The 60,948-nt window shown below is 38.2% G+C and overlaps 3 protein-coding genes and 1 long non-coding RNA gene across 12 annotated transcripts in view; 2 read left to right on the top strand and 2 right to left on the bottom strand.

The window, feature by feature from the left end:
* Nucleotides 1-9,243, bottom strand: part of klc3 (kinesin light chain 3) — a gene marked incomplete at its 5' end in the record, with an annotated part of 10,285 nt that extends 1,042 nt beyond the window's left edge. The window contains 11 exons of one of the 3 annotated variants that reach the window (XM_083549278.1): nt 1,385-1,506; nt 1,579-1,628; nt 1,927-2,026; nt 2,129-2,302; nt 3,380-3,481; nt 3,588-3,675; nt 3,779-4,004; nt 4,793-4,868; nt 5,068-5,446; nt 5,666-6,170; nt 9,060-9,243. In XM_083549278.1, the coding sequence (XP_083405404.1) occupies nt 1,385-1,506; nt 1,579-1,628; nt 1,927-2,026; nt 2,129-2,302; nt 3,380-3,481; nt 3,588-3,675; nt 3,779-4,004; nt 4,793-4,868; nt 5,068-5,298 (1,169 nt within the window). Of the gene's footprint in view, nt 1-1,384; nt 1,507-1,578; nt 1,629-1,926; nt 2,027-2,128; nt 2,303-3,379; nt 3,482-3,587; nt 3,676-3,778; nt 4,005-4,792; nt 4,869-5,067; nt 5,447-5,665; nt 6,171-9,059 lie in introns of those variants that run through there. The other 2 variants (XR_014534825.1, XM_083549277.1) reach the window with 2 other exon arrangements.
* On the top strand, nt 5,176-9,362 carry LOC310730370. The gene is made up of 3 exons (XR_014534827.1): nt 5,176-5,303; nt 6,058-6,178; nt 9,228-9,362. It is a non-coding gene; the product is annotated as an uncharacterized lncRNA (long non-coding RNA).
* Nucleotides 9,363-14,733: 5,371 nt separating this feature from the next.
* ckmb (creatine kinase, muscle b) lies at nt 14,734-17,983 on the top strand. Its single transcript, XM_083549313.1, has 7 exons — nt 14,734-14,894; nt 15,912-16,123; nt 16,343-16,497; nt 16,592-16,724; nt 16,817-17,112; nt 17,202-17,391; nt 17,476-17,983. Exons 2-7 carry the CDS (start codon nt 15,934-15,936, stop codon nt 17,652-17,654), a joined length of 1,143 nt encoding a protein of 380 aa, XP_083405439.1. The 5' UTR covers nt 14,734-14,894; nt 15,912-15,933; the 3' UTR covers nt 17,655-17,983.
* Nucleotides 17,984-18,899: 916 nt separating this feature from the next.
* On the bottom strand, nt 18,900-58,219 carry mark4b (MAP/microtubule affinity-regulating kinase 4b). Of its 7 annotated transcripts, XM_083549298.1 has the most exons (19): nt 57,214-58,166; nt 46,470-46,667; nt 45,431-45,484; nt 34,427-34,475; nt 33,494-33,559; nt 32,173-32,243; nt 31,852-31,908; nt 31,442-31,678; nt 31,141-31,260; nt 30,019-30,118; nt 29,342-29,451; nt 28,974-29,154; nt 28,593-28,804; nt 28,088-28,191; nt 26,961-27,236; nt 26,020-26,102; nt 24,894-24,938; nt 24,526-24,553; nt 18,900-22,192 (listed from the first exon to the last, which is right to left on the bottom strand). In XM_083549298.1, the coding sequence occupies exons 1-19, from the start codon at nt 57,256-57,258 to the stop codon at nt 21,868-21,870; spliced, it is 2,361 nt and encodes a 786-aa protein (XP_083405424.1). In that variant the 5' UTR covers nt 57,259-58,166; the 3' UTR covers nt 18,900-21,867. The 7 variants fall into 7 exon arrangements, with proteins under 7 accessions (XP_083405424.1, XP_083405426.1, XP_083405427.1 ...); XM_083549300.1 differs by lacking the exon at nt 24,526-24,553 and having other exon boundaries at nt 57,214-58,219; XM_083549301.1 differs by lacking the exon at nt 26,020-26,102.
* Nucleotides 58,220-60,948: the final 2,729 nt, after the last annotated feature.

Below are 60,948 nucleotides of genomic sequence, written 5' to 3' on the forward strand. Positions count from 1 at the left end.
GTGGTGCACTTTATGCTGAATTGAGTTCACACCAGGCAAGTTTTTCCACTCGTCTGGTTGTGTGGAAAATGTCTGGTTTGGTGAGCCTGTGTCCACTGCTACTTCAGATTTCTGTTATTGGCTAAAACAGGACATAGTCTTCTATTGCTTCTATTGCTTCTATTTGTTCTACATTCTGAACTGCATTTCTGCTCCCCACACTTATAAAGAGTGGTTATCTGAGTAACTGTAGCCTTTCTGTCAGCTCAAATCAGTCTGATCATTCTCTGTTGACCTCTCTCACCAACAAGATGTTACAATCTGCCACTTCCTGGATGTTTTTTGTGTATTTTACCATTTTGAGTAAACTCAAAAGACTCTTGTGCATTCAAATCCTAGGAGATCAGCAATTTTTTAAACAATTTAAGACAGCCTATCCAGTGGTGGACGAAGTCCACCAACCATGTACTTGAGTTAAAGTAGAAAAGTATTTTACTTGGTAAAATATTACTCCAGTAAAAGTAAAAGTGCTCCCTTTAAACATTCACTTGAGTAAAAGTACAAACGTATTTGCCTTCAATTGTACGTAAGTATCCAAAGTACTATGATTTATTATGGCTATAATGTTATTAATCAACTTGGTTTATGTGGAAAGACTCTAATGTTACTCTCAGCACACTGATCTATTAATAGAATGATATTAATGAGTTGATCACTAATTGATATCTATTAAAATGATCATGAGCCCAAAACCTTCTTTTGAACTACTTGAAAATATTTTTGTAAATAAGGCCACAGGTGTTGTGGCAAGTTAGAGTCAAGAGTTTCTTCCACTGTTTATTATTCTCAAAACTTTCTGCTTGCTGTTGAACTGACGTTGAACTGTATGTTGGTGCCACCACCAGGAGGCAATAAAAACAAGTTCAAAACAGAGCACGAGCTTGACCCTGATTGGTGGCTTGCTGTGCGTTTGACCAGTTACGCTTTAATCCACTGATAAATAAAAAGGAACGACTAATTTTACGAAATGTAGTTGATGTAAAAAAAAATGTTAAAGTAAAAGCCTCCCCAAATGGAAATACTTCAGTAAAGTACAGATACGTGAAAAAGCTACTTAAGTACAGTAATGGATTACATTTACTTCGTTACTGTCCACCACTGAGCCTATTTGGCACTAGCAATCATGGTCAAAATAACTAAGTTCACAGGTTTCTCCAGGTTTCTTCTTGGCCATATCTGCATAATTTTACACAAAGCACTGATGCCACATGATTGGGAGATGAGATAACTGCATTGATGAGAATGTGTCGAGGTGCTTCTAATAAAGTGCACAATAAGTGTATTTAATATACAACATGCGCCAATACCAATAATCTGTAGGCTAAATAATAGAACACACAAGTACCCAGGATTGCGAGGCACCGTTTCTTGTGTTCCAGCCCCTTTCAACTTCTGAACCAGCTTTTCACTGCTCCTCCTCAAAGATTCCCGAAGCTTTGTGAAAGAACCACTGCGCTTCAAACCTTCCTACAGCCAAAATAAAATTATATTAGAATTTTGGTATGGAGAGGGCAAAGAGAGTACAAATTCTGAGTGTACCTGTCTAGGGCTTCCCTCTGGGGTCTGTCCCCAAGATGGTCTTCCATCTCCTGCATGTATGAGAATAAATACTTAAGAATTTTAACATAAACATAAAACACTGAGGCCATAGTGCAACTACATAACTACATGTTTGACAACAGAGGGAAACAGTAGATTTTGAACTATTCCACTCAGTGATTTAGCTTAGTTTCCATTTACACCCCCCCCCCCTGTTAAATGTGTGAATGTTAACCTGATAGTCATTATTGCATTAATACACAGTACAGTCTCAAACCCATCACTGACCTGTTACCTGTGCATAACATTAATTTAAAACCATATTTGACAGTACTTGATGAAATTTACCCTCCACTGATCCGAACTCCTTCTCATGAGCACGTGTCAGGATCTCTTTATACAGAGCTTCAGCTTGTCTGTACTTTCCTTGCTTGAGGTAGCATGAGGCCTGTTAATTAAATACACACATTCTCTATATAACATACACATTTCTCCTCTCGAGCACCTCTTATTACAAGACTCTTTACCCAAAACTATCACTAGTCCTTACCAGGTTATTTTTGGTTTTGGCCACATTAGCATCATCTGGGCCCAACCGATTCTGGTAAATTTGCAAGGCCCTTTTATAGTAATCCTCCACCTCCTGGTACTTTCCCTGGTTCTGGCACAGCAGAGCCAGATTATTGAGCTGCTTTGCTACATCAGGGTGGTCTTTCCCGAGGACCTACAGAAACAGCAATATTATCCTCTGATAGGAAGAAAGTTACGACAAACTTCTGAGATGTCTGTTGGAAGAAATGGCCTCATTTGGCTTATTTCATAAACGAAGGTCAGAGAGAAAGAAGACTACTAATTAATGGTTAAAAATGAAGTGTAATCAAGACAAGAGCAGACTTTGTTAATGGCAGATACACAGAGATGTAGATGTAGATGTAGATGAATGGTGTGTAAGAAGGAAAGCTAATGTACCAAACGGGAGCAATGCTGCTTTTTAATTGCAAGTAGCTACTGGGCAGTTAACATTTTAACAATTGAGTTGTGTATTTTACTTTTATTGACATACAATTTACACCCTATATTTGTAATCTTATGTTATTTATGTATCCTGTCATTTGATTTTAAACTCAGCTGATCTAAATATACTGATTTCAAATAATGAGCCAACTCTTAACTAGTAAATATTTATTTGGATATTACGGCATGTTTGAAAATGACACCTTATGCTGTTATTTTTAAAGCAGCTTTAAGCTAGGTAAAAGAAAGGAACGTTCTATATTTTTGCTAATATAATTCTGCATATTAGAAAGTCTCCATATTAGAGGAAATGAAAAAAAATTCTTAATAAATCGGGTGTTATGCAGTGTAATTGCATTTAGAATGCATTCCTTTAAATTATCCATGTGCTGTACACATAAACTTTTCTGTCAAAGGCTAAAAGCATATCGGAACTAAGTCTGAAAAAGTGTTTCCTCTATGCATAGAGACTTTCAAGACACGACGTACCGTTTACATGACTTCAAATTATTAACTTTCAAAATCAGACAGTACTCTAGTTATTAGTGTGCATCTCAGTTTTAGCAATTAAGTGTTAAAGGTCATCCGCAAAGACCCATTTGCAGATATCTTGCCATCATGAGCTTTGCCCCTGTCCTGTATATAAATACTGAGCTATCTATGTCCTACAAAATAAAGAACAGGACAGAACAAAAAAAAAAAAACATTTTAAAGTGCAAAATCAAGTTAATGTAGTGTTAACGGCAAAAAAAAAATATATATATATTTTTTGCCTTCAATGTATTACCTTTTCCCTTATCTCCAGTGCTCTCTTGCACAGAGGCTCTGCTTCTTTATACTTCCCTCTTTTACCATAGAGTACAGCCAGATTATTCAGAGTAGCTGCAACCTGTACACATTTGCACAAGCACACTTAGACAAATGATTTTCTAATTGTATGATATAATATCACTCAATAACAATGTAATAACAGGGGAAAATATAGAGGAACATACTGCTGGGTGGTCCATGCCAAGTGTCTCTTCACGTATTGTCAATGCATCATTCAGCAGAGTAGCAGCCTCTTTATATTTGTTCTGGTCCCTGTACATAGTGTAAAGAAGCCGCAAACCCATTGCTAAACACGCTGACAAGATGGAATAAGAATGAACAATAGAGACTATTGACATTTTAGCCTGTCGATCACCTGTACACGAGAGCTAAGATGTTTAGCATAGTGGCCACATCTGGATGACTGTGTCCAGAGGTTTTTTCAAGGTCCTCCAAAGCCTGTTTGCAAAGAGGCACGGCTACCTCATAGCGGCCCTGAGAGGCGTACTGAATCACCAGGTTGTGTAGGGTTCTAAGTCTAGCAGGGATCTCGAAGCCTGCCTGGTTGGCTGCAGTTATGCCACTGCGGTGCGGCTGAGAGACTGAAAACACAAAAGGATGAAAGTAATAGTAACTAAAACGGATAATGACCTGTGGTACAAGAGGTCTCTACTGCCACACTACATGTACTACATACTGCAACCTGTATAGCATTCAAGGAAATAAAAGAGGACACATTATGCTGTGAGAATTTCACTACTATGGTTTTCATCTATTTGTCTCCTTAAAGATAAGGATCACTGTAATCAGTACAAAGTTCTTTGTTACAAAGATTGTTGCCAATGAAACCTCTCTATCCGGATGAAACGTGGTCTCTTCCACAAGGGTTTGCTGAATGGTTTGATGAGCATATATAAAAGACCTGCTATGGCCTTTAAGTAACTAGATCTCAACCTGAATGTCTATGGGATGTTTTGGATTGATATAACTCTTTAATACCATTGTTACAAACACATGAGTATATTTTTAGAACTATATTAATCCATGCCAAGACTCACTGAAGCGGTTTTAGTAACTCATTGTGGCCTTTAATTAGTCACATATCTATACATGCTGTATATTACATTCTATTACATCATGTTATGTTAATGTAATTAATTTTCATACTTCCGCCTCATTATTTTGAGATACACTGTTATGTATTGACCTTCAGTATAATATTCACCCTAGTTATTTATACCTTGTTAGTTATTGTATTGTAAACCATTTGAAATGTGCTCTCTTCCTTGTCTATTTTATATGAGTGGTTTTTATGGTGCATATACGATATCACATTTCATGCTTTTTTGAAGACGTGTGCTGCTGTGTGAAGAATTTGAGAAACACTTACTGTGTGTTTGCTCTTCTTCATCAGTGGGAAAGAGATCGTCAAGGGACTCCTTAACTGAGGAACTGTCTTTATCTTCCTTTTAGACAAAAGCAATCACATGTTCTTATACAAATCTACAGCCCAAGAAAGCATACTAGATACATACATCATTTATCAGCCACCAAAACTAATATTTAAATTCATTAGTATGTGTTAGCTGGTAATGTTCAGTAAAAATATGCACATTATTGTAGTGCTCCAATATACTTTCGTTTTCTTTGGGGTTCGATTCTCACCAGTAATAATTCGTCCTCGTCGTACTTGCGGATACTGCTCATGAACTGCAGGTGTTTGTTTTGCTCCTCGAGTGTCACCACTTCCTGTTCGCACTGTTGCAGCTTCAGCTGAGCTCCAGCCAGCTCGTCTCGCAGCCACTGGTTTTCCTGGCATAACCGCCTCACCTGAGCACGCAGCTTCTGCTTCTCTGCCTCTAGAGAACCCAGGTGTGCTGACAGAGCCATCATCATCTGAGGTAAGGAGTTAAGGGAAAAACATCAAATTGCTCTTTGACTGTGAGTATATTAAGTATTATATTACTATACTTTAGCAGTACAGTAAACAACAACTATTACAGCTTATCCTACACTCAAGATTTTAATGGTAAATATGTGCAGTCTGATCCACACACATACTTTGGTAATGCGTGACCTTTCTTGAGCCTTAGATCTGAAAGGATGAACTGTATAAACTGTAAAAATAAAAAGCTGGTTTGAAAAACATCTTATCATATTTAATAATTAATTAACTCAATAATTTACCTTTTGAATTAATGATTGTGTTATACAATACATTTTTATTGGTTTGCCTATTAATGGACATTTTAATGTGAGTTACAAATAAGCAGGGGTTTTTTTTATTCATTTCTCAACACAGGTAAATATTTACATTGCTATCCGGGGTAACTGATTAGCTTGAAAAGTACTACAGTAAGACTTGAACATGACATAAACACATATAAATAGATGCATAAACATATCTAAAAATCTAAAAAGTAATGGTAATGTATTTAAACAACAAATATAGACATGATATGTTTGGCATATGAATTAAGAGAAGTATAGACTGCATGTCAGAACTCAGTGACTGTTCCTAAAGCCCACCTGTGCCTCCCCTAATCCCAGATCTATTTTGTCCAGGGACTGTAAAATGATGCCACTCTTTTCCTCCTCTAGGCTGTTGCTGTCACTGCTGTCACTAGATGTCTGACTCAGTAGTGTCCCCTGCAGGTTGTCCAGCAGAGTGCGATTCTCTCCACGCAGAGCCTCCAGTCCTGCAATCACCTGCTTTGTGCTGCTTAAGATCTCCTCGGCAGACAGCATGGCTCTGGGTTTACTCAGCCCTACAGATGTAAAGCAATGTATGACACTCTACTTCACTTTATGCATTAAAATGCCTCTAGCACTTTGACACTATGGACATAAACTGTATATTTTTTCTGCAGAAACAGTAGGGTGACCATCAAAGTCTTATAGTCTTTAGTTTATTGCTGTTTAGTAGCAACTTTGCTGTGCCTTTTGCACAGTGTAGTTGTAGTTTACAAACATACAATTAAAAAAATACAGGATAGCCTTAAAATCTACACTAGTTAAACAATGAGAACAGAGCAGGATTTATTTATTTTAAAACTATTGTCAGTTTTAGTTCTTTGTTCAAGGTAATACAATACAATACACAATTATTGGGACATCTACATTTTTGGAAGAGCATGTGGTTCTTCCAAAAACTGTAACCACAAAGTTAAAAGTACACAATTGTACAGGATGTCTTTGCATGCAGTGGCATTACATTTCTCAAACCTGTCCCAGCATGGCAATCCCCCTGTGCACAAAATGAGCATCATGAACATATGGTTTATTTAATTTTGAATAGATCTTCAGTAGCCGGCTACAGAGCGCTAAACTCAACCCTATTAAACAACTCTAAAATAAATTGTACACTCCAGAATCTAGTGGAATATCTTCCCAGAAGAGTTGATTTAATTATAACAGCAAATGGGGACTAAAACCGAACATTTGAATCTTATAGCCAGTGCAACCAAGACCAGTCAAGTAGCAACTGATTAGTTACTATGAGCACATCCATTTATAGGAAGTGCTTCGGGGGATGAGAAGGTTGAGTGAATCGGAATACACGTTATGAAATTTCCGTTTAGTGATCACTGGGCATTTAGTTGAACAAAGTGAATTACTCATTCCTATTCCTCATAACTGCTAAAAATAAAAATGATCTTAACAATGATTTCAGTTAACAACACCTTATATCAACAGTCATATTCAGATTATATCAGCAATCATCCCGGTCAAATATAACTTTCCAGTTACAAAGTAAACACCAAAGTACAGTGATATTAAATCGGAGAACTGTATCATTGTGTCCTTTTAAACAGAAAGTAAAAATGTACCATCAATAATGATGCTTTTTATTCCAGAACTCACAAAATACTTTGTATATTATTACATTGCTTATTATGTCTATTATATTTCTAAAGGAATGTGATAAATACCAACACCTAACCCACACAAGAGTTTTTTCTTACAAAACATTTCACTAAGGCCTCAACTACAGCTGGCTAACATGAACCCACTTTCTTTCTTTTCATTCCACCCACAAAGACATTGAACTATGCGAGTTAGGTTTAGTTTGTTCAACTACGTTGTGCTGTTTACTGTATGTCCTGTTACCCACTGAGTCAGATATCAGAAATAGCAAACATGTTTAATGAACTACAGCCAGCAGAATAATGTAACTCCTAAAAGTCTTTAATAGATTGTGAACAATTCTGGATCAGGATTGAATCAGGAATTTTAAATTTTTTTCTCATCAGGAATGTATCATAATACATCTAAAATCGCTCCTAGGTGTAGGAATGTGTGTGCTCTGAAATGGAATAAGGTTCTATTCAGGGTGTACCTCATGCCCTGTATTCAAAGAATAGGCTCCAGATACACCAAAAGCGATTAGTAAAGATAACAAAGATGAAGGTTATGATATATAAGACAACCTAAGATGACTTTTGACGAGGCCAGAAGCATGTTATTCAGTTTCAAAAAGTCTTTCTTTTCTACACATTGCTGAGATGTTGGTGGTGAAGTTTTTCAGCCCTTAACAATAATATGAACACTGACTGTTCACCATTTTATTAAATTATATTACAATTATACCAGTTATGTCCAAAAGTCCTGTCCTTAGAGACTGTTTTTAACCATTTAGTATTTTTTTCAACCCTTCAACCAATATTCTGAGCATGGACTTTAGAACATGTAGGCACTTTATTACATTATCATAACATATTTTCACACGTTTGCTGGTGAAGGAGACTTGAACAAACCCTATTTTAGGACATTGTGTTAATTTTTATTGTAATTAAATTATTTACATCAAAATACTCCTTAAAAATGAAAATAAGGCATATCGTAATTATTATTACCCTACTTGTAAGTGTCCAATGGTTAAAAGTCAATTTTGCTACAGAAGACCATATATATATATATATATATATATATATATATATATATATATATATATATATATATATATATATATATATATATATATATCCATGCTCTATATATATATATATATATATATATATATATATATATATATATATATATATATATATATATATATATATATATATATCCATGCTCTATAGATATATATATCCATGCTATATATATATATATCCATGCTATATATATATATATCCATGCTATATATATATATATATATATATATATATATATATATATATATATATATATATATATATATACAGTATATAAATTGTGCGCCATCTACAGGCATGAAATAGCATCTGCACCCATTTAAGGTGGAACAGAGGGATTCTATGAATTGATGATTAAAAAAAAACTTTTGCTTTCTTTATTGCAAATAAGCATTAATGTTTAAAGTAATTACAGTGTTATAATTAGTGAACATTTATTAAACATGTCTTTATCTACAGCTTTAGCTAGTAAAGATATGTCTCTGTAATCGTCTGTAATAACAGCAAATTACATAAACGTTATCACTTATTAGGATGCAAAGCTCCTGTATATATACTTAGATGAGCATTGTATAGAATAAATAAACACAAAATCATTATTATTACTAAAATCTGAATTATGGCAGCATTCAGCATATTTTTCAAATGTTTTTATTTTGGTACAGTACACAAACATGCTCAGCATTGGTGTATTGTGTAAAATGAGATGACTCTACTTACCTGACACAAACACGGAGGTGGAAAAACCTGAAGATTTAAAGGTTAAATAGTTCGTCAACAGCCCAAAATCTCCATTGAATGCAGTTGATTAAACACCAGGCATTCAGTGAGAGGGTTTGGTAATTATTCACCGGTGACCGAAGCTTTACCTGGTCTGCTTCTTCCCAGCATGCACAGCGGCAGTGATGCACACCATCCCTTCACACAGAGACAGAAACAAGCCGCTGACGCCGCCCATTACACACCTGCAGCTTTTCCAGGCAGGACCTGCACAGTGCTGCTACTGCTGCTGCTGCTGATGATTCACTACTGCACTACTCAACATTTATTTGACCTTTAATCCTAAAACAAATACAACTGTTCGTGTAATTGTGTCTAAAATTATTTTAGCTATGTACTAAAAGACATAGTGCCACAAAAATGTATTTTATATTAATAAATTATTCACTGTGATGTATTGAGTTTGTAACAAGACTGACTTTTAAATATACACTGATCAGTCATAAGATTATGACATTTTAACATTATGACTGGTGAGTGAATTACACTTATCTCTTCATTGTGGCACCTGTTTGTGTGTGGGATATATTAGGCAGCAAGTGAACATTTTGTACTCAACGTTTATGTGTTAGAAGCGGGGAAAATGGGCAAGCGTAAGGATTTGAGTGAGTTTAAAAAGGACCAAAGCTAGACGACTGGGACAGAAGGCTGGCTCGTGTGATCCGATCCAACAGACGAGCTGCTGTAGCTCATATTGCTACATAAAACACAAAACTACACAAAACTAACTAGGACACTATATAAAGTGCATGTGTGCAACAGTTAATGAAAGACAGAAGACACAGTAGCTAATACAGAATGAGTGAGTGCGAAATAATTGTCCATATGATAATCAACAATGTACATGTAAACCCTGAATTAATTTAGCAGCAAAGCTGCCTTTTTGTGCCAACTGTTTTCTGTTTGTGTTTGTCAGTCCAGTGCCTTTGTATTGAGTAGATTTATTGCTTTTGTTGTTGGTCTATCAGAATATCCTTTAAATAATACCCAGGTAACTTTTCTATTATATAATGTAGACCAGTAAGACTAGTTTCCTGGGTTGCAGTCAAAATGGTAGGAGGTGTTTTTTTGATAATGTTAGGCGTGGAGTGCCTCAGTGACGTCTCACTAGCAACACTCACCAAAGCAGCTTAAGGAGGGCCAGACGAGTGAATTAATCGGCATTAGCTTGTCCCTGTCAGATTTGCTTATCATGACAAGCTTTAGTGCTACGAGTCAAGACACACCACTGGTATCAACACTACCAGTGAGATGCTTGCTCTCAGGGGTAAGAGAACAGATAAGTCTAACTCATAATGGACATTTTTCTTAAAAACTTCATGACAACAAGCAACAGGACATAAGCAAACATACGTGGTTTTGGGAACTAGAAACAGTATGGGTTTATGTATTTGGCTGTGTCGACTCTGCTGAAAGAAAGAAGACAGAGCATTGACATGGCATATGTGCCGAACACTGTGGAAGACTATGATGGTAGAGGAGCAGGTGTGGCTAGGCAGATATATGAGGCAGGGCTGATTGATGGTTCAGCTGCTTGGCACAGGGATTGTGAGAGATCATGCCATACAAGGACAGTCTGACAGTGGGAGGGAGTGATACAGCTCCAAAGGGCAGCCTGGGTCAAAAAAGCCACCCGTAACTCTCACTTATTCACCTATCTGAGCTAAAGTGTTGAGTACAGAGAACAAAATCAATGATCAAATGTCAAATTTCAGTAGAATGGCAATAAAAAAACTGTATGGTCAAAAATGCAAATTCAAAACATATTTGTTATGTACCAATTTTTGTTCAGTGAATATCATTTAAACTGTATAGATGGTAATGAATGAATCTGTCCAAGTTTAACGTTTATTTTTTAATTTTGTTTATATTTTGCATGTATTTTAGTTTTTTGTTGCATGCTTTTATTCGCACTGTGACTTTTCTAGTTCTGAGGGACTTTATTTACCTCTAAACACCCTTCAGTGTTTTATTTTATTTAGGTGATGAGAGAGAGAGGTGGAGGAAGAGCCATTATTTTCCATAGCACATGTGTTAGATGATGTAAGAGAGGTGCTAAGCATGGGGAATGTTATTAATGCATATGTGTCAAGCCTTACTGTGAACCAAGTATTTCTCAGTGCACAGCTGATAGTGTGCATACTGGCCAGCTCTGCTAAGCTCAATCTTTGAAAAGAGTGTATGAACAAAAAAAACCATGCAATTCTTGTACTATGTTCTGTACAGCATATGTGTAAGGATGTTACACTGCTATACAGTGTCTGGCAGCTTAGCACTTACACATGACTTTTAAATAGCCCAGGGTACTACTGATTCAAACACACAAAACTGTGAGCAGGCAGCTCAATTATAAAGGGAATTTCATTGCACTGTGAACATGATTAGCTGGTTACTCTGATCTGCAAGACCTGGGGTTACTGGAAGGTCCAATGAATAGGTGCATGGTCTGTACCAGAGCTGAGTCAAAGCAATTCAATCAGGGGGGACTGTCACGGGGAAATGGACGACTTTGCGACCCAGCACTAAACATAGCGCTGGTAACACGACAACGCATTGGGTAGACTCAAATTTCAATGGAAGATGCTTCCATGCCAAATGAAATGGTGTGTGCAGATACATGTTTGGACTATTTAGATACAATAACATGTAATAGACATGTAATAGTTCTTGTATCAATATATATTATTCAAGAAACAACCAGTATTGTATTTAATTGTAAAGCAAACTTGCTAATAATATTACATAATGTGCTCAAGCATACTTACGCAATACAGAGTTAAATAAAGAAGCAGCAGACTAAAAGCTATGTCTCTGGTTACTAAAAGTGTGTGTGTGAGACACGTTTATCAGTGGGTGCTAAATTGGATGTTGTTTTGGCAAACGTAGTTTCCAATGTTCTGAGTGCAGCACAGGCTTGAGACAACCTACATGTATATAAGTCACATACTGTATGTATTTGCCTCACACAGAATGACCTGCAAATGCAAGAGGACAGTACCAAACATAATAGGCTAAATATATCTCACGTTATGCAATCATCTGAATTTTAAATGTTGTAAGAATCTAGGGCAAGGACAGAAGAAAAAAAAAACTAATGTCAGAAGATAAGAATTTTGTCATCACAATCAAATGAGTTTTAAACTGATTTTACAGTTTCATTACCATTCGCAAATGTGTAGACAGATTTTTAGATTTTCATGTTTTTTTTTTTGTTTTTGTTTTTGTTTTACAGGTTTTCCTTTAATGTAAATGTGTGTAGTTTAAGGAGAAATCCAGATTTGAGTGCTTTGGAGCTCATGAAATGCTTTAAAATAATCCTTTGGGTTGCATTTTTCATTGTAGAATGAATGCACAGTTCAGGTTTGTGAAAGCAAAAAAGTGATTCTTCAGACCAGCACAAGTCTGAAGCACATGCACAGTATGCACTGAGAAATCTTCTGGCCCGGAAAAGATCTCACAAATTCTCTATCAAGAGCTTTGTTGTATGAAAAAGGACAGGGGAATTCCTGCAGAGATGGGGACCCCCACAAATTCAGTTATCCCCTACAACTTATATCAGTATGCATCAATTCATCCTTAATGCCAGACAGATTTTAGATGCAAGCATTGGCACATAAGCATGTTTCAGCTTCATTACATCTCCTTCGTTTGCATAGAACTGTGGCCTCGAAGATCAAAAGTGCAAGTCAAGAATCAATAAAAGAATGTATGTTGTTAGAAGCGATTGTTTCCTCTAATAATTGCATGCGTATGTTCACTACTGTGCTGTGAACCATGCTATAAATTCGACAAATCACAGTTAATACAATACATAGCATAATGCAAACAGGTATTGAATTATTCCTCACAGTGGACCAAGTTACATGTTTTCCCTTTTGGCTCACTTGCAGGGTTTTTCCGCAATTGTAAATGCATGTAAATTGTTTGAAAAAAGGCCAATATTATGTACCTTAAAATGTGCACTATGCACACAGGTGTCCATGCATCATAGTATTTAAAAGTTGTAATTATAAATGTAGACATAAATGTTCCATTCCAAGTTTTATGGTAGCGACAGATTCTCATGAACTATATTAATTTAAGAACAACTGTGACATAGTAAAAGTGTCACATATTTAAACTACTGATAGGGAAATATGCTCTGTTTTGCAAGCACATATAACAGCTGATGTTATAATACTTAATGGTATATAAATTATTTTGGCAAAATTCCAACTTTCTCCTCACTACTACCATTGATAAAATGTATAGGTAATAAAAAACAACAATAAACAAACAAAAAATGAAAAAAAAATTTACATTTATGTAGCACTAGTCTTGAAATTAATAAAAAATATTTATAAGAAAATATTACAGAATAAAACAAAGTATTTATAATGAAGCACACTAATATACAATGATTACTAAGTAGGTCAAACATCTATGATAATGACTACAAGCTATGAATTTCTTCATTTGATTTTAGTATTTGCTTTGTCCTAGACCATGACCCTGGTGATCCCTGAAGCCCTCAGCATAAGAGAGAAAATATGTTATGAGATGAGATTCCTGTCCAATTGTGGTCATCACACAGACGTTTGCCAATGCATTTACAATACAAATCATGACAAATATTTCATTTTAGATATCAACACCTACTATGTAGTGTTTGTATTATTACTGTTCTCTTTAACAGTTTGTCAAAGTCTGGAAGAATATAAGAAAATAATTTGTCATTCTGCCTGAAATTAGCAAAAGTACTTTGGATAGCTTCTGCTGCTTCAGGAGATCAGCAAGATGTAGGGATTTAACATCACTTCTAAATTGTATAGGGAAAGGAAGTTCACATTCAGTCAAGCTTTTATGTTTAGAAAAGCATTCTGGCTGCTGCAAACTCTGTACAAACTGACCAACAGTGCATAATCAACAGTACAGATTATACTGTGTTTTCAGAATTTCCCCAAAATAATTTTACTGCACATTTTTTTTTAGATCTGAAAATTCCTAACTAACAAATCAAATGCATACATGAGAAGATTCAAGTAAAGAACAAATCAGGCAGCAAGTAATATTCTGGTTTCAGAAGACCAAATTCCATGGACACCTGCACTCCAACAGTTGACTATAGCTATGAAAACTATGTGATAGCTCATGCAAGGATGAGCTAAGGTTGATCTAAGTTTTAGCTAACCCAATGTCAGGCCCTTATCCCTGAACTGATCAGCTACATGCTTGAAGTGTACTCTGCTTCAGTTCCAGGTCACTTAGAAGCATGTGTCAAATGAGAAAATGCTATAAATAAATGAGCCCTAGTGAGCCTCTACTGAGTATAAAAAAAAAACAAAAAAACCCCCGCAGAGTTACACTTTTAAGGTCATGCTGAACCTAGTAAGATAATCGAGATAATCAAGTGTTGATTTAAAAAAATAAATCAACACATGCCTTAACAGTTATAAAATCTTAAAGACAGGAAATGTTGGTTTTGTATTTCTCTGGGAATTTCTCCCACCAAGTTCGTTAGCCAAAGGGAAAGGCAAAGAGAACATGGGTGGGAACAGCTGTCACCCTGTCTCTGGTGTTGTGATGTAGGTTCTTTCCTTTTAGAATCCATGCCTCCTAACTGAGTGTGCAAATCTCCAATAGAATAAGAGCATGCATGGCCTGTGCAGCCAATGGGCATTAAGCATTGGAGTATATAAACCAAGGTCTGACATTTTGAAGAGCTGGGCAACCCCTACATTGGCTTTGGTGAACAGGATCTGATCCCAAGGACTGTTACCTTGTTCTCTCCTGCAGGTAAAACAATGGTGACTCTACAGATTGAAGCATGTGGGAATTGGGGAATGTTTGTGCTCAAAGCACAGTTTATAGTGAGTTTTTCAGCTTTCAACATTAACTGCTAAAAAGAAATATATAAATGATTTCCTGATGGAAAAACATTTTTTGGTTATGTATTGAAACCAGTATTAGACCATTATTGCTCACAATATGAAATAGTCCAAGCATTTAACCCTTTAAACTCCCAAAGACAAACGTCTCACTCTTGTAACTAACACATTTCCCATTAATTTATCTAGATTAATTACTTGAATGATGTATAGATGTTAATAAATGACATGTTTTAAGATAAATAACTGTATAATACACTGAATTTAAGGGGTTAAAGTGTGCCACAGATAGTCCAATTCTTCTATATAAATATCTGAGAACAGCTGGAGTGGTCTTACCATCTACAGCTAGAATTAGGTGTGTGTGAGGGTGACTGTGAGTGTGAGTGTGAGTGTGTGTGTGTGTGACACCTGTTATGCAAGGCTGGCTGTTATGGAGGAAGGGCAAAATCACTTAGGGCAATAATGAATTAATGTGTATTTACTTTTACTTAAAAATAATTGTGGTCTTGGGATATGATAATCTCTTCAACTATCAACAGTAGTTGGAATGTTGTTTTTTAATGGTGAAATATCTTGTTTTCTAATTTGGATAGAGTTCTAACCTTGGGCCATATATTTATACGTACTATCCAGCACAGAAATAAGAGAAGTGTATGTGCTAGCTGGAGTTTGCACACATGCTAAAAATATCATCTGTGGTCCGATACATATAAGCATGTGGACCATGCCCCAACCACTTTTATGCAGTAATATGAAACGTTGGTTTCAGTTAACCAGAAATGTAGTTGCTGGAGCACACAGGTTAACACAAGGCCCAAATATGTCACCACTGTCCATTAAGTATAATTGTAGGTCTATGTTGGCAAAAACAAACAAACAAAAAGTTGTTGTACATCAACTCTTATTCATGTGTTTTTTCCAGCTTATCTAAAAAAAGTGCAATCATGACTAAGAACTGCCACAATGACTACAAGATGAAGTTTCCTATGTTGGAGGAGTACCCTGACCTCACCCAGCACAACAACCATATGGCCAAGGTACTGAACAAGGAGATTTATGACAAGCTGAGAGGAAAGTCTACCCCAAGTGGCTTCACCCTTGATGACTGCATCCAGACTGGTGTGGACAACCCTGGTAAGAAGGCCTGTACAAATACAGTTGCTCTAAACAATGCACCATTCCATCTCTTTTTACACTACCAGCATAATTTGGGTTACTACAATACGGCTTATAAAGATATTATATCCAATTAAATTAAATCAACATCAGATTATAGATCGATTGCATTGTCAGAGGAATCTAAATTCTGATAGTGTTTCATGAGTCATGCTGTATTTTTTATTCTGTATTCAGGTCATCCTTTTATTATGACCGTCGGTTGTGTTGCTGGTGATGAGGAGTCCTACGAGGTCTTCAAGGATCTGTTTGACCCTATCATTTCTGACCGTCATGGTGGCTACAAGCCCACTGACAAGCACCACACTGATCTGAACTGGGAGAACCTGAAGGTGTGGAAAAATACACACAATTGTTTATTTAAAATAAATGTCATTGTATTTTTTTTTTTTTTACAAGATATTCTCTGCTCTATTTTTAATGTAGGGTGGTGATGATCTTGACCCCAACTACGTGCTGAGCAGCCGTGTACGTACTGGCCGCAGCATCAAGGGTTACACCCTGCCCCCCCACAACAGCCGTGGTGAGCGTAGAGCTGTGGAGAAGCTGTCCATTGAGGGTGAGTCTCAGCCAAGTCGACCACCAGCTATTTACAGGTCTGTGTGACTGGTAAAAAAAAACAACAACATTTGTTCCTCTTTCCTTTAACAGCTTTGACCAGCCTGGATGGTGAGTTTAAGGGCAAATACTACCCCCTGAAGGACATGACTGATCATGAGCAGGAACAGCTGATTGCTGACCACTTCCTGTTTGACAAGCCCGTATCTCCACTGCTGCTGGCTGCCGGTATGGCTCGTGACTGGCCTGATGCAAGAGGCATCTGGCACAATGACAACAAAACCTTCCTGGTCTGGGTAAATGAAGAGGACCATCTGCGTGTCATTTCCATGCAGAAGGGAGGCAACATGAAGGAGGTCTTCAAAAGGTTCTGCGTTGGTCTGCAGAGAGTAAGGCAACCAGAAATGTAAAAATATTAGCTTTATTCCCTTTGAATAGAACTCATTAATTCAAGATCTTTTGTTCTGCACTTACACAGATTGAAGAGATCTTCAAGAAGCACAACCATGGATTCATGTGGAACGAACATCTTGGTTTCATCCTGACCTGCCCCTCTAACCTGGGTACTGGTCTGCGTGGTGGTGTGCACGTCAAGCTGCCCAAGCTCAGCACACATGCCAAATTTGAGGAGATTCTGACCAGACTCCGTCTGCAGAAACGTGGCACAGGTATACACTGTTATTATTGCCAACAGCCAAAACATCATGACTGAATACTTCAAACAGATTGACCATTTTTTTTTCCTTGTCCAGGTGGTGTGGACACCGCTTCCGTCGGTGGAGTGTTTGACATCTCCAATGCTGACCGTTTGGGTTCATCTGAAGTGCAGCAGGTACAGCTGGTGGTTGATGGTGTGAAGCTCATGGTTGAGATGGAGAAGAAGCTGGAGAAGGGCGAGTCCATCGATGACATGATCCCTGCCCAGAAGTAAACTGGAAGTAGTGTTCCTTTTTGTATATGTTCTTATGAGTAACCTTACCATCCAAGGAGCAAACAAGCAGGAGAAGTGCTGCTGATTGACATTTCTAAGAGACACTCCATCCTGCTCCCTCTCTTTCTTACTTTACATCCCTCATCTTTTCCCCATTAACTTTTCCCCATTAACATTTACTTTTCTCTGCTATTTACCCTGCCATCTTTTTCATTCTTCCTGTAACATCTTGGGATCAACTTGCCGCATAGATCAGGAAACTCTGACTGTGCTGTATTCACCTTTGTTTTGGTTGTACAAAGTAATTAAAAGCCCCATGATACAATCAATTCTTTGTGTTGTGCCTCATAATTTTAGCTCATGTGTAGCTACAAACCTGGTATTAATAAAAATGGGAATTATTAACAGGATTTGTTCTAGATCTGAGCATATCTCAAACTGATCTCCTATTGCAGATTAAACACAAACCTCTTTTGAGTGACATTTCTCATAAGAATTATAATATTTATATATTTTTGGTATTACGAATAAAATAGAATAAAAAAAAAGTATTTATTAAAAAGTTTAATATTTCAAAGAAAATATAATTAAGATTTTATTCAACTTTAATTTCTATATTTAATATGACCTACCTTTTTAGTTAACAAAATAGCTTTTTTCTTTCATTGTATTATTTAGCAAAATTTGTTGGATTTTTACAACAAAACACGGACAAAGAGTTTTGAACTTTAATTACATTTGCACGCGTTTAGAGCAAAGAATAATTTCGAAGTGATCACCATCCTCTAATGAAACATTTCTATTGATGTGCGTGGCATCCTGGATGACCCCATCCCCCCACCTATAGGGCACAAGGCCTCACTCTTATAACAATAAAAAAAATAAATAAATAATAAATAAAAATGTAAAATATGCTATAACCTTCACAGTCACTATATCTAAATAGAAATTAACCACACATGGAAGAGCTCAGATGGTATATTTTCCAACGCCATCACCATAATATTAATAATTATTGTGTTTGGAAATGTTTACATTTATATTAAAACTTATCATTGTACTTTCAGACCAGCTTGTTTGGAGCTACGACTTCCTGAGCCTAGGTTTTTTTCCCTTGTCATGCTACCACCCTTTTCTGGAGTTACTTACTTCAAAATATTATTAGCCTTATTTATTTTAAACATTTTTATACTGGCATTGATTTTGTTTAAGTGTTAGTTGTGAACACATAAAACTCAGACAGGCTTTAAAGTCAACGAGTTTATTCCTCAGTCACATCAACTGTTCCCCTTTCTGTACATGTACAGGCAAGAAAAATAATCTAAAACTTTTAAAAAGAACAAAATGAAATCATAATTTACCTACACAATTGTACACATTTATACAGTCAGTTAGCCTTGCAGGAGGAGAAAGGACAGAAGGCGATGATGGACCTCAGGAGAGTACTTATTTTTTAACCAGTAAGATATTTTGTTGAACACAACCTGATTAAAATTAAATAAAACAAAAAACATGTCCTTGATACTGTGTGAAATTTAAAAGGGTAATGCACACAAACAAAAAAAAAAAAAAAAAAAAGGGGGGGGGGGGTGCTCAGGGTAAGTAAGGCTACTTCAGATTTTAATTTCATGACAAGCCATGTGACCAGCAGAGGCTATTATTTTGTATTGGTCTACTGACATATATAGTAAAAATAGCACGTACTGTAGTGTTTACCAAACCAGTCCTCAGTTCACAGGTATTCAAGGTTCTCCAGGTGTACTGGGAGTTATGATGGAGCAAAATGTGGGGCATTAGGGATCCCCAAAAACTGGTTTGTGAAACAGTAAATTAATGTAACAGTGTTGTGAGTACTTAACCCCTTAATCACATTTCTATATTGTAACTATTATGAATTATTTTGTGATTACTGTAAAAATAGAGGGAATGTAGGAACATACAGGAGTAAAGAATTTCTAGCTGGACCTGTTCACATATCCTGCTAGTTTAAGGGGTTAAGACTATTTGTGTAATTTAACTACAGACCAAAAGCCACACAGTGTTTTATATTTCCATTCAAAATTTCAATTCTCCCGTCACACAATCACATACATGTATACACACACACCCACACACAGTCTGATAGAACAGAGATTATTCATATGCTTTCATGGACATGAGGGTTTTCACTATTGACTTCCATCATCACTTCTTAAGACAGTTCAAACTTTGAACGATTTACAATCTTCGTTATGGATCCTTTATGAAGCAAATGCAGTCAAGGGCAAAGTTTTAATCAATTAGTTTTATGTAATCCAAAAATTTTGGTGTTCACTAATTGAATCAGCAAGAAAACAAATCATTAAAGAGGTGGACTGAGCTGTGAAATGTAAATGCACCTTGATTGTAAACATGAACTGGCACATTCTGCCATCCACGATTGCCCACTGGTTATGTCATATAACCCATGGATCAACACCACCAGTACAGGGAACCAATAAAGAGCAAGCCTATGAAACCCGAGCCATTTTACACTAAAGCCTGTATCAAAGAAATGGGTTTTACATAGATTTTTTATTTTTTTTTTTATTATTATAAGCAAATGTATAAAATATTTTTTACTATGGGAACAATAATTATAATTTATAGATATTTACTGACGGATTATCATAAGTTTAAAATGGTAGTATTCTATTAGAAGATCAATTTAAGCATTTTATTACCGAAGCTAAATGATTTTTCCAACAGAATAAAACTATTTGCTAAAATAACCTTGAAAGAAATATTTTATTAATTTGAGTATATTTAATATGCATTCTCTCGCTAAAATGATACAGTTTTGATAGATTAACAAGTAAGAAGTTTGTTAAACTGTGATGATTCTTTTACAGGTTGCAGGAGGTCTGAAGAAATAATTATCTTGGTAGTCGATTGTGGTTCACAATATAATAGCTTTTTTTTTTTTAAATGCAAATTGTTAAATTAAATTTGAATGGTACTCTCTTTAGATAGCCCTTGTGCCTTAGCGAAACATTTCAGAACAGTGCTCATAGAAATTGTACAGCTAGAATCCCATGAAGAATAGCTGGTACTGGACGGTACATCTTTTCACACCCTAACTTCACTACATCAGCCCAACTACAGCACACGGTTATAATGACACTGACTCGAAGAATCCTTTTTTGAGCTACGAATACAAAGTAATTTACGTCAAACAGTACTGAAATTATAATCACAGGATAATTTGGCAGATGTTTTAGCACCCCAACACTTGTCACATTATCAAAAAATATAGTACATCCACAAAGGTTAGATGACTCCAAGGCTACAACTTGCACACTCCAGGGTTTCAAACAAATGCTGAACAATCAATCAATTTTGCACAGTGCATGTACTCGTTTCCTTGTTTACGGTTCTACCAAATCGACAGAAAGCTGCCGTCTCATGTCCATTTAGCATTGACCCCTTTTGGCTGTGTAACAGAGGATTCCTGACAGCATAATACTTACGGAACAACAGAAGAAGTGTTGCGTCTTGACTTGGCTTGAAGGGTGCAGTGTACCATTTATGGGGAAAAACAGTTTAATAATAATAATAAAAAAACAAAAACAAACACGTGATGCTCACTCAACCCTAAAGTGCTACTGAACAACAAGAACAACAACAACAGAAGTTGCATTACTGAGAACAACTGCTGAAACGCAGAAAAAAAGCCATAAAGGCTACAATGTTAGTGGCTCAGAAGAGCAGCCATCACCTATACCCAAATCACACAGGCTTATAAAGCTTTTCATTCCTATTAGGCAGCTCTTTAAACCCGTGTTTAGGCTGTTTTTGATCCACAGAAAATGTTCATATAAAATGCGCATAAAAGAACTGGTCTTCAGGACGTGTGTTATAATCAAAGTGTTCAGGATGGTGCACGGTTTAAAGGAATAAAAAGAACGTCCAACATGTATGAAATAGCAGCTGTTAAAAGGAAATGACATGAAGAGCCGAGGCGCCGTGGTGACGATAAATGTCTGTCAAAACTGGAATTGCAAATAGCTTGGCTAAGACACAGATTAGGAATCAGTGGGGAGGGTATTTCTTTCAGCAGGGGCTGGATGTGGCAGCCATAAAGTTCTCCATGTTTGTTTTAGAGTCTGTACGAGCCCACAGAAAGTGCAGGTGGCGTAGGGAGATTCCTAGTATTTTACCCCCCTGCTTTGCTCTCATACCCTCAAACCCCTACTTAGAGTTCTAGCTCTTTGGACACTTTGGTTGCAATGTCCCGGAAAGCAAGTGGCGCCCCCCATAGGCGCTTGAAGCGGACCCCGTTGACCTCTGTAGGGAGATGGCCTACTTCAGCCTCGAAGGCCACTCGGGAGCCGGCAGCACCGTGTGTACAGGAGAGGAGGAACGGACCCGCTTGGTGCACCTGGCAACCGCAGCCCTGCGCCGCCTCACGAACTGCCAACACCACCTCGGCTGGGTCCCGCGCGCTCTGCACCTTCACATCCCAGCCGCATCGGGGGGGCCGGGGCTCTGGCGCTTTTTGATACCCAGATAGATGGCGACTGTTAGAGAGAAAAAGAGGAAGGGGATGTTTGGGAAGATGAGAGGATGAAGGGCGAACGGGGGGAGGGGTGGTTGGGGGAGGTGGGAGATATATGTTAGAAACCATGCAAGAGAATAAAGTAACATGTTCTGAAGTAGACAATTTCACAAACTCACTGTTTTACCTGGTAGTTTTTTGGAGCAAGTTGATATCTAAAACATTTTATGATATTTCATGGTACAAATAAAATATTGAATCAACTACGACTATCAATCAATCTCACACACACACACACACACACACACACACACACACACACACACACACACACACACACACACACACACACACACACACACACACACACACACACACACACACACACACACACACACAATTCCAAGAAAACTTAAAAAATCCGCACGCGCTATTCAGATTTAACAAGGCCGCAGACAGAGGGAGATGAAGAAGAACGCCTGGCAGGCATGCATTGAGGGACCACGAGAAATACCTCTTTCTTCTGCGCAAAGTCCTCGTTGTGAGAAGACGTGTTCCGTACAGTATTTGTACGGTGTGTTGTGATTTTTTGCGTTGTGACTTTAGTGTTTGCTAATTTCTTCCCACGGCAGAAAAATGCAAAAGTAGTGCTCCAGCTGGTGGACATTATGGTAAGTAAAATAATGATATACATCTTTGTAATATAGATTTAACATTGACTGCATTTATCTTAAAAAATGTGTAATTAAATCACTTGGTATAGCTATCTCCAGGTTCCTCGGAACGCATCATAGAGTCTCACTCTTATCGGCTTACGAATAATCGACTTACAAACACTTTTCCGGTCCCTAACTATTTCGTAAGTCGGGGGCTACCTGTACTTCTTATTTATATTCTAAGTATATATGTATTTTACTTTGAAAGTTAAACACACAAAAATCACGTATCAAAATACACAATAAAGATCCCTAATTTTATGGGGTTTTACTGAAATTAATATTTTAGGGATTTGGCATACAGTGCCTGTCAAAAGTTGCGAAACACCAGTCTTTTTTAGGTTTTGAGACACATTCTTTTGGGTAAAAGATACAAGAAGTAAAACACACAAGAATTGGACAGTCAATGAGTGGAAGAAAGATCTGTGAACAGAACTATGATATTTTTAGCTCTAAGAGAAGAATTATGCAAGATGGACAACAGGAGAAAAGATTTAACAGACTGCCTCATATCCACAGTCAAACATGTAGATGAAAGCGTAATAGTTTAGGGCTGATTTGGAGCAGGAAAAGTCGAAGACTTACTCTGGGTGAAAGGGATTCTAAACCAACATGGCTACCATTTCATACTTTAACACTATCCAATTAGCATTATGCTCTCTAAGCATTATTTAGAGAGCAAACAGTCAGCTAGAGTGTTACATATAACCCAATGGCCTGCCCAATCACCGGACCCAAATCCTATTGAACTGCTCTGGGATGAAATGGCTTGCCGAGTCAGAACGTAATATTTACCCAAACACCACCACCTTTGGTGAGTTTTACCTAAGGCATGGTAAAGCATTTCATTTGAAATATTTAACAGTCTGGATTTCTCCAATGGCATCTTCATACTGTTAAATGAGCTAGTTTGTTGCATATAAACATGCATGTGTCTCTCAAAAACAATAAAAGACTAAGTGTTACCAAACTTCCAAACAGGTACTATATATATATATATATATATATATATATATATATATATATATATATATATATATATATATATATATATATATATATCTTTATATACTCACTTCTTTGCACTCACTGAAAACTGGGATACTTACAGTTAGTCCCTTAATGCAATACAGGTTGAACATGTAATATAAACATATTATACAAAAGTTGATACGTTAGGTCTCTGAACTTGCATTTTAAACATGCTCAATATCAAGCACTGATACAGAACTGCGTTCACCCACAGCCATGGACTCTGTTGATGAACGTAGTTGGGATTGTTCTTGGTTACCCATGGCAACAACAACAAAAAAAATAAAACAGCAGGCATGTAGCAAAGTTCTACAAATGAACACCATAAATTCAAGCACACAGCATGACCTTCAAACCACACCAAGTTAATAGTAATGATTTCTTGAATGGCCTTTCAGTTAATGTCCAATTTATGGGTTCTCATTTCAAGCAATTGAAAATTTTCTGTTAGCATGTGTGTATGGGTCAAAGGGGATGGGGCAGATGGGAAAAAAGGGAGTTTGGTCTAAAAGGCTAGGTAAATGTAACAGTTGGTGCACATCACACAAAGTGCACAGAATAGATGCTCGAAGTATATGCAAAGGTCACATATTTAAAAAAAAATTACCTGGTGTTCTTAACCTGACAGTTTGCTTCTGGGGCGTTTGAGGGGGAGGAGAGAGAATCAGTTTTAATGGTTAGAGTCGGTTTTGTGAACACAGATATGATCTAAGATAGCTGGAAACACATGACACACACAAATGACCCTTTCAACATTTAATCTGTGTTCAGAAAAACGTCTCCCAAGTTCATTTTCAGCTACTTCGAAATCTTTACTTTGAGTAAAAGTGCACAAAAGGACTACAGGAAATAGTCTTGACCTGTTTAAAACTCAACGGATCATGTCCTATTTTTCTATCCTGAGCTAAGACAACGTGATTACTGTTTTGGCCTGGAATGATGTAAAACATTCAAACGAATTCTATGCACTCTTACCTTGTGACCGGAGATCTGCAGACTCTCTCAGGTTCGTCTGTGACCCTCAAGAACAACACAAAGTTTCAAGTTAGGATTCAGCTGATAGAGAGCATCACTCTACCCACCCTCTCCATTAACCCCATTTATCACTGCTAATAGGAAGTCAAGGTGGAGAAACCAACAAGAAACCACAATGATAACTAAAATAAAAGACTGCATATTATACTAAAAATATGTATGTTTACTAAAATAATATACTGCAATATACTAAAGTGTTACTACTGTATTGTACACTAAACTGTATACATTTTTCTTCGCTGCTGTAACATCTTATCTTAGTTTAGTTTAATGAGCATTTCTACCGGGATATAACAATTGAAATTATTTATATTAACTACATATTAGAATGAGCAATACATTATCATTATTAACATTAAATGTGGATTTCTACATGGGCCAATTTGCTTTGGTTTGACTTAAATGTTTGCATCCCCACACATCTGGTGCTCAAAGCAGCCATTAGTAAACAATGCAGTAGAAACCTTTTAGAATTTATTGCCTGCAGACATTTGCAGCTTCCAGACACTGTTGTATGCAGTTCTTCCTGTCTGTTGCTATTAGCCATTAAAATCCCCATTAATCTGGTTACACAGCGAAAAGAGTGAGGAGGAAATGCTCTTACTACAAGATACCGCAAATTCATTTTGTTGAGATGAATCAAATGAGCTCAAAAAAGCACCTGACTTTCATGGTTTCATGGGTCAAGAGAGCTTTTTTTTTTTTAATAAATGAGTCACATGGTGAATCATGATATGAACTGAACTAAGCATGCCACTGCACCGGTGGATGACTGGTGAGGAAGGGGGGGGGGGGGGGGGGGAACACACACACAGCAAAGAGTCTATGTTTCAGTGCCCCTAGCAACCAAGCACATCCCTTCTGCTTCACCTGGAACGTATTGTACTATAAATGCAGCCAAGTGTCATGTACAGTACTTTCAATGTTTGATGTATTCTGAAATGCTAGTGTCAGCGGCCTCAAGGGGGTGCTCTACTCCTTAGTTCCGAAAAAAGAGGCACTGAACATGGGTGTGGTGTGCAAGAAGAGGGAAAAGATGGCAAGGTGGAAAGATGGGAAAACTTACTAACTGTTTTCGATCCATGTGGCAGAGGGCAGCCCGAGACGGACTTGTTTGAGCTCTGACGCTTAGAGGGGTCAAGATTGACCCTAGGAGATGGAAAGGGAAAGGAAGGAAAGAGGACAGTATGGCAGAAAGAATTAGAAGAAATACAGAGAGAAAGAGAGAGAGAGAGAGAGCAGAAAAAGTTGACAGAGAAATAAGACCGCAGCTAACTGCTAAGGAAGAAAAGCAAAAAAGACAAACACCCGAATTCAGCCAAGACTAAGAAAGAGACAATAATGTGCACTGGGAGAGTTAGAAGCACTTGGTTAATAAAAGAGGGATAACTGAGGGAGCGTTAATGCAGTGTATGCAGTATTATTATTGCTGTATTGTGAGATTATCGTTAGCTGATTTCACACTACACCAAAACAAACAAAAAAAGGGGATATTGGACTCAAATTCAGTTTTTAGGTGGTAATGGAGGTAGGAATTATGCATTTTTTTCGAGAATATCTTTGATAGAAGAATCTACGTTTCCTGTAAGAGCATCTGGATTAAACATAATAACGGCATAATTCTTCTAGTTGAACGCATTTAACTTTTCAAACGCATACACATATTAGCAAAACGCATTTTCTTCATTCGTGCCCAGAAAATAACATTCAAGGAACAAACAGTTCACCCAGTAAGGAGCTACTCATAAGTGCCGTTTGTGGACACTGGGGAACTCATCTACTGGTCTGTTTATTCAAATAGAATTTTCCAACATGATTAATTTGAACGTTCATTAGGTATATACACAAAAAGCTTGACTTATGAGGAAAAGCTGTTTGACAATTTTCTTAAAAATAACTACTGAAATGTAACCAGATGATGAGTTCGCCAGAGGCCACTTTGAAAACAACTTTTTTTTTCAGTTCCACAGGTTCATGCTTGTCCTGCAGTTTCTTGTCTCGCCTTACCTTCGTGTAAGCTTGGACGTGAGTTTGCTAAAGAGGTTCGAGGTGGCGCGGGTGCGGGCATGAGGCAGCGGGCTGGCATCACGGGACAAGGTGGGGGAGGCTGGTGGAGCATGTACAGGCACCCTGCGCTCCCGGAGCTGGCCACCATGGAAAGTGCTGCGAACAGTTGAGCCTCGACTCAAGCGGGAACGTTCGGCTGAGGAGGATGTAGCCACCCCCGCCCCAGATATACTGTGTGTGGAGGGAGAGGCTGGAGGTAAACGGTGAGAATGTGAGCTGGGGAGAGAAAAAAACAAAAAACAAATATTCAGTCATTGGTAGCACATGACAAACTGAGTGCAGTACTGAGAGTGGTATGAGAAGATATCAAGCAGATGAGGTCTTCAATGGCAAGGCAGCATCGTCAAAATCAATCAAGCGTGAATGCGCTGAGTCACCCGGCTATGAGCTTTCTCTCTCTCTCAGTCTCTCACTTGTTCTCTCTAAGGACAGACACAGGCATTTCTCCTGAGCAAAACACACACATGGCTGCGCGTCTGATCATTAGACAACAAATACGGTGAACTGTGAGTACCAGGGAAACATGTGGAGGCACATGAGATGGAATGATAAGGTAGAGAAATGGAAGGAATGGTGATTGAGAGCAAAGACTAAAGAGAGATATATAGAGAGCTGTATACGAATGGCTGCTGAGATGCAGTAGTGCTATTTAGGGCTTTAATTATCAGATCTTGGCAACTGGACCAACCTGCTCTCTCCCCCCCAACAGTGATGCTCACTTTGCACATTAACACTGCACTAACAGATCTCACACAGTGCCTCTGCCTCGCCACTTGCCTTAGGCCACTTCATTTAATGCTCTAAATAACCCTGCACTAATAGAGCTGCCTCCACCCACACCCTGAAGCACAAATCTGACTCCAATGGAACCCCAGATATTCATTTTTAAGCCTGGAAGAAGAGGCGAGTATATCTGCAGACCTTAAACAGAATATTATTTATCGATGCAAAAAAACTAACATCACTGTGCAGCCAATTCATTTAATAATGAGTACACACACACACACACACACACACACACACACACACACACACACACACACACACACACACAAAAATCATGTTACCTGTTCTCCTTGCCGTTCTGCAATAAGGAGTGTCGATCAGTGCTGGAGCGGTCTGTACATACATATGTGTTTCTGCGAGTCATGGCACTTGCTGATACGTTGTTCTGAAGGGGACAAAGGGAAAAAATTGTGTTTTTTTAGGACATCTGTTGCATAGACATTTTAGTACATTTTGTGAATACTTATGTCACAGCCTAAATGTTTTTGCAATTGATACATTTAACACTTGCACCTATATCTACCATACTGCACTGCTTCTTAATTTCAGCCTTTTTTTCAATATGATCTACTTTAACAACAATAACTAAGGGCTTATGTAATTTATAAAAAATGTATCAGACTTAAGATGAATTACATGACTCAGATTTGGTTCTGTTGTAGATTCAGTTAGAATTTAATAGCATTTAATGCCATTCTTAACACTATATTCGAGCACAATGACTTTGCATTCTTCTTCAACCAATCAAACAACCAATAGGCAACATGATTAAATCGTTTTGTTTACTGAGGCGACGACGGCTTCCTTGCGGCGGTCAGGGATCTCTGCTTTGTTAGGGTTGTTAGCTGTGCTGACCATAGGGCTGGAGGGCGGGATGCTACGACTGCCCACCACACTGCAACCTGCTTTTCTCGTGGCCAAACGCTCCTCCTTTAAGTCTGACTCTCCTGTGCTGGTGGGGCTACGTTTAGGGTGTGCTGTTGTCACTGCAGGACCACCTGAAAAACAAACCAAAAAAAAAAAAAAAAAAAAAAAAAAAAAAAAAAAAAAAACAAAGATCACCAGAGAGCTAACAAAAATTTGTGATATTCAACCACATGAATCTTATAAAAGATTAGTGAAAGTATATGCAAAAAAATTGCATCTTTAGTCAAGTCGAGGACTTACAGAAGTCACTGTGCCGTCTCTGACGTTGGTAGGTGGAGGCACTGCGTTGGGGTTTGTTGTGGGTGGTGGAAGCAGAGCTGGATGAGGAGGTGGAGGAGTGCTTACTGGTACCATTGGTAATTGGACTGGGTCGAGCACGTGCTAAAGACAGAGTACTACTTGATCTGGAGTCACTGCCATCCTATAAAGAATAACAGGAAAGTCGAGTTAAGAGTGAAAGTCTCTCACACACACACACAAACACACACACACAAACACACACACACAAACACACACACACAAACACACACACACAAACACACACACACAAACACACACACACAAACACACACACACAAACACACACACACGAATTACAGGAGACTCACCTCGCTCCTGCGACTCAACAGCAGGTAAGTAGCAGTGATCTCGTTGTACTTCTGAGTGGTCAGTGCTTCCTTGATCTCATCCCGGGAAAAGCCCATCCCTATCATTACATCTGGGAAGGGGAGAACAAGGAGACTCAGGTTAACATTTAAAGACAAAGTTAAAGACAAAGGCAAAGATAGAGTCAAGCAGTAAAAACAATCCCAGCTCCTATTGATCCACCATATTTGTTTGAGTTAAACTCAGGCCTGATTAAATACAGAGAAAACTTTAGAAAACGGCAGAGACATAATAAATGTCTGACGAATTTGTAGGTATCAATTACTGTTTTAAATGAAAGGAGAATAAGATCGAGAGTGAAATTTGAGCTTGTGGCTGCTTGCGGGATTCTCTACCCACCACCTGCTTCCCATTATGATATATTTTGAAAAGCCTGATTTAACCCCAAATGATAACATTATATTATGATTCTTTCTCATTGAGGACACTGAGAACTTCACTGCAAGCCAAAACCTTTTTAAAAATCAGTCACCAAGGAAATGAACACTTTCAGAAGAATCTAAAGATCAAAATGCTAAATCAGGGTCAGTAGAAGCATGCTTTCTGCTTTTTTTCCAGCTTTCTGCATTGGCCAAAAAATAAAAAATAAATAAAAAATGTAAAAACAGACAACTCTTACCTATCCTGTCCGGGTCATTGTAGTCCTCCACAGGCTCTACATGTGGCTTCAGCTCATCTGCCTCGTAGCCAACATTCATCCACTTATCTTTCATGATTTGCTAAAGGGGAGAAGCAGACAGCACTAAATTACACCACACAGACAAAAATGCATCTAGCCGTTGGCTTGAAACTTGTTAGAAACTGGTTAAGGGATTAGTTTTATTTGGCAACAGCAATTTAACAAATTAAATCAGACAAAACAGTCCCATTTGCACACTGTTATGCTGAGCACATTAACTTCAAATAACTTGCTGATAAGAGTAACCAATAGTGCTTTGTCCACCTAAATTCCTCTATCATCAAGGTCTATGTTCTATTTTTATCCTGTGGTCAGCGTCAATAGTGCCTGTTGAAGCTTTAAAAACAGTTTCTTCACAGAGGTGAAATATTTCATCCCTTGTTATTAATCTGCACATTTCCTCACAGATTGATAAAGCCCACAGATACACACATGTATTTTAAATACATTGTTAGAAACCTTATTGTCATAAACATCTAGTCCTTCTGTAATCTTCAGTACTTAATGTTCCATCGACTATTTAACTGAAAAATCTATCATCAACGTAATAGGCAAAGTTTACTTAAATGGTACTTGTAGTCTAGTAGTATAAAAGATCTTCCTTCCTTCCTTTCTTCTTTCCTTTCTTCCTTCTTTCTTTTACACTTTTATGTTAGTACATTATTCCATATCAAAGAATAATAAACCAAATAATCAGTAGTTCCAATGTAACCAAATTCCACACTACTGCACTTGTTACGTAATGTAAAACATTACATTATTTGTTGTGTGATATGCAGCAGTGAGTTTCTCACTTTTTTATTTTGTATATCATTGAGTTTGCTAAATGCTAACAAACAACACTAACTCAAAGCTCTACATTTATTTACCTTCACATTTATGGCATTTGGCAGACGCCCATATTCAGAGCGACTTACAACTAAGCAGTTGAGGGGTAGCAGGGCCAGCAGTGGTAGCTTGGTGGTGCTGGAATTTGAAACCTTGACGATAAGTCCAATGTCTTAACGACTGAGCTACCACCTCCCACCGCTACCGCCTCTAGCTGCAGTGTGCCCTCCTTACCTCTAGGGTACAGCGCTTGGCAGGGTTGAGCACCAAGAACCTGCGTAGAATGCTTTCACAATCAGTGGACATATAGAATGGCACTCGATACTTTCCCCTCAACACCCTCTCACGCAGCTCCTATCGGAAAAAGAACAGAGTCCAGACTTTAACTATTCTAGCAGGTAAGGTTAAGCAAGGGCAAACAACAGCCCCAAGGCAGCCAGGTGGTCAGATTGCTCTGCATAAACATGTACAAATAAATCATGATCCACAAACAGATCAAACGTGGGCAGAAAAATCAAGGAGAAAACTTGTTCACCTTGAGGTTCTGGCCATCAAAAGGCAGTGATCCGCTAACCAGTGTGTACAGAATGACCCCCAGGCTCCAGATATCCACTTCGGGCCCGTCATACTTCTTACCCTGAAAAAGCTCAGGGGCGGCGTAAGGTGGGCTGCCGCAGAACGTGTCTAGCTTACTGCCCAGTGTGAACTCGTTGCTGAAGCCGAAGTCTGCGATTTTAATGTTGGAATCTGCGTCGAGCAGAAGGTTTTCTGCCTGAGACATAGCAATGAAAAGAAAAAAAAAGAAAAAAAGGAGGGAGAAAGAGAGAGAGAACAAGTATGAATAGATAAAATAGCAGAAATAATGTGATGCAAGACCTGAAAGTATGTGTAACATGATAACATGCAACTTTCAAAGAAACAGACGGCACCAGAAACAATAATAACCTTCAGATCCCTATGAACAATCTTCTTCTGATGACAATAGTGGACTGCAGATACAATCTGAAACAGACAATACAAAGATCAAACTAAAAGAATATTAAAATAAGCATTACCATTACCATTCAGTTGTCTTTTGGTATGACAGGAAAAAAAGAAAAATATATACAAAGAGAAAAAAAAACCTTTCTATTTCTATATAACAATATACCGAATAAGCAAAAAGTAGTCTGTCAGTCTACTTTAAAAAAAAAAGGTAAAAAAAAAAAGGTTAAAAAAAAAAAAAAAAAAACACTAAAGCCTTGCCTTTATGGCAGCGTAATTTACCTGTCGAAATTTAGCCCGTGCCTCTTTTTCCTTCATTCTCCCATGGGCCACGAGGTAGTCAAACACTTCACCTGTCACATAGTAGGAGAAAAAATGATTTATTAAGACATCATATTACTTTGCATTACACATATACAACCCCAGTTGAAAATAAATAAATACAAATAAATTGCAACTATCCACATATGCCTCTGTATGTAAATCTCCCTTGTAACTGTAAATAGATACGCATATAAAATATTTTTAAAATATTTTCATATTCACAATAACATAAATGATAAATATGACACAATAAGATATTAAACATTAACACCCAGTGGCGTGCAAACAAAAAGAGCTGAGCTTAGGGCATAACTAATATGACGCACACGTTATTTTGTTATGCGTGTGTCTTGGCCAGGAGAAATATCGTCCGACTACGTGTTTGAGCTTGTAAATGACACAGCTGGAGGTGGTACAGAATGATGATAATGTAATGCTGTATACACTCTACATGTACATGTGAGAGCAAGTTTTTCAGATTTTGGTTAAATATTTAAAACAGAGGTGAGAGTGAAAAACAGAGATCTGAACTTTTAAAACTGTTAAACATCAAGACAAAGTCAAAATACTGAGTATAGTAATACATTTTAAACATTAATTTCAAATATATGTAATATATGTCATTATAATACCGAACCTTAAAATATCATTTTATACCACACCATGCAATTTCGTACAAATAGCATCGGTTTTAAATGCCCTGTTGACTTTAAATACCTTCCTAAATGAATGTACTTCAATTCAAGATTCAAGTAATTATCCACAGCGTCGCCTGGAGAGTTTCTTCGCCTTCACATTGTGCATTAAAATCATATAAAGATTGATATCCCTTATGCATTAGTCCAAACCAACTACCTATAAAACTTTCTTTCGGCTTCTCCCGTTAGGGGTCGCCACAGCGGATCATCATGTTTGATTTGGCACGTTTTTACGCTGGATGCCCTTCCTAACGCAACCCTCCCCATTTATCCGGGCTTGGGACCGGCACTAAAAGTGGCTGGGGTTGGTTCCCTGACCGGGGATCGAACCCAGGCCGCAGCGGCGAGAGCGAGGCATCCTAACCACTAGACCTCCAGGGACCCACCAAACCAACTACCTATGCTCCCTAATATTGCTCCGTAAATTGTCCTTGTCGTTAAGGATTGTGAAAAATGTTAATGAATGTGTATTAATTGTGCAAATGTAAATAAACCCCAATATTCTACAGTGTATTAATAAAGAGGAGGTAATGGTTCTGTCTGTTCTTGATTTCACAGTATGAGTGACTTGTGTTCCTTACCACCGCTTGCATACTCCATAATAAGGTACAGTGTCTTCTCCGTTTCAATCACTTCAAAGAGCTGAACTGTGGGGTGAAAAACAAACAAACATTGATTTAGAATCAATTCAGAAAAGCATTTTTCATAGCCTGCTTCTAGACTATTCATTAATTGGAGCTCTTTAATAAGAAGCTAGTCACGATTCTTCCTGTAATCAGGTATTCTTTTAAGTATGATGGTGTGCACACTTCATTTATAAAGTGTGCACACCATTCATAAAAAAAAAAAAGAATCTTACTGTACTATTAACAGCCGACAGCGCAGTGTGCTGAATCAGGTGAATCACAACATTTACAAAAAAACAGGTTCAGCATATGCACATTATTCAGAGGTACACCATCATGGACAGTATGATTATTTCCTGCTATTTCAAACCACTTTTCTTAAGGTCAAAATTACAGCTTGGAAGTCACAGTATGAAAAGTGGCTGATGCATATTGTAATTAATTGTTAATATTACGCTGTTTGTGTACCACAGGGATTTATACAGTCCCTTTTTGTGAGTTACTAAAGCAATTCAATTTACCAAGACCCTGTTGAGGGTTTCTGAAAATCTGTGTGTGTGTGTGTGTGTGTGTGTGTGTACTTCTGTAAGTTTGTGTAAGCATCATGTTTCAAATAAGATGAGGAAACCATATACCCTGAGCATACTGCATAGTCCACCCATGCTGAGAATAAAACTGCTTAAAAAAGATCAGCTTATTTTGAGAAAGGCTAAAGACCTGAGACAAAGGTGACTGTCCAGATCTCACAGTCATGCCATCCATCTCACGTACGCAGAACCTCAGCTGTTGTAGAGCTAGCGATAAATCACTGCAGCCTTCAATGCGTGGATGAAATAAGGAGTGAGGATGAATTGAAGAGTGGGGTTGCACATGCTTAAAAAGACTCACCTATGTTTGGGTGGTTAAGGCTCTTCATAATCCGTACCTCACGAAAAAGCTGCAAGAGAAAGCAAAAAGTGTTTTGAAGATAAGAAAATAAATTGTATTCAATTTAGTACCATTTCTTATCTTATGTAAATATTCATTTTTTATATATATATATATATATATATATATATATATATATATATATATATATATATATATATATATATATATATATATATATATATATATATATATATATACATACATACACACACTGCAAATATTTATAACTTTTTTTTTATGCCTCATTACTTTATTCTCCTTTTTCTTCTGGCTGTTTAATATTGTTTAATGTTTAATATTTGAAATTTGCTGTTTTAAAAAGGGCACGTGTGCAAACAACATTTGGTGCAACTATTCAATAGCATGGTAAGAATGCAGCATCAGCCAGTGCATAAAAGTGCACATATATTATCCATATATAATAAATGTCTGGTAATGGTTCAACAGCAGCTATTTGCGCAAAAATATTTGTGTTGTATTAGTGTGAGTGTGTGTGTGTGTATTAATCCAGATACTTATTGAGAAGTAAAATGGCTTATGCAAGTACCCAAATGAAAACAAATTTAAAATGGAACCCTTCTTCTCTATGGTAAAAGGATGTTCAGTTTGAGCAGGTAGAAATGCTGGGAGTCACTACAACGTGTATGATTACCGTGGAAATCTCTCAAAGACAGTACTATAAGCAGTGGGAAAAAATTAATGCGGTAGCAGTGGGGGCAATGCTTGCTTTGCACTCCTAAGTATTGAACCTCAGTCTTGTTTTGCTTAAGATTATTTAATTCTGTAGTATATTGCAGTACAAAAAAAAAAGGAAAAGTCCAACAAAAAAAAAGCAAATGTATACCACTATCGCAAAAAAAAAAAAGAGAGAGAGAGAGAGAGAGAGAGAGAGAGAGAGAGAGAGAGAGAGAGGGGGAGGGAGGGAGGGGGGGATAGACAGACTGAAAGGAATGTGAAGATAGCTGAAAGGCCATTTGGTATTGTTAGTGCTCATTCTTTCCAAACACACAAAGTCACCCAGGGAGCGAGATAGCAAGAATAAGAAGAGAAACAAATAAGTGTCTATGTTACCGAGAAGAGAAACAAAGAATTACACTAATTGTTTGCACACTTTCAAGAAAGCAAATTTCATGAAAGCTTCCATAATAACGAGGGCATTTGTTGTGGAAGATTTCATTAAAGTGAAGCCTTTTGTGGTAATTGATTTCCATAACAAATAAATATGCAGTGAATTTGGTCTACAGTAATCTACACTACAGAGAAGGTAGAAAGATTCTTGAGAACTTCTTCAAATAATTACTAATAATAGTTATACTGACTATTATTAGTAATTATTTGAAAAAGTTCTCAAGAATCTCAAAGAATTGTTTCTCTTCTCAGTAACAGACACTTATTTGTTTCTCTTCTTATTCTTGCTATCTCGCTCCCTGGGTGACTTTGTGTGTTTGGAAAGAATTCAGTCAGCACCAAAATGTCCACCTCAAGTACCTTCACAAAGTATCTTTGATTACAGGGTGGCAGAAAAATATAAAGACCATTAGAACGAGGAAGAGCTCATGAGCTCACATGACTAAAAGCTTAGCATTCATGCCTGGTGAAAGCCCAAAGAAGAACAAAAGGTCTCATGAATTGTTGTAAATATAAATGCTTTATCGCTTTACCATCTGCACTCTTAAAATATTAAAGAACTGCTTTTTGATGTCCAGCCATGGATTACATTACTTTGTCCATGATGAAATATTTTCCTCCTGGAAGCAGAAGCTTTTCTTTACATGCTGAAATCATGAATGATTCCCTCTATGATACCTGCTTAGATCCTATAATAATCTTCTCTTCTCTTTATGTCAACACACTCTAACCTGAAAAAACTGGTATCTGAGCAGGTCTGTTCCTTATTTATGTCTTTTAGAGATAAAAGATTATAATCGTCCTTACACTTCACTCCTGTTTAAAAAAAAACAGCTGAAAATAACACTTCAGTATGAAGTTTGGAAGACTACACCTACTTGTACACAGCTTGCAATGAACTTGTGTATGCACATATACATATATATATATATATGGATCAGAGAGAGAAAGAGAGAAAGAGAGAGAGAAAGAGAGAGAGAGAGAGAGAGAGAGAGAGAGAGAGTGTGAGAAAGGGAGAGAGAGAGAGAGAGTGAGAAAGGGAGAGAGAGAGAGAGAGAGAGAGAGAGAGAGAGAGAGAGAGAGAGAGAGAGAGAGAGATTGGTCATGCATTGGTTAAGTGTAAAAAAACAACAAAAAAAACCCCAAAGACAAATCATTAACATCACTGTGTGCTCTTACAGGAAACCCACAACCGTTTATAGTTATATATGATGTTATAGAATGTCCATGTGACACATCCTGTTTTCACTTACATTATAGCACCTATAAACAATTATTCCCTCACCAGTCTGTTTTTCAAGCTCTGGATGTTTTGGCTGCCGATAGTCAGAAGGTCAAGTCATGAATAGTTTAGTATTAAACTGTAGCTTGCAATTGCATGCTAGAGCCTCTGTACAAGTCTCGGTTAATGAGTTGTTACCACAGAAATTATAACATTAACACAAATCATAGATATATTTGAATGCGTTATAGTCAATACTACTGTCAAAGGTGCTGAGCTAAATTGAATCAACCTCTGACCAATCAGATTCGACTGTTAGAATTTTGTATGAGATCAAAGCGGATGCAGAAATTTGAATCCGCTGCAGTGTTGGAACTCAATGACCAACACTGTGATCTGTGCCAAATATCAGTTTGATGAATGGCTGTGATAGGAAACCTACTGAGTCATCAAATACGGACTTTACTGCAAACTGAGAAATCTTAGCAAGTGAATATACAAAAGCAATGGGACACCTGATTTTTTTCCAGTCATATTTGGTTCTTCCCCCAAACTGTCATCAAAAAAATTTGGAGGCAAACAATTGCATAGGACGTCTTTGGATGCTGTAACGAAATTTTAACTATGAGACCAAAACCTGTTCCAGCATGACAAATGTCCATGTGAAAAAAGTGAGCCCCATGAAGATATGGTTTACATGGGTTGGAGTAGAAGATCTAGAGAGTGCTGTAATAGAGCTTTGACCTCAACCCTATTAAACATCCTTATTTCAATCCAGGCTTCCACATTCTACATCAGTGCCTGACTTCACTAACACCCTGTGGCTGAATGAGCAGAAATCTCCAAAAGCACACTCAAAAAATCTAGTAGAACTTCTTCCCAGAAGAGGTTTTTATAACAGCAAAAGGGGGCTATTTTACGGTCAGATATTCACAGATTTTTGTCCCATTTCTAGAAATATGTACTCATGCTTTATAGGATAATGCAGCTCATTTCCAACATTTACTTCCATATTCTGTATTTCACATCAACCTTTATTGATTAAGAATTAACCAAAAGACTTATTGGTCACACATTCACACAATACTGTGAGAGACAAGGTGCATTAGATAATGTTAAGAGGATTAGCAGCATACACAGGGCTTACACATGTACACAAGCCTGTACACAAGCAGAGCTCACACATGTACACACACATGATATAACAAAAATGAATAATGTCTGTTTGAAACATCTGTCAAGTTCAGAGTCAGGTGGTGATGCTAACTCAGGACAACACCAAATTTCATGTCCTTATGATGCCTGCCACACCCTTCCTCTACAAACACTTGCAGACACACATCATCTACAGGGACTGAATTACCGAGACAAGCTCATCAGCTGGTCACCCGAGCACTAAAGATAATAAACCTGCTAGGCCACAACTCCTCCCTCTATTTCTCTCTTTGTACAGCCCTTCCTCCTTTTCTGTCTCTTAAAGATAGGACTTCCTGGTTCACTTCCCAGACACTAGCCATACGTCACTGTTACTATGGTGATCCAAGATTACAGCCAGCCCAGTCCCTCTCTGTTGTCGCTCTCTTTCCCTGTTCCACAATCTCTCAATTTCATTATACTTCACTAGCATGAGGCACTTCTACTTCTATCGCTCTCGTCTTTGTCAGACAATTTCCCCCCAAACCCAGGTTACAGCAAGACATTACTAATCGAGCCCTGAGCCGAATTCCATTGTTGTGTTTTTCCTCTTTCACAGTCCAGTAGGATTAAGGATTTACACAAAGCATCTTATAAAGTTGTATCAGTTTTTTTCCTCTCTCTCTCAGGTCTATGCTCATTCATCCACAATATTGCTGTTAAATAAAGAAACCTGGCATTCAATCAACATTTCAGTTCGTTCCAAAGATGTTGAGTTCAGGATTGTGAGAGGAATACTAGAGTTCTACAGAACCGAGCAATTGAGGGTTAAGGATTGTGCTCAAGGGCCCAACAATTGTGCTCAAGAGCCCAATGATTTGAACTCATGACCTTGTTATAAGAAGTCCAATGTCTTTCACCTCCCAATACAACTGTATGCTGTCAACTCTGAAATTAAGTAATAAGGGTGTGATGGTCAGGTGTCCACATAGTAGATAAATGATGGACTAGCAAAACACTGGCACTGTTTAAGTGACAGTTGCTTAGTTACAACCAACATGATTGTAAACATTTTATAGATATTATTGTGCTCCCTGACACAGCTGCTGATGTTGAAACTGTAGTTACAACTAATTTATAGGTTAAAAGTTTCTGACTGTGTAGCTACTTTAATTACTTCAAGAGTCTAATTGAGACTAATTGTGTCACACAATAAGCGCCGCTTTAATAAGAACGCCTACACACCGGCTCATTCAGGTTGAATTAGCCAGCACTACAATGCCAAATACAATGACAAAGACACACAATTTGAAAGCACTACTAATAAACTTTAATTTCATTTTCATGTCAAACATCCATGCAACTGGACACCTGAACAAGTTATTCCAGCCATCAAAGATTTAGTTTATGTGACTTTGTTCCTAATACAGCCCTAGATTTCTGTTCCTGGTTGATCTACAACTCTTGTTTGTTTTGAAGTGCTTTTCTGCTCACCATTTATTAAGAGTGCTTATTTCAGCTACTGTAAATGGTAAATTCTCAACATGTCTGCCTTGGTGTTGCTTAAAGCTATTTTTATGTGAATATTCCTGCATGATTATGTATTGTGTATTACTTTTTTTTATTTTATTTTATTTTATTTTATTTTTAAGAAATTATATTTATATTAATATATTTATATATGCACAAATTCAAAACTACACTAACATCAAATCATATAGATTTTTTTTTGCTAAACTCTGATATCTAGAACAGAAATAACACCAAATAGAGCTGTACAGCATATTTCTAGCTTCTCTATCCCTAACACTCTCTAACACTCTTCCTGTTCTGGAGAATTAGGCTAAATATACATAATACAGGGAGGCACATTCTGCGCTCAAGCTTGACGTACTGTAGTACATGGTGTGTGTATTTTAAATAGACAAATAATATTTTCCAAGGAAATAATTGGGTGACATGACTCACAAAGCAATACAATGACTTCATTTTGTAGTGCATCTGTGCCTGGTTCTGAATACTAGCAATCTGTTAATAATCATAAAAGGAAAAAAATCTCAACCTGTTTTCCAGTTTCTCCAACATTTTACATACTTTAAAGACATGAGACACCATTAAATTTACAGAACCCAACAAGAAGCAAGTCCAGTCCATCAAAATTCAAATGGATTCATAATCGTTATCATGTTTATACGCCTAATAAACAAATAGTACGTTTGGTGTCTTGTTGCCTTCCATGGTTGCTTGCTTTCTCAATATCTTGTTTCTATATCACATCTCCTTGGAGGTCCCCACCCCCCTGAGTTCTGATACCCCCATTGTCTGTCTGGAATGTAGCTCCTGCTGCAGGAACTTGAATGAAGGATACCCAACCCCCTATCGCCCTTCACCCTAGTGGCCTCCCAAAGCGCCCCCCCACCCACCCTAAATTTTATTAAAGCAGCACTCCTATGGTCCAAAAAACAGCATTATCTCCAACCCCTTCCAGTAGGTAACAATCTAAGACTTGCAGAAATCTGACTACTTGGAAAAAGACTATGATCAGCTGATTGGGTCTTATGACTAAAATGGGATGAAAGGTCTAATGGAGAAAGGAAAGAGAGAATGAAGCTCCTGGCTCACATCCAGTCCTGTGTTTGAGGCACCTCTCAGATTACACAGTATTCTATTGCCTGGTCAGTTCAATGGGGCTTAGTCTTAATCGATACACTTTGACAGTGAAGAGCATTATCTACAGCAGTGGCCATGTGAGTAAGGGATGGCACATATAAATCCTCAAAGCAAAAGGCCCACCATGGTACTTTGCTTAATTTATTTATTAGGCATTAGTGTGTAAAACTGGTCGTCAATCGTAGTTCGTTTAAAAAAAACCCATTAGTTAAATAGCCTGTTTTGGGATGGGGCTGGGCAGAGAATGTTTATGAGAACAAAACATACACATAGTCTGCTGTAGCTGCTTCCGATCTGGTATTCTGGTTTTCACAAGAGACAGTAGACTTTTACAGTTGGTTAAAAAAAATAAGATAAAAAATACAGCAGCTCTGTAGAGACGAATGCACACACTGCCCTGTTTTTAGTCGTTCAATACTTTCTACAGAAGCAGCACTAACTCTGTTGCATAAGTGGCAATGAGAGCAAATAACCAATTGATGGGGAGTTGAAAAATGATGGGGGGAGGGGGGCAGTGGAAAATGGAGAGAGAAATGTGCAATAATGTTTTCTGTTTTGGGGATTTGTAAACCATAAATATGTTTAGAATGGTGAGATCTAAAACAAAAGTAAAACAAGATGAATTAAAAGTGCTACCACTCAGTCAACTGATCACGAGAACACTGGGTATTTCAAATGCTACACAAATAAGACCGTTATACTGCTATATAAACAGGGTACAACACATGTTAATCCATGACTATTACTATCTGAAGCACATGAAATGTCTCTATATTGGTATATTTGTGATATGCTTAGTAACTGTGAAGCTCATTTGTTTGTGGGTGCTGTATTTTGTTATTCCTCTGTGAAGTTAGCAGTTTTCTACCACAGTGACCACAGGGGACATTGCTAATGCAATTACAATGTTGCTTAATAGAGGAAAAACATCAACACTCTGAAACACAAGTAATAACGGTCACAAAAAAAAAAAAAAAAAAAGAGGAGCACTTCTTTTCAGTCATTTTGGTCAAATTGTCAGAATATGTTCAGTAGTATAGACAACAAACACAATGCAGCTATATGATGCACTAAATTATGGCAAAAACATGACTTGACTAGTACACAATATGCAAAATGACAAGCATAATGGCACCCATGATGGTGTTACCTTGCAAGTTGACATTTGTGCTCGAGCAGAATGCACAGATGACGTGAGAGAATGAGACTAAAGGACTTAAACATTGATACATCGCTCTCAATAGCCATTAGCAAAGATAAATTCCCACTAGTGCAGCAGTCAGCAGGCGGTCTGACGGCCTTGTGAGTAATGTAAAAAACCGTCAAAGTAAAAAGAGAACAACTTTTTATTAAACGAAATTCAAAGCAAGAAGAGTAAATTAAATCAAATGTATCCAAATGTCCCAATAAAATATAATTTGCATTATCATAAGTTATATTTTGATTGTTGTGATCACTGATAGGAAAGGTTAGATATTTCCATCAAGTGCAAATCGAGTAGGAAAAGGTATAAATGAAGAGAAAAAATTAGTCTGAGACAAAGAAGAGGAAGTGAGAGATCTAACTAGCTGACTATCTACAAGAAAAGGGAGTGGAGCACTGGTGATCTGGTGCACGCCAAACAAGAGATATAGTGCTGATGAGACAGTGAAACTGTAATACTGCAGTACACTGGACTACATCTCTCTGCAGGGGCTCCACACTCCACCACCCACCCAAGCACCACCCTGCACCAGGACACATATACATATACAGTATATACATATACACACATATATATACATACACACACATACAGTACAGACCAAAAGTTTGGACACACCTCCTCATTCAAAGAGTTTTCTTTATTTTCATGACTATGGAAATTGTAGAGTCACACTGAAGGCATCAAGGGCTATTTGACCAAGAAGGAGAGTGATGGGGTGCTGCGCCAGATGACCTGGCCTCCACAGTCACCAGACCTGAACCCAATCGAGATGGTTTAGGGGTGAGCTGGACCGCAGAGTGAAGGCAAAAGGGCCAACAAGTGCCAAGCATCTCTCGGGGAACTCCTTCAAGACTGTTGGAAGACCATTTCAGGTGACTACCTCTTGAAGCTCATCAAGAGAATGCCAAGAGTGTGCAAAGCAGTAATCAAAGCAAAAGGTGGCTACTTTGAAGAACCTAGAATATGACATTTTTCAGTTGTTTCACACTTTTTTGTTATGTATATAATTCCATATATAATTTCACATGTGTTAATTCATAGTTTTGATGCCTTCAGTGTGAAATCTACAATTTTTATAGTCATGAAAATAAAGAAAACTCTTTGAATGAGAAGGTGTGTACAAACTTTTGGTCTGTACTGTATGTGTATGTATGTATATATATATATATATATACAGTGAGGAAAATAAGTATTTGAACACCCTGCTATTTTGCAAGTTCTCCCACTTAGAAATCATGGAGGGGTCTGAAATTGTCTTCGTAGGTGCATGTCCACTGTGAGAGACATAATCTAAAAAAAAAAATCCAGAAATCACAATATATGATTTTTATACTTTTTATTTGTATGATACAGTGCAAATAAGTATTTGAACACCTGTCTATCAGCTAGAATTCTGACCCTCAAAGACCTGTTAGTCTGCCTTTAAAATGTCCACCTCCACTACATTTATTATCCTAAATTAGATGCACCTGTTTGAGGTCGTTAGCTGCATAAAGACACCTGTCCACCCCATACAATCAGTAAGAATCCAACTACTAACATGGCCAAGACCAAAGAGCTGTCCAAAGACACTAGAGACAAAATTGTACACCTCCACAAGGCTGGAAAGGGCTACGGGGAAATTGCCAAGCAGCTTGGTGAAAAAAGGTCCACTGTTGGAGCAATCATTAGAAAATGGAAGAAGCTAAACATGACTGTCAATCTCCCTCGGACTGGGGCTCCATGCAGGATCTCACACCGTGGGGGTCTCAATGATCCTAAGGAAGGTGAGAAATCAGCCAAGAACTACACGGGAGGAGCTGGTCAATGACCTGAAAAGAGCTGGGACCACCGTTTCCAAGGTTACTGTTGGTAATACACTAAGACGTCATGGTTTGAAATCATGCATGGCACGGAAGGTTCCCCTGCTTAAACCAGCACATGTCCAAGCACGTCTTAAGTTTGCCAATGACCATTTAAATGATCCAGAGGAGTCATGGGAGAAAGTCATGTAGTCAGATGAGACCAAAATAGAACTTTTGGGTCATAATTCCACTAAACGTGTTTGGAGGAAGAAGAATGATGAGTACCATCCCAAGAACACCATCCCTACTGTGAAGCATGGGGGTGGTAGCATCATGCTTTGGGGGTGTTTTTCTGCACATGGGACAGGGCGACTGCACTGTATTAAGGAGAGGATGACCGGGGCCATGTATTGCGAGATTTTGGGGAACAACCTCCTTCCCTCAGTTAGAGCATTGAAGATGGGTCGAGGCTGGGTCTTCCAACATGACAATGACCCGAAGCACACAGCCAGGATAACCAAGGAGTGGCTCTGTAAGAAGCATATCAAGGTTCTGGCATGGCCTAGCCAGTCTCCAGACCTAAACCCAATAGAGAATCTTTGGAGGGAGCTCAAACTCCATGTTTCTCAGCAACAGGCCAGAAACCTGCCTAATCTAGAGAAGATCTGTGTGGAGGAGTGGGCCAAAATCCCTCCTGCAGTGTGTGCAAACCTGGTGAAAAACTACAGGAAACATTTGACCTCTGTAATTGCAAACAAAGGCTACTGTACCAAATATTAACATTGACTTTCTCAGGTGTTCAAATACTTATTTGCAGCTGTATCATACAAATAAATAGTTAAAAAATTATACATTGTGATTTCTGGATTTCTTTTTTTAGATTATGTCTCTCACAGTGGACATGCACCTACGATGACAATTTCAGACCCCTCCATGATTTCTAAGTGAGAGAACTTGCAAAATAGCAGGGTGTTCAAATACTTATTTTCCTCACTGTATATATATATATATATATATATATATATATATATATGAATATATATATATATATATATATTCAACTGCATGTATTCATTGTAGTCACTAAAAGAAAGTCATAGAGGTTGCCAAGTAACTCGTTTAAAAATTAACAATTAAAAAGTAGGCTGTGAATTTAAAAGGGTAATAAAAGGTTCCAGCATGACCACAGCACCGAGTGATATTTAGCACCACATACTTGCTTAAATGTAGTCGTTACCCTGCCAAGATTTTAGACATGAATATCTTAATGTTCTTTTGAATTTCACTAGTGCTGGTCTTCCATCAGAACATGTCAATGTAATCTTTGTGCCTATTATGCAAATCTAACCACTGTTGGACTTTTCCATGCACACCCTAAGATTACAAAAAAAGAAAGAATGAGCAAACACATTTGCTTATTATAAAATGTACAGCTCACCAGATCCATGCTGACATTTAGCCATGGATTCATTTCTGTATGTAGCTTCAATGAAAGAAATCATAACAACAGACTGGATCAGTCCAGATTTCATGCAAACTGCGGAGATTACACAATGCAAACGATGGTGAGCTTGGGCTGTTCTCATCAGTTCATCACCTGACATTGCTTTAAAGCATCGTCCAAAGACACCAGAGCACAAGAGCTTCCAATCACAACACACAGGTCAAGGTTTAAGTTTTTTTCAGTTTTTATTTAAGTATAAACCTCTGAAGTGGAATTCTTTGTGAATTATACTCGACCATTTCCAGACCTTGTCACATTTAGTTATATGTAAACTACAATCAAATCAAATAGGCAGATAGGTTCTGATTCTTACCTTTTGCAGGCTGGTTGGGTTGAGTTGGGTTTTGTCAATTATCTTTATCGCGACCTGAAAATAATATGCAACGGTCATAAGTGACTTGAAAGGGATGACACAGTAATTAACATATGCCTTGCATATAAAAAGGGCACATACTTTCCGTATAGCAGAATGCAAACACTGTCTGTCTCATTTGAGAGAGAAAAAACCCTAGATATTACGTCTTCTATATGAGGGATGTCCTTATCCAATCTTGAAGCCCTGTTACACTCTTATTATTCATTCATAGAATTGTATGTAATGATAAGGACATTATCATGGTAGCTGAAAAACTCATTACAAAAAAACCTGTCAGCATATCAATGAATATCAGGTGATTATAATGTTGTAACTTGGGTCTTAAGTAATGGGTAAAAGCACAGGTCAGGTTCAAATACCTATAAATAACACTGTGAGGCAGACAGCACATGGGAGACACAGACGTTTTGATGCCCGCTGGAGAAAATGCCAATTGCAATAAAACGGTGAGAATTTGTGTCTCCTATCAATTTTAGCATAAAGCTATCTGGGTATTGAGCTATTTGCGAGGCGATGTTATCTTCCTTAATACGGTACAACAAACATTAGGCTCATTTATCTTGATAATAAAGAAATATGGCAATAATAAATGAACAGCCTATTTTAATGATGGAAAGCGAATTCATGGCGTTTCTAAATCTCTAATGGAATTCCGCAAGCCGCTGTAGGGTACGGAGGCTGGACGTTGTGTACACTGGCGAGATCGAGGAACGGGCTCGAAAGGGAAAATGATCGTTTAAAGTGTTTTGAATTTCACACATCAGGTTTTTAACAAATCTTGACTAACATTAGTTGTGTGCCTCACAATTAACCTGGCTCTTTAACTTGTTTTCTTTTTTCCACAAAGTGAATTTAATTTAGAAATAGAAACATGGAAAAGAGCCAGGTGTTTAAGACCGAGCCAAATTCAAGAAAAAAATTGGACATCCCTTTTATGGATCTACCGTAAGACTGAACACATTATATAAAACATTACCTCTCTGCCAGTCAGGATGTGGCGTGCCAGCTTCACTTTTGCAAAATTGCCTTTGCCAATGGTTTTGAGCAGCCGGTAGTTGCCGATGTGAGGATGCTCGTCCGATAGGGAGGCGATGGAGTTGCGGCAGCGTGCACCCAGCGAGCGATTCGACCAGGCTGAGCCCTTGTCCGAGCGACTGGCAGACAGTGATGCATGCTACAGAACGAACAAAAACAGTACAAATCACAAAATTGTTTCTCTGGATATAATGGCTAAATGTAACCGGTTTATGAAGTGTACTTTGCTGGGCAAAACATGAAGAACATTGGACATTTGAATAGCACTTTTTCAAGGTGTGTAAATGATCTCTCCTGCCCAAGCTGCTAATAGTTCCTGAGGTTTGAGGTTCAGTCCTGCATCTTGGTGCCTGCTATCATTTAAGATCTAATCTACTCTGGAATGTCTTACTCTATTAAACCGGGCTTGCACTTTGATGCTAAGTGTCAGAGCAGCATTCTTTCCACCGTGTTGAATTTTCTCATGTTGGCCCACGTGAACGTATAGTAAATTTTGGGGTGACGTATGCATTCAATTAGTCCTAGCCCAGTACTCATTATACTTGCAACATAGTAAAGAGATAAGATATCTCAGCACATAGTCAGCTCCAGAATTACACCTGTACTTTATTTGAACATACTGAAGCTCTTCAAAAACACCTTGTCAGTAAGAATATAGAGTCTAATAGAATTGGATTTGATCTCAATGTCCTTAATAATCTGCAATAACTAAAGTTTTCTCTTTAGCTACCAATTTTGTGACATTTTCTCTTTTATAAAGCTTTACACAAATTTCACTTCTATTGCTAAAAAGGTGCCTGTGGCTTTGACTATGACAGTAAATATCAAGTCTTTACCAATGGTATAAATATAATCAGGAAGTGGTGAGTAAGAACGGATCTTGTTTAAATACTTGAATACATTCCAAGGCTTCTTTTGCATTACATATGGCTGATAAATACCTGAATAGAATGGCTTTAAGCCTGTGCTCACAATAGCAAGAGTCAAAGTGACAGGCAACAATTTATTTATGTAAATGTACGTGCACGAAGTGATGCCATGATTTCAGTGACGGAGGTAAGCGACAACGCAAAAGTGGATTTTCTCAAGTCTATGCAAATCAGGTACGAGTCAGTAGGTGGGGGGAAATATAAACAAGTGGTTTAAATACTTCCTCGGACTAATCATGAAGCTGCTGTGGGCAGACATTTCTTCAGTTCCCCATTAACTCAACTTTTTTATTAAGCTATTAGTTCCCATGCACAGCACATTACTGCATTACTGTGGCTACTCAAAATACTTATTGCTTCAATCAACTTACCATCAGCTAATAATGATAAAAGTTCAGAATATTACACAGCACTGCAAAAATTGTGTGATTTAGAAGTGTATCATTTATTTGGTGCTTAATTATTTCGCTTTACAGACCACCAAAGTTCACTGAACTGAAAAAAGAAAAACATTTAACAAAAAAAAAAACACGAAGGAAAAGCTGGACCGCATACCCGAAAGCGACAACAGTAACACTGGCTACACACTCACAAGAGAAAACCCCCCACAAATGACTGAAGGTTTACTGGCCCATGAATATCCGACACCATTTCCATTAGTCCAATCATTGTGAAATGGATTGAACTCCTCCACCGCCCACAAGGGCCGATCTCTTTACTACTGTGTCACTTCCTGTCTTCCAGAATGAGTATCACCTTCAGTCCTATACTTATTTCTTATTAAACAGGAAGACCAGGTGCCTTCACAACACTTCATGTTCTCACAGGTTTAAACACGTTTCACACACAAACTGTACCTCTCTTCAATCACATTGGCATACTTTTCCATCTATTGAGTGTCCCCTTCCACCAGCCCACCCCCTTTTATTTTCCCTTTCAAGAAGAGCACATCGATTCTCTCACAGCCTGCCTTTTTGATTGCCACACCAATTTATTCTGGATTGTGGGGGTAGAGTGATGGATGATGGGGTTAGGATCAACTGCAAGCAGAGCTCCATTTGTAAAAGCAAATTGGGAGGAGGGGAAAGGATCTCCACACCCAGGGCACACCTTGTACATATCAAAAAGATGCCAAATTGACGGTGCATTTCAATTCTTCATTATTAACCCCATTGTGCTCAGAAAAAGTGATCTGGGAATTAGCCTACAAAGCAAGGAGGAACAACCAGAAAAACAACAACCAGTTTTCTGTTGCTAGAACGGCTCAATGTGGCAGAAATCTGAATTCAAACAAGAGGATAAACATCTTTAAATGGAAAAGATGTTCGCCGATTGTGTGGAAACAAAAGGCGTTCTAGGCGGAGCGGACGTGACGTTAAACCCAAATGAAGTTTCTTTATTCTCCGCCGCCATTTCTACATAAGGAACTCTAAATCTTTCCAAAGTAACTTGTCTCATAAAAAACATTGAAACATCTGATTTAAACATGCCATTAACAACATTATGCTTATTCGCTCTCATTCTCTCGGGCGAGCTAGGTGGAACGTCATCGTGTTCTAAACCACATCAATCTTTTCTCGCCACAAATGACGCTCGACTGTAGTCCTCTGGTGCTTCGGTCCACACCCTGATGTTGGACAATAGACCTTTGCTTTGAGCATCATCCTGTGTGGTGTAGGACACGAAGACCCATGAGGGTGTCAGGACAGGTCAGGGTTTGCACATTTAACCATGCATCCTGCTTCTCGACCACTTCAATCAACCCTTCTCCCTCCATTTCATGTCCTGTTTTTCATGTTGGCATTGCAGTTAAAACTTGCACAGGCCAGTTCCTCATTCTCAACTCTTCTAGCTTCATATATCTGAAAGTGGTGACTTGACAACATGCACCAGCGATGCTACAGGACAGGATGTCATGGGTATCCACTTTTAGAACTACAAGGGTGTGTGTGTGTGACCTAAAGAGGCATTATTATTTTTATGTCCTATTCTGCTGATGTACAGTGGAACCTCGGAGCTCGTGGCCTCAGCGCTTGCTACCTCGCATGCTCGCAACTTTCATTCCGACCGGCGACTCTCATTCAGATCGGCTCGTGAGCAACCGCGAGCTGCTCAAAACGCTAGTTTTAACATTTCTAATCAAGGTTTATCTCATTAAAATTGTCTAATAATTAGGTGTTATGGAGTGAAATAGTGTTATTTACTCATTTAAATCGATTTCGTATAGTGTTCTTTGGGTTTTTACTGGGTTGGAAGGGGCGTATCAAAAGGTTTCTCTTCTGTGATTTTTTTTTTTACATAAAGGGTTGATCAGTACTTCGTAGCCGAGTACAGCTTTATTTCATGGTCACTATTTAAAAGTGTACAATGATAATTTGTCTATTTGGAGCCTCTTTCCTGAAGTTTCCACTCATAGAACCTGCTAAAGTTGAGTCGATATTATTGACTTGGAACCCTGCAATAAATGTTTTTATAAAACATTTTTAATGGAAATAATTATGTTGATTATGCTAAAATGTAATAATTGATTTTCACCACTTTAATCAAACCCCTTGGCCACACATAATGTACCCCACATTGGGAACCACCGTCTTAGATGAACCTAAAAAACAGCCAAACAGCAAAGCTACTGATTCCGCCCTGATTGTACAACTAAAATGTCCGGGTCTAAATAAAACCCAGAACTGTTCGGTTTCCACTGTCGACATGACAAAACATCCCTGCAAAGTAATACCCTGCTCCGACAGACTAACTGCCTGAAAGTCTGTGACAGGGAGCACTCAGATGGCTTGGGAAGTCTCACCTTGGCATGTGATCACAGAGCCAAACAAAAAGCCCCAGCTGAGACCCATCTGGTAAGTGTACGGTGCACAGAGAACCCATCCCCCCTACTTCATCGCTCTCGCCGAATACACAAAGGGACGCCACCAGCATCAGCTGTCAATCGCCACAATCGGCACAGCAAACAGAATCATGATGCAGTCCCTGGACAGGCAAAAGCAGTGAATCATGCTGTTTACAGTCAGCCGTCCTTTTAAACTACTCAAAGGTTTGTGGTTTTGATAATGCTGGAAGAAGCAAGGTAGAACATGTGCAGCATCAAATCGAGCCGGTTCATCAGGCTTGTTGCCGTTGCAGCAAATCAATACTAAGTGCAATAACAATTTTATTAACACGCTCCTGGTGCAGAACTGGAATTCAGGAAATCACTTGTGTCGTGTTAATTATAACTGGAAAAACACAAACACTAGCGGATATACACCACATGGACAAACGTACTGGGACCCTGATTTTTACAGCTAGGTGGTTCTTCTGTTACCATAAAGTTGGAGGCACACAATTGTATAGTATTCCTTTGGATCCAGTAGAATTTTATTTTCCCTTGATCTGAACTAGGAGACCCAGACCTGTTCCAGCATCTGGTTAACATGGGTTGGAGTGGAAGATTTGGGATGAAAGGAAATGCTGACTGCACCCCAGGCTTCCTCACGCTACATCAGTACCTATATTACTATAACTATACTATGGCTATTGTGGCTGAATAACCACAGATCTTTAAGCACACTCTAAAATCTAGAGGAACACCTTCCCAGAAGAGTGGAGGTTATTATAACAGCGAATAGGAACTGAATGTGAAATGGTGTGTTAAAAAAGCACATAAATCTTATGGTCTAGAGTCCACAAACATTTTGCACTGTTACTGATTGGGGATGATTTACTTTTGACAGCAGCAGTCTCACTACACTTTCAGCAGGCAGCATTTTTTCAGATGCATGCTGTGAATGTGGGCAGCACCCATAACTGTGTGCAACGAAACGTGACAGTGCGACGCTGCTATAATCAGCTGTTCTTCATCTTGTATTTCCTAAAGAGGTCATACTGTGACGTATTGGTCTCCTATCGGTCACTCGTCTTCACGTGAAATGAAGGTCAGAGTTCACCAAATATGAACTTTGTGGCGCAGCTGAATGTAAAACTTTATTGCACTGAGCTGGTGCTTCTAGACTCCGCCATTCATATGTTGAAGAGGAGTCAATGGAAGGAGAAGTGTAGTGTGACCACAGCTTTAGGGAATAAACTAAGACATGCTTCTATAGCACATATCTCCCAAAGCTTACAATGGTTAATTTATTTAACAGGGAAATGTCACACTTGTACACTACCGCCACATTAATCTGGATAGATCCAAAACCGCTGTCTCTATGTGTAAAATATAAGAAGCTATACTACTCCATACTCTATACTGCTCTAAATCTGGCTCTTTTAAACCTTCCTCATTTCCTTCTCCCTTGCAGCTCCATTCTCAGCATTCTTTTTCCTTTTTCTTCACATGTCCAAACAATTTCAATCGCACCTCCGTCACATTGTCCCCAAAATGTTGTAAATGCGCTGTCCCTTTACTTAACTAGTTTTTTAATCCTGTCCATCCTCGTCTCTCACAATGAAAATCTCCACATCTTCAGCTCTGCAACCTCCAACTCCATCTCCTTTCTTTTACTCAATGTCACTGTCTCTAAACCATACATCGCAGGTCTTTCCACAGTCCTATAAACTTTCCCTTTCACTCTTGGAGATACTCTTTTATCACAAATCACTCCTGCCACTCCACCCTGCCTGCACTCTTTTCTTCACTTCTCTAACACACTCTCCATTACTTTGCACTGTTGACCCCAGGTACCTGAACTCCTCCACCTTCTTCACCTCTTCTCCCTGCAACCGCACCACTCCACTGCCCTTCCTCTCATTCACACACATGTACTCTGTCTTACTCCTACTGACTTTCATTCCCCTTTTCTCCAACACGTACCTCCACCTCTCCAGGCTCTTCTCCACCTACTCCCTACTCTCACCACAAATCACAAGATCATCCCCAAACATCATAGTCCATGGAGACTTTTGTCCGTCAACCTGTCCATCACCACTGCAAACAGGAAAGGGCTCAGATCCGATCCTTGATGCAGTCCAACCTCCAACTTGAACCAGTCTGTCCTTCCTACTGCAAACGTTACTGCTGTCACACTGTCCTCATACATGTCCTGCATCACCCTCACATACTTCTCTGACACACCTGACTTCCTCATCCAATACCATAACTCCTCTCTCAGCACACTGTTGTATACCTTCTCTAAATCCAAAAACACACAATGCAACTCCTTCTGACCTTCTCTATACTTCTCCATCAACATTCTCAAAGCAAATAATGCGTCTGTGGTGCTTTTCCTCAGCATAAAACCATACTGTTGCTCACAGATGGTCAACTCTTCTCTCAGCGTGGCTTCCACTACTCTTTCCCATAACTTCAAGGTGTGACTGATCAACTTTATTCCCCTGTAGTTACTGCAGGTCTGCACATCTCCCTTATTCTTAAAAAGCAATACCAGCACACTCCTTCTCCATTCCTCAGGCATCCTCTCACCTTCCAGAATCTTGTTAAACAATTAAAATCTCTCCTAAACATCTCCATGCTTCTACCAGTATGCAATCTGGTCCTATCTACTTTCCACTCTTCATCCTCTTAATAGCTGCTCTCACTTCCTCCTTACTAATCCTATCTACATTCTGCTTCATCATCTCCACATCAACCACCCCTCTCTCTCTCTCTCGCTCTCTTTCTATATCTCTCTCTCTTTATTTATCAAGCCATAGCCTGCATCAACCCATTATTATTTTACTGATTATTTGTGATGCAGCAATGCCAAAGAAAAACTTCCTCTGTTTTTGTTTAAACAGAGGAAGAGAAGGAGTTGTTGCTGCATGTAACCCAAGACAATAAAACTTTATTATATAAAGCTTGTTTCAAGACGAATGGTCACATGACAAAATATGTCACAAATTCTTTTTTCAGTTTCTCAGTTCACACAACAAAGACTAAAAATGACTTTGTCTGTATTTACCTGTGAGATTGTGAAAAACAATCTCTTTTTCTCCAATTTTGGAGAAAAAGATGTGTTTTTCAAATGTATCCAGAATATTGTGAAAATATCCATATACCCATGTTTAATGTTGTGCTTTAAAACAGCTATGAGCACAGCAATCATTTATCATGAGGCTGTTATATATAATAGTTGTGAACAGGACATATCTCTGTCGCTATCTGGCTCGGCTGTTTAGATGCACATCATTTCAATATGACGTGCTCATGATTTCAAACAACACAACGGACGAATTCAAATACCTGGGAGTCTTTAAATGTAAATATTTTGTCAACGGTTCCATGCCACCTCTTATTTACTTAATTACAGAACAGGGCTTGCTCACATTCAGTGTGTTTCAAGAAACATGGCTGTAGTTTTTCCACAGTCTGAACTCTGGGTTAGATTAGCTGTGGTATGCAGCTAATGGCAGGTTGTCTGGCTTTTTTTTTTTTTTTTCAGAGGAACCCTAAGTGGACACAACATGTCCAGTCCGAACACCCTGAGGCTCAAATTCCCTGTTTGCTGTTAAGTTGGGGGGGAGAAAAAAAAAAAAACTAGGTCAGGAAAAATCCAAGCAGACATCAGGAACCTCTAACTGTACACACGTATAAAATCAATACAAAAGGCTCTGACTCAGTGCTGCTCACGGCACTGTTTATTGTTCACAACACTTTATACTTTAACTGTCCTGTGTTCTATATCTCCCTGATTATCGAGAGTATGTACTAAAAGTTTAAAAGGATCAGCAAAAAAAATATAAAACATTTTTTGGGGAATATTAACTACGGCCAAAATAATATATAATCCAACAATAGGTTTCTTTTGGAATGGGTGAAAGTACATCCTGCGCCATACATATTTACAATTCAAATTTTGTTGAGAAGAGCTCGTTGAGGCTGCACTATTTGAGCGTTTAGTAGTACATGTATCGTTAACATTAAAAAAACCAAAAAACTAACGCTGAAATGCTTAAACTGCTTCCTATTGCCACAAAAACCACATGTACAGTAATGAGAAGTGGTATTGCAAAAGTTATAAGTGACTTCTCTTTAATACTGATACCATCTTGAGTTGAAGAACCCAAAACGTCTGATGCAAAGAGACAAAGAAAAGAAACTTCTTTCCTTTTAAGCATGTAACTGGTCATGAAATGGCGGCTGTTGTTGCCGATATCTCCATTAACCTGTTTTTATTCGCGACAGATAAGCCAGTCAGTGCAAGAAAGATGAGCCTGTAGCTTTTGATTGCCGCATCATGTCGTTCTTAGGAAGCTCGCAGAAGATAACTGGATTGTCACCTGACTGACATGACCTGTGTACATTCGCTCAGTTTTTGCTCTGTGGTCAGGCAAAAACATTGTGTAATCTGTCAGACTGGTTTCCCTGCATTGACGTACTTCCTAGCGTGTTTGCTAATGCGCTATCAATTCCTCTGTCTCAGCCTCAGCCTCGGGTCACATCTATTGCAATCTCCATGGACTCACGATACGGCTTGTGCCATTATTTCTTTGGGTAAAAGTAATACCGGGAGCACGACGTGCACTTTTTACGTCATCTTTTCTGGATAATATATAGCTATTGTTACAGTCTGAACTACATGAAATGTGAAGCGACTTTACTTATTGCTATAACAAGGATTTTATTGTGATCTCGCCTCATTTTCGTTTGTAAGACCATTTGGAGCTTTCAATAATATATGGCAGCAAGTCATTGAAATGGAGGAAGAACAGATGGTAGGAGATTATATTTACAAAGTATTAAGTAATCATTATAAATCAGATGCTATATTTAACTAACTGTACTGATGAACACCGACAGTGGCTTCTGAAGTAGGAGTGTTACACAACAAACAGCAGAACTGTAAATGAGTGGGTCTGGAGTCTGACAACACATTTAAACCCCAGGGGTCATTTACAAATATTTGTCTACAAACAAGCTCTTCAAAACAAGATTAGATGTTGTTAGTCAAATACCACAAAGTACACATTATATTTAATAAAAAGAAAAAAAAAAGAAAAGAAAAGAAAGCACACAGAAGTAACAGGAATATAAAATGTTTGGAAGCAGGGGAAAATACTGTACAGTTACATCAATTTGTGTTCCATATAAAAAGTCTGTCACCAGTAAAAAGGTGTTTTAGGTTCAGTTAGTATGTACCTTTAAAAACTGAACCTCTGGATATTCAGGGTATACAACCATGTCTTGGACATTTCTCTCTTATTCTGATGTTGGATACAAATATTAACCAAAAGCAGTGAATCTGCATGATTCTATGCACTGCTGTCACATGACTGGCTGATAGCATGAGTTTGGGTGTAAAAGTGTTCCTAATCAAGTGGACAATAAGTATATCTATACAGAGAATTTTCACTACTGCCAACATCACCGGCCTGAAATGGTCATAACTTCATGCAGTGTAGACAGACATGAGACAGATCTCAAACACACGAACACAGGACTCGTCTTTAAGTCCGGCTCCAATCCCTTTTTTAAGGCTTTTGCTCAACTTCATTAGGCTGCATACAGAAGGCTCAGTTACTTACGAAGAAGTGAGCATCAGATCAGTATCGGGTATCAGCTGATAATTAAAACTCAAATGCTGTGGAAAAAGTGGGACCGGTTCATCCCTGAGGTTACAGAATATCTGAAAGAATGTTGAGCTCTTTCTCCTATTTTTCAGTATAAATAAAAAAAATAATTGGTTCAATATGCTTGTCTTAAGCAATTGCATATGTGACATCATTAAACCTACAGGCAAGTAGTATTAAAACAGAAATATACCCTCACCCGGCACTTTATTAGAAACCTGTGCACCTACTCACTCATGCAATCACTCAATCAATCATGTAGCAGGAGTGCATTTCATATGCCTCACGTATTGTACACATCAACCATCAGGGAAGGGGGTGTGTGGGGGGGGGGGGGGGGTGATCTCAGTGATCTCTGGCATGGTTGTTGAAACCAGACATGGTGATATGAGTATTAATGTGCAGCAGTACAGAAAAGCAGCTAGTTGATGAGAGTTGTCAGGGAAGAACTGCCAGACGGGTCACTCGGTAGAATCGCGATGAACTGAAAAGCATCTCAGAATGTACAACAAATCAAACCTGGAGGTGGACTGCCTACAAAAGCCTCCCACCACTCAAGCAGAGCAGAAAGTTGTAGCTGCAGCTAATATTAAAATCGCAATAGACAAACAAAGTGAGAGTCATTAGCTAAAAAAAAAAAAAGAAAGAAAAAAGGATGCATTTGCACTTTGTTAAACCTGCACATTTGCAGCAAATCTACATTATTATTATCTATAAAAGTGAGAGAACACAGCATGGGCCTAAGCCTGTAGTTTATAACTGTAATACGAAACAAAACAAGGGTGCACAAGACTCCTAGTTACAAATATACATTGAAATTGTAAATCATACAAATCCAGATTGTTATACATTTATGGCTGTAACCTTGTAACCAGGTCTGTAACCTTTATAAACTGAAAATGTGTATAGATGGTTGATGTCCATCCATATCAAGACTTTCCACATGGGTAGTTGTACATTTACATGAAGTAGGGTACCTAGGAAGGAGTATACCACTGGAATAAATACTACACCAAGTCTACAAGACTAGTTACTCCCCCAGTGTGTAGTTTGGACCAGTTTTTAAGCTAAAACCCATCATTTCCGCAGTGTCTCGGGCCTGTATGTGTCTGACCAAATATAGCTTCCTACATCTATACAAAATGATAATTGTTAAAAAAAAAAAAAAAAAGATTGTTTTCATTACGGTGGTGCCCTTTAGCAAAGCGGAAACTATTCGCGCTATGCAGGCCGGTGGAAAAACCTTCAACTTACGTGGTCTGAATTCCTGTCGCTCTGCAGCGTTGCCCGAGAAGACATGGTCCCTGAGCTCTTTCTTCCGGCAGCGACTTGTTTTTTTGTTTGTTTTTTTTATTATTAAATTTCCTTTTTTTTGAGCCTGGCTAAGAAAATCCTGGTGTCATTTGGACTTCTGCATCTCCGCTCCTCTTCTTCATGAAGGAGAAATCAATCACAATCCCAGATCTTCAGCCCAGACTGGGCTTGGCTCCTTCTGTCTCGTTCTCTCGGTCTCTCCTGTAACACAGCACCTATTCCCCCCCCTCCCTCCTTTTTCAAATCCGCCACATGTTTACTTCTTAACCTGATTATAGTAGATTCAAGAATAAATACATATATAAATTATATAAAGACGAAAGTTTTGGTTTCCGCATCAGTCTGACTGTAGAAGCTGTTTTTTTGTTAAGAAAAGCTTAAATGTCCAGAGCAGCGTTTCCATTCTCACATAACCTCACCGCCTCCCATGACACAAGAGCAGTTCACACTCTTCCTCTTCTCAACGCTTCTACCATACAAGAGACATACAATTATCAAATATAAACCAGTGTCTTAGGTTGAATAATCAGATCTCGTGTAAACACTATCATGCTGGACTTCTCCTTCTTTTTGCATTTTACATTTTCAGCCAAATCAATGAATCAGTATTTACAAAATCCAGATCTAAGAACCTCCAGGCGCAAGTCAGACGGATACTGTTCACTCTTTCAGTCCCTCGCAGTCGTGAAAAAGCGGAAAGGGTGTTAAAACAAAGGAGGAAAAAAAGGGGAAATAAATGACAGGGGGATATAGATTTCCATTTCCATCATCCCTCTTTCTTTCATCGGAGTGCAAAAAAAAAAAAAAAAGAATCAGGCAACCGCTCATGCAATGTTCCTCTTTAGAAAAGCAGCGTGTCACAGCAGCATCGAGGAAGGACGTCAGGACGGAGAATGGGCTGGGCTGCGGTTACACACACACACACACACACACACACACACACACAGCTTCTTAAAGAGACAATCCGCTCTTTCATTCACACACACACTCTCGGGTACAAGCCTGACTAGGCCGCTCCATGAGCCTAGCAATACAGCACCCCTGGACATATCATGTTCCATGTCTACATTGCCCAGGAAATTATGTGAAAAACATCTCAACATGTCAACCCTCATAATAAAAAAAACTCTCCTGATATATAATACAAAAAAATAGGCGGTTTTTTTTTTTTTAAAGCCCCCAAAATCCCCAATTCCAGTTCTAATAAATTGCTAACTAGCTAACTCGGCTAAACGGTCACAAATTCATCCCTGAATGAGATGAGCGATGATTTCTTATGTAGTGATATTCTTCTGTCATATTATACTACTAAATTATACTATATTTATAGCAGTTTTATTGATTAGTAAGCCGGTCCGGTCTAAATCTGCTATCGACCCAAATGATTTTGTTATATTAGCTTTGCTAGCTTGGGTTTGTAGCTACTGGGTGTTAAATCACACTCCTGTGCTGGGTTAACATGTCACTACAGATTTTGCCCCCATTTTACTCCATTCTTCTAAGAAGGCTTTTCACTTGATTTTGGTACCTGGTACATATGTGTGGATTTTTGATGTCAGGTTCTGATATTGGGTGAGGAGGCCCAGGGCACAAGTCAGACTTTCAGGTGATTGCAAAGGTCTTAGGTGCGGTTGAGGTCAGGGCTCTGTGCAAGGCCGCTCAAGATCTTCCACTCCGACCTTCACAAACCATGTCTTCATGTACCTTACTCATGCTGGTACATGTCTTCCTTACTTCCAGGAAAGGACATTATAATGCTACAACATGCAAACACACACTTTACAACTGTGTGCTTCCAACATTTTGGCAACTGTTTGGAGAAGGTGTACATTTGGGTGAAAAAATATAAAGTGTACATAATGCTCCCCAAATCATTTTTATTATTATAAATCATTGTATTAAATAAAAAAATATGTTGGTTTAACACACAATATCTAATGTGGTGGCGTACAGAGAAAAAACTACAAAAATTGCATCACCATGGGTTCCAGACTTTCCAGACAAAGGATTTGCATTCAAGAATTCTCAAATTTAAAATTATAAACATTTGTAAAAATGTAAAAATGGACAGACTATGTAAAATGGTTAAAGGAATATTTTTTTATTAAACCTCTTGCATTAAAGATGAAAGGCTACACTTCAGAGTAAAGGCAAAAATACTAAATAATTAAATTTTTAATGTGCTGCTGTCCAAATACTTATGGATATTAATTGATAGTTAACAAAAAACTAATACATACTGAGGAATAAAAAAAATAAATAAATCAACTACAAAGATCTGGAAAACATATTGCTGCATTCTGTATTAAGAAGTGTATTTTTCCACATTCATAAATTATCCAACTTTTATTAATACTGTATGTATGCAACACAAAGTATAAGACTATAAGACTAAAAAAAAAAAAAATAATGCAATGGCTTTATGGAAGTAAATGGTTTAATTTAAAATGATCCTAATGGCTGTAAATCATATAACATTTATTAGTTCACATTATTACCACAGTTAATTCAGTATAAAGCAAGCATGACTTCTGCACAGCAAAATCCAATGTCTTCTTCTTTCGGGTTCTCCTATTAGGGGTCTCAACAGCAGATCATCCATCTCCACACCCCCCTGTCCACTACATCTGCCTCTTTCAACCCAACTACCTGCATGTCTTCCCTCACCACATCCATAAACCGCCTCCTTGGCCTTCCTCTTTTCCTCCATCCTGGTGGCTCCATCCTCAGCATTCTTCTACCGATATAACTCATGTCCCTCCTCTGCACATGTCCAAACCATCTCAATCACGCCTTCCTCACCTCCCACATGTCTCCAAAACGTCCTACATGCGTTGTCACTCTAATAAACTGGTTCTGTTTCAAGGACTGTCGATCCTTGTCACTCCCAACGAAAACCTCAACATCTTCAGCTCTGCTACCACCAGCTTCGCCTTCTGTCTTTTACTCAATGCCACTGTCTCTAAACCAAACAACATAGCAGGTCTCACCACAGTCCTATAAACTTTCCCTTTCACTCTTGCAGACACTGTTCTATCACAAATCACTCCTGCCACTCTTTGGCACCCACTCCACCCTGCCTGCACCTAAAGGTACCTGAACAGTGCAAAGTAATGCAGAGTGTGTTAGAGAAGTGAAGAAAAGAGTGCAGGCAGGGTGGAGTGGGTGGAGAAGATTGGCAGGGGTGATTTGTGACAACAAAATCCAATGTAGATGACAAAAAAGTAATCACTTTTAGTCTTCAGTCTTATCTACTGTGATCTGTGGCTGAAAAAAGGTCTGTGCCATTAAGTTAATTAAATAGTAGTTTAATTAACTACAAATGAAGTGCACTAGGTTACCGGTAGAGGGCAGTGTTGGACCTGTTTGGTTTTTCTCTTCTTCCACTTCCACTGTTTATCCAGTGTTGTTTAACATGGCATACATGATTTAAGTGACATTATTTGATTTACCTTTTCTAAATTAGCAATCTCCATAAACAGCCGAGGACAACTTAATTTGTTACACAACCACTGGTAAAACTGGGAAAGTTGTTTCTAATCATAAGAAAAAGACAAATAACTAGAATTTTTGAAATGTAACATGTTTATGTAGGCAACCTGTACAGCTGATAAAATTCCAGTACGACTCTTTATTATTTATTATTAATTAGTTAAAAAAAAACCATATATCTAT

The sequence above is a fragment of the Silurus aristotelis genome (genome assembly GCF_946808225.1).
Source record: "Silurus aristotelis genome assembly, chromosome: 8".
NCBI classification, from domain to species: domain Eukaryota; kingdom Metazoa; phylum Chordata; class Actinopteri; order Siluriformes; family Siluridae; genus Silurus; species Silurus aristotelis.

Bases quoted from the DNA above. Each gene is read 5' to 3' on its own strand.
- ckmb (XM_083549313.1), top strand. From the start codon at position 15,934: ATGACTAAGAACTGCCACAATGACTACAAGATGAAGTTTCCTATGTTG. The intron at 17,113-17,201 runs GTAAGGCAACCA...GCACTTACACAG, and splicing joins TCTGCGTTGGTCTGCAGAGA to ATTGAAGAGATCTTCAAGAA. The intron at 17,392-17,475 runs GTATACACTGTT...TTCCTTGTCCAG, and splicing joins TCTGCAGAAACGTGGCACAG to GTGGTGTGGACACCGCTTCC.
- mark4b (XM_083549298.1), bottom strand. From the start codon at position 57,258: ATGTCTTCTCGGGCAACGCTGCAGAGCGACAGGAATTCAGACCAC. The intron at 33,560-34,426 runs GTGAGTCTTTTT...TTCACCCCACAG, and splicing joins CCTTAACCACCCAAACATAG to TTCAGCTCTTTGAAGTGATT. The intron at 32,244-33,493 runs GTAAGGAACACA...ACTATGTGACAG, and splicing joins TATGGAGTATGCAAGCGGTG to GTGAAGTGTTTGACTACCTC.